Raw genomic sequence first — 72,089 nt, forward strand, 5'->3', positions numbered from 1 at the left:
TGCTCGCTTACTGTTAGTGTTTCAAAACCTATTTACCATACCTATCCCCCATTGTCGGAATTATTTATGGTCAGAATTGTTTATGTACACTTTAATCTAATCCTACTAAAGAATGAAATTGCCAAAAATTAACTAACGTGACAGAACTAAAAACAAATAAACTACACAAAACTGCATACAAGAGGTAAATCATAGCAAATACAAAATACTGCTGCGTTTGCGTTCCAACAATGTTTTCTTAATTTCATCGAATGGCATTATAGAATTTCTGTTTTAGAAATTCGGATTAGGTGGATCTGGCGGTGGTGGTATACATACTGCATAAAACGAGTCCATCATTAGTACACTCCCATCTGTAAATACACAATGAGAAATGGAAGTAGAAATTATTTCTTTGAACCCTGTTTGCAATTTGCAACCACCTGTATCACCTCTAAATGTATATATGTTGTTTACAAATTATCATTTTGTACAAATTATAATGTGTACATAAAAATTGTACAAGTTATAATTTGTATTTTGACTTTGTACAAATTATAATTTTACAAAAGGTGCTTGTACAAATTACAATTTTTACAAAATAAGGCTTAATTTCACTTATAACTTGTACGTTAATTTATCATATGGATATTGTGATAAAAAAAGTGTTGATACCCACTATATAATTTCTGCTTACTTCAACTGTAGAGGGAAATTTGACCTTGTTGACCTCCAACTGTCCCCGACGATGAATTTCAATGGATAATGCACTATCAAGATCATCTTACCAAATTTAGCGTGCTTAGAGCTCTAAAATCTAAGAGAGCTGCTGAAGTTGCGTAGCAATTATTTGACATTTTTCTTCTCTTTGGTGCACCTCATATCCTCCAAAGCGATAATAGGAAAGTCTCAGTTCACTGATTATATAATTACTGAACTGAAATCGTATGGTCAGAATTAGTAATAGCTCATGGGCGACCAAGACATCCCCAAAGTCAAGGATCTGTAGAAAGAGCAAATGCAGACATTAAAGAAATGCTCATATCATGGATGAATGACAATGACACACAACAGTGGTATGAAGTTTTGCTTTTCGTGCAATTTCAGAAAAATATATCATATCACAGAGTAATTGACCAATCGCCTTATCATGCTCTGATTGGTTCTGACGCAAAGATAAGTTATATTCATCTTCATTGCCCAAGGAACTTTTTCCAAATCTTGAAACTGATGAAGATTTGAGAAAGTGTTTAAAGAGGTTTCAGAGTAGAACAGTGACATTGATATTGATGGCACGGATGAATACACAGATGCTGAATCGGTGGAATCAGAAAGAGAACTTTCTTGGACAACAAATCCAAGCAGATGTCCTTACAAGAAATACAAAACAGAAACTGAATGAGTTATCTGTTTGAGACAATGTTATTATCCCAATACCACAAAACGACCGAGCACCGACCGATCCGAGGAATATACAAGGTATTGTTGTAGAAGTAGGAAATTTTGGTTATCGTGTAGGGACACTAGCTGGTAATTTATCAGGAGTCTTAAGCAGAAACCAACTAGAATCAATTAGTGACTCTTCTTTGTCCGTTACACACATTCCAGATTTTCAACTTTCCCAGAGGGAAGCTGTGGTATTTTTTTTAAAAACTGGTGGATAGGGTTATGTCTCTTGCAAATGTTTAGGCAGTTGTAACAATTCGAAGTGTAAATGTAAAAAGCAGAATGTATTGTGTTATTCAAGTTGTCATGGTTCGCTCACCTGCTCCAACAAATAAGAGCATATATTATTGTATAGTATTGTAAATAGAGTTATCAGTGTGTTTCATATTGATTCGTAATTAAAATTGAAATAATTTTTTATCATTTGATTTGAAACTTATTATATGTTAAGTATTGTACAAGTTATAAGTGAAATCAAGCCTTATTTTGTACAAATTATAAAGTGTACAGGCACAAAGTCAAAATACAAATTATAATTTGTACATTTTTTTTGTACACAAATTATAATTTGTACAAAATGATAACTTGTACACAATATAAACAATAAAAAGTGCTACAAATATACTTCTAAATATACGTCACTTTATTTTTCAGTTTTCTACATTGTGTTTGTGTTTGTCTTTGGGTAGTTATTCGTTTTTTTGTCGTGACGTTGTCATTTTCCCCCCGACTTGTTGGTGTGACTATCTTAATAGTACCTTCACGACATACTTTATCTGTCGCATAACCATAGGTTTTACATGGCTAACACACAATTTATATACCCTTCGCCTGAAGTTTATCCAAACAATGTTAGACGGTCCCTTTAATTGCAGACTGGATTGTTATGAATCACTGTTTATGACCAAACATAGTAAAGATCCGTTTTAATCGTTTAGTTCATAAAGTTCATAAATAAAAAAAAACTACCTTACCCTGATAATCCCTTTTCTTTAAGTAATCATGAACTAATTATTATTTTTCTGTAACGGAACTTACTTTATATAAATCAGTTACTGACACCAATAATTGTCCTTTTCTAGATCGAATATATCAGTTTCAAACAAGTTACAAGTTACACAAACAACACAAGGGGTGACACATCAGGAGCAGTACCTGCTTACCCTTCCGGAGCACCTGAGAACACCCCTAGTTTTTGGTGAGGTTCGTGTTGTTTATTCTTTAGTTTTCTATGTTGTGTCATATGTACTATTGTTTGTCTGTTTGTCCTTTTCGTTTTTGAGCCATGGCGTTGTCAGTTTATTTTCGATTTATGAGTTTGATTGTCCCTCTGGTATCTTTCGTCCCTCTTTTACTCTATACAACAATTGCGACAAAATAGGAATTTTCGTTCCCGATTGTTATTCATCAGTTTTTTACGGTTTTGTTCCTCTAAATTAATGTTTACATTTCACAACTTGCTATGCCCATGTCTGTTATCCCGTTTTTGATATCAATTAACTAAAATTATGTATGAGTGGTACACAAATTCATTAAAATGACTGCAACATTCTTTCACAGATACAAAGATATGACTAGCAAGTTTGGCAGTACATGTATGTAGGTTGCACTTCTGTTAATATAGACAATGAAGCTTCCCATAGAAATTCCTTTTACGGCTAAAGTTGATGCACTTTAACTACGAATTTCCTTTAAAAAATAAATCATAGAAAGGAAAGCTGATATGCACTTCTATTATATTCAAAGTTCAAAACAAAGGGCTCGGTGGCATATTTCCAAAATTAATATGCGATTTTAAACGTGTACTGAAATTCTGTACTACCCTCCCTTCACTTTGGGACTGAGATGAAGCCTTTGAACCAGTATGTAAAAACAATAATTTCTATGCATATTATATATATCCCAAAAGAGTCGTAGTTTGTTAAACTGCTGTACAAAGTGCAACCTATACAATATTTATTCAAAAACAAATATCTAAAAAAAAACCTTTTCTTACAATAATGCTTATTTATCAGAAACATAACTCTCCTAAGAGAAATCAGTGAATATAGATAATACTCTAACTTTTTGAACTTGTCTGTTATAGTACATTTCATAGCTCTTCACATGTTTCAATTAAAAAAATAATTGAAACAAGGCTTCAATTATTGTCAGCCTACCCTATGTATATGCTTTCTGACATGAAATGTACAAATTGAAAGCATTGCAGAATACTATAAAATGTAAAGTTTAATAGTTTAATAATTCCAACATCCCAGATTCTATACAAATTGTGCTTACATTTCAGCCAAGAAATCAACAAAATTTAGAAACTCTGGAACTATTATGAATAATAAAAGTAATGTCATTGATAATTAACAAAAGTACTTACGTTTTATTTTCCTCATTTCTTGAAAAAAGTAAAAAGGCGAGTTGAAAAACAAAAGCAAAATACATTATATATATTGTGTAGCGATAAACTACAAAATTAACTTCTCAGAACTTCTTTGTGAAATTGAAAACAATATTTGCATTCATCATGTTCATTTAAACGTTTTACAATTATACTCTTTGAGAGCCGATTTTCGGAAAGATTAGAACTTGTTCTTAATCTTTACTTACGCACTGGCCTCCATAATAACACGACAGGTTAGCTACTATTACTAAATGTATTCACACTGAAATATAGTTTCCTATAGTTCTCATGCACATAATACACATATACACTGAACAAATGGTTATATTTTTGTAGCAGTTCATTTAAGAATGTATGTCATTAAGGTGTGTTGATGTACAGGCTTTTTTAAAACATTTTGATTAGGAATTGAGTATTGATACAATACTAGTATGATTGACAACTGTCAACAAACAATCAGACACAAGGTATACCTTTAATTAAAATTCCCCACCTCCCAAACCGTCAATCACCACATTACCTTTCAACCTCTGTGTTACATAATTATAATACTCTAATATACAACTCAATATGCAAATATTTGACCTCATTATTGAATACACAAATGTATATATAAGATGTTTGATAAACGAGTCTAAATTGAAAACTACGTTCAAACCTATGATTGCGTTGGATAAAAACCGCAATTTTTAGTCGTGTGCATGTAAAACAAATTACGTTGTCGAAGGGTCTAAATACAGCACAAACAACATTTTCCAAAAGACCAAAAAAGTGAAGAAGTATATTTAAACAAAACGCGTTTGATATATATATAAGGATGATATATTTATTGCCTATTTCTTTTGATCTAGATAACATAAAGTGATTCTGTAAATTATGTCTGAAATATAAATAATGGATTAACAAGATCTTATAAAAAAAAATGAAATATGAATATAAATATGAATATATAAAAGGTATTCAAGTAAGGCCTATAATTTACTTAATAAATTTCCAATACTCATCTGTAATTAATCAACAATTTAGTTTAGTTCCCTTATTTTTGTTATCAGGGTTTTGCTTAAAATAGTTTTACAATTTAAAACTTTTAATTATAACAAACCATTGTTTATTAGTTTATTCCCCATCAATCATAATGTATATTTTAGTCATTTGAATTTCTATTAGAAGTTAATATACATTTTTGCAATCAAGAAAGAATCCACATTTCAATAAAATAAGTTTGTTTTAATTTGTTTACGTTGTAAAAGAACATTTCCAATGCCCTGTGTTGAAACATACTTTAAAAAATATTATTTAATTAGAGCTCATTTTATCCTCATACTGGAAAAACACTTTTCCTTCTAAAGACCTGCTGTTAATGCAATTTTCTTCAATAGTGTTTTATTAATGTTTATTTTTCTCCACCATACCTTAATATGAAATTATTCAAACTACTCTTCTAATCTTTCCATGAGTGATTCCCATCACTTTGATTGTAAAACATCCTTCATGTTGAAGCCCTTCCGTTAACAATAGATTAAACTAAAAAATTTCAGTTTGTCAGCAGTAATGTTATTCTATACAAAAAGCATAAAGCTGACCAATATCAGAAAAAAACCCAAAAGAAAAACGAAATTTAATAACTCACGAATAATTACGAATGATAAGAGTAATGCAATTGATTATTCACAAAACTACTTACGGTTTCTTTTCTTTCTTTCTGCAAAAAAGTAAAAGGTGTGTTGTAAAACAAAAGCAAAAGACAATATAAATATTATATTAAGATAAACTACTGACTTCTTCCTCTTTGTAAAATGTAACACCAAATTATCTGTAATATATATATACGTTTTACAATTAAACTCCTAGAGGTCATCCTTTCGGAAAGACTTTGATCAAACCCGTTCGTTTAGTTTAATGCAAACTTTTTTGATAGGGTTCCATCAATATAACCGCCAGAACTAGAAATGACAGAAACATTCTCCACGGCTTTTTTAACCTCATAATTAGCCTTATACCTCGAATGTGACATAAACGGCCCTTTCAGTACCAGAATCCATGATAAACGAGACTCAACCTTAGTAGCAATATATCATTTTTATTTGCATATTGGAAATGTTTTTGCAATGCATTCGGTATTCCAGAGCTTGCAGCTGTTTAATAGACTTTGTAAAACGTTATCAGTGTCCGAGCATAAAGTCGATGAAAAAGTAAAACCACAAAAATACTAAACTCTGAGGAAAATTCAAGACAGAAAGTCCTAAGTCATATGGCAAAATCGAAAACTCTAACACATCAAACGAAGGGATATTCTTGTGCGTTTGTTTTTCTACATTGGCTTGATGTATAGGAGGAGAGTTGAGATCTCAAAAAACATGTTTCAACCCGTCGCAATTTTGCGCCTGTCACAAGTTAGAAGACTCTAGCCTTTATAGTCTGGTATGATTTTGAATTTTAGTTTTTTGTGTATAATTCGGAGTTTAATTTGACGTCCATTATCTCTGAACTAGTATGCATATTTGTTTAGGGACCAGCCGAAGGACGCCTCCGGGTGGGGGAGTTTCTCGCTACGTTGAAGACCTATTGGTGGCTCTCGACTGTTGTCTGCTCTATGGTCGGGTTGTTGTCGCTTTGACACATTCCCCATTTTCATTCTCAATTTTATTTCAATACATTTCTGAGGCTTTATATGGTTTAATACATTTCTGAGACTTTATAGGATTTCAATACATTTCTGAGGCTTTATATAGTTTCAATACGTTTCGGAGGCTTTATTTCTAAATTTGAAAAATGCCTGTACCAAGTCAGGAATATAACAGTTGTTGACCATTCGTTTTTTATGTGTTTTGTCTTTTGATTTTGCCATGTGATTAGGGACTTTCAGATTTGATTTTCCTCTAAGTTCAGTATTTTTGTGATTTTACTTTTTTGATTTGACAACTGTCATATTCCAGATGGTAAACAAAACCTTATTTTAAAGTTAGCTAAACCCCTCCATTGTATGACAGTCGCATCAAATTCCATTATATTGACCACGATTAGTGAACAAAACAAACAAATATAATAGGTAAAAATGTCACTAAAAAGGGGAACAGCAGTCGACATTTTGTTATAATCTTAATTAATATAACAACAAACAAACAAATATGTAACAAATAGAACTGAGAATGGAAATTGGGAATGTGTCAAAGAAGCAACAACCTCGGACCAAAAAGCAGAAAACAGACGAAGGCCACTAATGGGTATAGATTCTATGGACTGACGTTTTTTCTCAATCTTAATGACGTGTTACTATACTGCTTTTTTTTAATTTGTCTTTGTAAATAATAGCTTTTACTATTTAGTCTATTTTGATAATATTCATTTTACGTGGCCCGGTACTTATACATTCTGTGTGTTATTGTGTTGTGGTAAATTTTTGTATTCTTGTTTTTCGTTTTTGCTATTGTGCTTTGCCTATATATGCCTTTTTGTTGACATATTTGTTTGTTTTTCTAGGTTACACTTTGTTAATACAGCTGTTTAACAATCTATGCATCTTTTGAGGTTTATATGATATTCAAAGATATTTTGTTTTGGTTATTTCCTGGTTTCAAACTATGATCTCTGTATATTTTTCTCATAGAGACATTACTAAGGAATGTTACCTGTTAACATACACATGCATACGGCGAATTTTGAATTATGAGGAAGACCTAAAGTAAAGAAAAGGCTAGTACAGAATTTCAGGAAAAGTGTAAACTCCCTAAATTTTGACCTTTCTATAAATATAAATGTTTCTAATTTATTAACAGAAATGCAAACTATAGTGATTAAATCGCATTTTAAGGACAGTGCATTGGTTTAATTCCAGTCTTAGAATAATCTAAATAATCATTGACGTCAAATCATTGTTGTTGTCCTACCGATTCCCCAACAAAAATGTTGCCTGAATTAAGGGTAATAGTTTCTACTTCCAGTTAAGAAAGTGTCTCTTTACTAGAATTAAACAGTGTCAGGTGCAATGCGAAAGCGTAGTCATTGTTCGATAGTATGTGCCAAATATCTCTACTTTAAATCGTGTTGGATTATTTGTTTTATTCACAAAAAACGATTTTCCGGAAAAAATGGAAGGATTTAGAATAATATCAATAACCACGCATATCGGAGAATTGAACAGTCGGTTAAAAGTTTAAAATAAATCAGAGAAACAATAAAAAAAATAAAACAATGTAACCGTAGACACTTTATTTATTGTTCTGTTCATAATAAATCGGTTTTTTGACCAAACCAATCAGTTCAGGAATAAATCTAAAACGTATTAGAAACTTTTCTTTATTGTTCCGTTTTAAACGTAATCGTAGCCAGAGCCGTTTTATTCTGATATTATGCAGATTTTTCTAAATCACCCAGAGGCATTTATATTGACTGATGATAATTTAATATATCCCGTACACACACAATTTTGAGGTTTTTGAACACTAACTTTCAAGTTTACATTGCATACATGTAATCAATTAAATTAAGTACCTAACGAATAATTATGAATCATTAGTATTGCAATAGATAGTAAACCGATGTACTTACGGTTTCTTTTCTTTCTTTCTGCAAAAAATAATCAAGGGACATTATAAATGACAATATAAATATAAATGAACTACAAATTTCTTTGTAAATGGAAAACAATATCTGCTGTGATATAAGCGTTTTACAGTTATAATCCTAGAGGTCAACTTTTTTTAAAAGGCTTCCTTTAAAACCCCTTCGTATATGTCCATTCCATTAAATATGCGGTAAAAAAAGAATGGGGTTTCCACTATTTTAAGAGATCAAATTTACAAAATTATAAATATTCTCAAGAAATATGGCAAATACAATACCGCTGGTAAAAATTCGTACATCAATTTTGAAAAAAATCATCATGCATTGGTCTTATATTGTAATGCATTAGATGTATCTGTATGTTGTACTCTCTTTTTTGAAAGACATTAAAAAGTTCAATAGATATAGGAAGATGTGGTGTGAGTGCCAATGAGACAACTCTCCATACAAATAACAATTTAAAAAGTAAACCATTATAGGTTAAAGTACGGCCAATGCTTAGTTTTGTCTGACAGATACATTTCATGGTGTCAGAGTAGAAGTCAACCTTGAAAATTTGACCAAGAAGAACCATAATTTTCTAGCCATTAGTACATGAAATAGATGGGATCTCCAGTGGACAAGGGAAATTGATTTTATTGCACGGCGCATTTATTATTCAATGATCTTTAAAAATGAATTGAGCACGCCGATGCAAAAGCGCAAATTTAATCAGATCGATAGACGAGAAGGGAAGGGCTGAAATGTTTTTAGTACGAAACGTTTTTATAGAAATCAACGTGGCTTAACTGAAAGCGGACCCCTAAATGAACTGTGAGGTAGAAACTAATATTTGCATTTACATACGTTTAATAAAGAAGCATTATACCTCAAAACCTTATTTGTATAACATTAATTTGAACAATAAATGTCGCAATGCAGAAGAAAAAAAAATATATATGTATATTTATCTTCGTTCTGAATATGCATAAAATGTATCAGAACTCATCATAGCAAATGATATATGTAATAATTGGGCCTTTTGAAAGTTTAATAAAATTACTTGAATATAACCACTTATGCATAGCCCCATTGGTTTCTATCTTAAATTCTGCAACTTCAAGCATCAATGGCTACTTTTTCTCAAATCCAAATGTAGTTGATTTTCTATGTCCTTAAAATTAATAAAATGTTTCTTAAGGTTGTACTTAGGTGACGTTTGGTAATTTTTGTCAAATGTTGAGTTTTTTCCAACGATAAAGGCTAAAATATCTTGCCCCATGACACGCTCTATAATTTTCACCTATAACTTCAATAGCTCATAAAAGGTGGTTCACATTAATTAAAGTAGTTTCAAGATTTCTTTTCTTACTATTTGAGACCCAAATAACGACTTTGCTATGTATAAGATAAACGTCCCATTTAGCCGTTTCCCACCATTTTAAAGAAGTCAAATATCTCTTAAGGATGTCCCATAACCTTTCAATATTTATAGCTTAATTTGTCCCTTACTGATGATCATCTGACACTCTGATTTGTAGTATCAATTTAAATTTCTAGATTTCCTTAATTTTACTCAAATACATTCTAAATCATAAGAACTCATATATGTAGGTATTCAGCACTTTAAAATGTTATAATAATTACCGTTTCTTTTCGTTTTCATGGCTGCAAAAGAAAGATGAAGATTTCAATCAGATGAGGATATAAATATTGGATAGTGAAACGTTCTTGAATATTCGTCATTCATGCCAAAAAAATTTCAGAAACAAATACACAGGCAAAATTTGCTCACATGAATTTCACATGAATCTCACATGAAATTCACATGAAAAATTTCACGTGAGATTCACCTTAATCGAGCTCATACATGAAACTCACGTGAAAATTTTCATGTGAATTTCACGTAAATTGAGATTCACATGAATCTGATGTGAAATTTTTCACATGAATTTCACGTGAAATTTACAACAATTTTTTTTTTATATTTTTCATGATTTTGATTAAATTTGAAAATTTAGATGTTATTTGAAATACTCTATTTTAAAAAATTCATGTGAATTTCACATGAAAAAAATTTACGTGATTTTCATGTGAAATTCACATGATTTTCACATGAGATTCACATGAAACTCACAAAAACTGTTTTCACGTGAATTTCACGTATAAGCTCGTTTGAGGTGAAATTCATGTGAATTTCACGTGAGATTCACATGAATTTAAATTCACGTGAAATTGATGTGCGTAAAATTTGCCTGTGTACAAGGCAACTTTAGTGTAATGCTGGTAAAAACTTTAATATTCATTTTGAACACTAAAATCGGAACAACCCTGAGGAATCGTATAAACCCCAAATGAAGCGAGAATTAATTCGTTTACAGGGATCAATAGAGCAATAAAAAAAATGGACATTGTGAAGATAAATGTACAATGCTGTAAAAGGCTTATTGCATCATATAATGTTTCGTCGCTAATTGTTTTTGTAGGCTTATGCAGTAATGTATATATGCACTGAACAATAATAGCGCGTTAAATAATGTATTGTAAGTTGGTTGAGGTTTTTAGATTTTAGGTCAAAGTTATATCTGCATATTGTAGAAACACTTTTGTTTTTTATTTTGCCAGAACTCGAATTAAATTTTGATACTCGAATTTATAAAAAAAAGTTCCTATAAGTTAAACCTAATTTTATTTCGAACGACTTTATTAATGTACAAATACAATTCAATGACATGTCGATTTCAAACATAACTGATGGAATTTTGAAGATAAATAACTATCTTCTTCTTTTTCTATCATATAAAATATACGTCCAACATATTGACTACACCATACATCATTCTTTATTATTGCAGATAAATACCCATTTTACATTTTGGAGTTTTCAATGCTCGTGTAACTATTTTCTGGGAATTTTTGTGATTTAATATGTTAACATACTGTTAATCTGTTGTATTCAAACAACGTTCACATGTTCTTAATAAAGGAAATGCTGAGTTTCACACCCTTTGAATTGATCAAACATTCATTGTTTTAATTAGAGTTCCATTATTGTAGACGAAACCTGTACAACTAAAACTTAGCGAATTGTCGTTCTTCTAATGAACAATTCCAATCAAGAAGCTATTTCGTAATGGTGACTGAAAGACTAATATATTACCGATTTGAGTTGTACTTTCTAATAACGTGGTTGGAGCAGTTCTTTAGTAAGGAGAATAACGCTGCTAATGAAGCCCTTATTATTAAAACTTTGTTTTGCATATAAAACAACATTAGGTTTTGTCAGATGGAACAGCAGCACATTTATTGGTACGTACAATCATGCGTTTTGCAAGGTTTGAAAAAACCATCAAAGAAACCAGGCTTATTTTTCGTTGGTAAACTCATAATCTCGTTGAAGGTATTTGATTTTTGATGTGCGCATGAATTCTCGACAAAACAGGTTTGGTCCATTCAGTATTTATTTTGGCTCATTTTGCTTTATCGATTTGCTGCTTTTCACTGTGCAAATGTTTTCCCATAAATATATATTAATCTGTGTCCTTTTTAAGACAAATATACTCACTATCGATATCCAATGCGGTCATATCAGTTTGACTGAGTTTGTTCTCCCTTTGCACGTTTTGATTTGGATCTTCAAAGCTCAATTGTACTAAAAATATAATTATACTCTATTTATATTTGGGAGTAAACATCAATTATGTAACGTGTCTTAATTACGTCTCAAAATTTAAGAAAGTTTCTATTACAATTTTCTATTTTCTATTTTGTGGATTATTGTTTTTAAGTTTGTCTGCTGGTCTTTTTCTCTTTTCGCCATGACGTTTTCTGTTTTCTGCCACTTATAAGTTTAAATATCCCTTTAGTATCTTACGCCTTCTAGTATCAACATGTTCCAGGTTTTCAAAAATAGATCATCATATTTTTTTTAGCAAGTTTATGTACTAATCTGCAATAACTGCGTTCACTATCATTTTTATTATCCCGTTGGTATGCATAATAGTCTATATAATATGGATACTTATGGTTTATGCGTAACTCGCTTACCTACACTAGGATCCAACAAATGTATTCTTATTGATACTTTTGCATGTACTTTTGTATTGATGTGACACACTTCTACAAGTTTGTTAAGAAACGATTTGACTGCAGTTTCAAAAGCTTTTTGGTCTATCAATATGGTCGCTGAAATTGTTGTCATCATGATTAAAGATCCTCTTTTCACAAATTTTATTTTTACCATCTCGTCTTGGAATAATGGGTCTGTCAACTTTGCCTCAACTTCTTCTATATCCCATCCTGGTGGAGTAGCAAATTGCCACAATACAGGACGTTCTAGAGGACCTAAGAAAAATGCTTTGCCTATCAAATATTGATAAATGCAGATAATGACTCAATAAAAACAAGCAACAATATGAACAAATTATTTAGATTCAAATTGTTGTTTTAAGTCCTCACCATTGGTTTTGTCTATTGGTCTTCAGTTGCTTTCTCCTGTTCCTACTAATAACTATAAGCATATGCTATTTTTACAATACGGTGCAAGAAAATCGGCACTGTAAATGTTGTATCACATGATTTGCATTTTTCAAACTAGTTGATTTTAGTCTCTGATGAAATATTTTTTTATTGGTAATTGTTTTTGGCTTTTAACTTGCTTTCAGTAATTGCGAGTACTCTCAAATTGTACTTTGTCTGAATTTGACCTGTTGATACAATTTGAAATGAGTTTTTTTATTTAATGTTTTATTTAGCTTAATTCTCGTCTCTTTATTTTCAATATATATCAGTTGTGATAAGTGCTTGGTACCACTATGTTTTCACCCAAGTTCTGATACTATAAACAACAAATTTATTTATTTAGAAAAACATATTTCCGTATTCCATTACTGTATAACTAACAACAAAATTATTTTCATTAACCGGGGTACATCATTTTATTTGGCGGCATGTTGTCCACGGTTATGGTTTCCTTTCTGATATCGTTGAAAATCTCAATCTTTATTCTATTGATTTTGTATTTACATTGTGTAATAGATCAAATCTATTCGTCCATTGAATGAGTTAAGCCATTTCAAGTGATACTTTATAATGTGTCTTTCTATGTTGTGATGATATGCTATTGTTTCAGGTAAGTGATATAGATATGTTACAGTGAATTTGTAAAATAAGGGATTTTGTAAAATCACTTAAAGTTCAGAGATTGTGTATAATCACTGAACAGATTAGTGATTTTTTTAAATCCCTGATTTTGACTAGAGATTTTACAAAATCACTGAAATAATTAAGATTTGTTTTTACGAATTCCGTGATAAAATTTGTAAAAAAGAAAGTAAATTAAAAAAAGTAAATTCTTTTTCTTTATCTTTCATAAATAAGTCGACAGCAGTTGCACTCAATAATTTTGAGATTAAATAAGCCTTTGTAAATGATATCAAATATTTATCATAATACAAAGGAAGTTTCATAAGTTTTAAATACAATCAATCGCACAGCAAATACATTTGTCATCAAATGTCATATCACGTCATATGGTTTACCGGATGTTCGCTTAAACCTCTCGAGTTAACCCATCTTAAAACGGGTTCTGGCCGACATAAGCCAGCATTAAACTAGAGTAACTCTTAATGACGTCAAACAAATCAGAATATTCATTTTTTATGCTTGATCGTGGTCTTATCCTTCTGTCACTTAGGCCGAGTTCACTTGAAACGTCCTAGTCAATTTTAGAGTTTCAAGAGTATCACGTGATCGCACTCGAGTTGCTATTTCAAAATATCTCAGTAACACTAAGGTAATGTCCTGAATAAGCACAAAACAACGAACATTTTTTTTATTTGTTTGACGTCATTCAAGGGTTACTTAAGTATAACTCTGGCTAAGTGAGGGTTGGATCTGAGATTAGAGGGGTTAACTCGAGAGGTTCAAGTAAACTCGGCTTATAAATTGCTCTGAATAGCAACTGGAGTGGGATCACGTGATACACTTGGACTCTGAGTCGACTCTACACTTTCAAGATACTAGTAACTGGGATTTTAATGGCTAAGTTCCGTACCTAATAATTCCATTTCCGCTTTTGTTTGTAAAACAAACCCCCAAAAAATCTAGTTGGGTCTAGTGTGAAAAAGAGTGCAATATGATAAAGAATCAATATTCAGATTTTTATCATGATAGTGAGTTTGAAACATGCCGGCTACTTTACACGATACAAAGTATTCTTTAACTTCTAATGTGAACTCGTATTACCAAAATACTTCATAGTTAGAGTAGTTGCTGTTTGATCATAGTATCCGTATAAAGAAAACATATTAATCATTACAGCTCTTTAATCGCAATTTTGATTGAAAGGTCCAGTATCTCGCTAGTATTTAATAATGTAGCCATGTATCTGACAACTGTCTATATTCCGGTTTTTTTATGGTTTCGTGTCGCTCATTCTTTAGATTTCAGCGTGGTGTTTAATCACTGTTGTTAGTCTTTTTGTTCGTGCCATTTTCACATTGTTCTGACTTCTTTTTTCCTGATTGCTATTGCTGGTACCTTTATAGTCTTGATGTGTTGATGATATTGTTGGAAGGTGAAAAAAATCCCCATAGTGGGCCAAATACAACTCAAAGAATTTATATCTGAAAAACGAGGAAATGACATTTTATGTCAACACAGAAGTGCTGTCTTTTGCTTTGGTAATACTGTAAGCAATTGAACGTTAGCAAACAGTAGCATTGAATTTGATTTAGAGAATGTCAAAAAAAGATATTAGGATAATAGTTTCGTTCGTCGGACGCATATTTTATTATTCATGATTAAAATTCAATACAAATCATTACAAACTCAAATTTCAAATATGACAGAAGGAATCTATTTTGGGGTGAAATTCAACCTTAGAATTCCGAATAATTCGATATTTAACAATAGCATAATTTACCGAATATATAATGTATAAACAACAATACCTTTAAACATATCCTGTGGTACAAGCACATTCACCTGTCTGTCATATTTAACTGACATTGAGAGGTTGTCTATCATATGACGGAAACTCACTAGATAAAGAAAAAAATAAGATGAATATTCAGATAACAATTAATGACAGGAGTTTATTAGATGAAAAAAACAAGGACTTTTGTGCCTATGGAACGATTTAACGGAATAATCTACAGCCCAAACGCTCTAATCATTGAGCTGCAAGAATCTCACCAAACATACGGGGGTATCTCAGATACTGCTAAAAGATAAGCATATCCTTCTCCACATGTTGTACCCTTGTAATGCTCATTTAAGTGCACGTTCTGTAATTAGTCTCATCTAATGATGTCTTAATTGAAGAAAAGAACAACAATTCGAACATATCAAAGGACATCTGTGGTGATCTGATATTCCATAGCAGTCAACTCGTGTTAATGTTTGTAAAATAAACAAAGTGATGACATCAACTTTACCACTTGGTTTATAAGTTGAATAGCTATCATGTAAGCGTGACTCAATATCACGCAATCCTGATACCTCTGATATATCATTTCACCTTCAAAAAAGCAAGACGAATAAATGATTGTGACTGTCTCATATACATTCCGTCGATTTCCGTCGTTCTTTCTCAAAACTGTGTTGAAGCAGTTTTTGTGTAAGAAGCACACTTCTGCTATAACTACAAACCATTAAAGTCTGAAATGGCCTATATCTTTACTCGACTGTACTGATTTTTACTCGACCAGTCTGAATTGGTCTGACTATTCCTTGACATTACTCGACCCCAGTCTGAACCATACTTGACTGTACTGAATCGTACTTGACCCTTATCTTTGCCGTTGAAAATAGTCTGAATTATTACTCGACCAGTATGAAACAGTCTTAACCCATTTCGACATGTACTCAACCTTTTTTCCTAGTCTAAACCATACTTAACCAAAGGTCTGAACAATACTCGACCAGTCTGAACCATACTAGACAAAAAAACCTCTATTTTTTTAACTGTTAAAATAAATTTCTTTTTAACTGACATAACAGCCAACAAAATTTATAAAAAAATTAACCTTATAAAAGAAATATATCTCTGATTATATTTAGGATAAAAAAAATATATTATATATAATTTATATCAAAAAAGGATAAAATTAAATAAATAAATAATTTTTTTTTTATTAGTGGTGACATATAAAGTATAACCTCTGCTTGGGGGGCAAACTCATAAATAAGATCACACCTTGTCAGAGGTATTAAATTCTAAATAACATTGATTCAAAATTGCAACATCCTGTTTAAATTAAATAACAAGGCCTTTCGAATATACATGTATGTACTAGATAAGTAATACACAAATTTTAGAAAATAGGGCTTTCTTTTTACCTGTAAAACACACATGTACTGAGGTAATTAGAACATATTAAAGTGCTTTATGTATGCCATATTAATTTGACGAAAAAATACTCAAATTAATTGAAATAAATTTTTACTGTTACTTTAGAATAAATTTCCATTTTTAAAAAGGTTATCAATGATTGCTATGGAAATTATATTATCATGATTATATTAAATTCTTGGTTTAAAAAAACAAAACAATTAAGCTCTCATTTAAAAAAAAATTTAAGTTGTTTTATATACTTTTTTATATATATATATTAATAAAAAAAAAACATTCACTGCATTATTAACTAAACTCGACTGACACCATAAATCTATACTAGGCTTAAGTTAATGGTGAAAATAGTCCAGTTATCATAAAATACTTCCGAAATATTCATAAAATTTTGAATAATATTGAAAATATTAGTCACAATTAATTTTTTTTAGATTATTTGATCAGCTTGTTTTATTTATATTTTAAAAGTTGATATATTATATGTTATTCAGGTCTGAGACAGGGTATATACTGTGACATTCCCGGCTTAGAGTTTATATCCCCTGAGCCGAAGGCGAAGGGGATATAAGCCCTAAGCCGGGAATGTCACAGTATATACCCTTTCTGAGACCTGAATTACACATATATTACGGATTACCCCTGACTTAATGTTATTTTCCAGTGCAGGTATTTGTTCACAACACATATTGAAAAACCCAACCTGATATGTTCGGCATACGTGAAGGATTTTCTAATTTGCTGTGAACAGAATTTTATCGTGTATGTAATAATTTATAATAACACTTTTAACATTAAATTTAAGTATTAAAAGTGTAAATTGCGTGATTTTGTATCAAAAATGTATTATTGACTGAAGCACGTCATTATTTTCCCTCTGTGAGCCTCTGACAGTCTGATAGCTTTTGACTACGTCACATAGTAACCGGTGTTATGATGACGTTTTTGAGGTTCCAATTGAAGATAAAAACGTCGTATATACCCCGGCAGTTTCCTGAATATATACTGACATCTCTGTGTTGTTATCCAATCACAAACCTCGACACATTTGTAATCCGTAATATATTATTATGTAAGTGTTAATTAATATTGAGTTGAAGTTATATTATGATTGATTATTGTGAATTTTAATTTCATTACTGTATTGAATACATTTTTAATTTTTATACTGTATTGAATACATTTTTAATTTTTATACTGTATTGAATACATTTTTAATTTTTATACTGTATTGAATACATTTTTAATTTTTATACTGTATTGAATACATTTTTAATTTCAAGTTGTTGTTCAAATTTCATTTTTATTTAAATAAATCCTAAATTGATAAAATTAAGTTGATAGATACAAAGAATAGGTCTAGGTTGGTTAAGACTTGGTCGAGTATGGTTCAGACTAGGTCGAGTACGGTTCAGACTAGGTCGAGTACGGTTCAGACTCTATACAAAGGTTAAGGACTGGTCAAGTGCACATTCAGACTGTTAAATATGGTTCAGACTACAGTCGAGTATTTTCAAGTAAATCTCAGACGAATTCAGACTGGTCGAGTAAAAATCATTACAGTCGAGTAGAGATATAGGCCATTTCATACTTTTAATGGTTTGTAGTGTAATGAATTTCTTATAATGCGAACATGCTCGAACGTTTATTTGTAGCCCTTTGGAAGACAATCTTTCACCAACGGTCCCAATAAATATAGTGCAATTACGATAAAAAAAATCCCCCATCAAATGGATAAACCCTTCGTCCGAAACGTGATGTTTGCACTTAAATGTATCAAATGTGATTTTCAGAAAAAAAACACTCAATTGCTTTATTTTTATTGTGATATGAGATAAATTTCGCTTCTAAGATACTTATATTTTTTTATAAGTTAAGTGCTTAATGTTCAAGGACAGGAATTTGAACTTGGTCATAACAAGTAGCTTACAATGTAGTTTTTTAGCGACCTGATGAGTCTCTGATCTTTCTATATTAAGTGATTATCTAAACAAATCACAGACCGATACGTACAACCTTCTGTAGCATCATAGACTACCCAATGTTTTGGTGAGGTCCTTGTTGCTCAATTTTCTATATTATGTTAAGTAGACTGTTGCTTAACGTTTGGAAGATTTCGATTTTTGCCATGGCATTGTTAGTTTGTTTTCAAGTTATGAGTTTGAATATGCCTTTGATATATGCCGGCTCTCTTCGATAATCCTTAGGTAAATTTTTAAACAGCTCGTTTGTTCTATTAATTGTCATGTTTATTATTATTTCTATGCAAATACCCTTTTGTGTGTGTCATAATCTAAACAACAGTTGCTCTCATGAATAAGTCCCCTTGTCGTGTCCTAATTTATTTAAGGTATTTTTGACATATAGCTCTTCAACGGTTTCGGTACTTATAAACTTAAAATACATCACGAGGTAGATAAGATATAATACCATGAGCATTTGTAATAAGAAGCAAAAGCTACATTTGGGGAAAAGGAATACACAGACGAGTCCAGAGTCAAAACAAAATCCTCAAAATTGGCAAAGAGATGACGACAATAAGAAAGAACTTTAAGTTTTCATTCGCAACAGCTTGCTCAATAGATTTTGAAAAAAAGGTAGTTGTAGCAACAATTGCTCAGGATGTTTTGTATTACCCACCACATGATGATGTTTCAAGCTTAGCACCATGTTCACACGAAGAGGCTGACACTTGAATCAAGTTGCATGTGTCTGATGCAGTGAAACACAGACTTAACTGAGTCATCATGACTCGAACAGTCGATACTGATGTTGCTGTCATTGCTGTTTCGCTATTCAGTGACATAGGGGCAGACGAAGTTTGGCTTGCATTTGGTAGTGAGTAAGGTTCAGATATATATCTATCCATGACCTTTCAAATACACTAGGCATTGATATATTACACGTTTTCTGGAAAAGGAACTGCGTTGGTGACATGAATGGTGCTTGAAGATGTGACTCTATCATTTAGAATGATGATTGATCAGCCAACATCACCAGATATGGATTTGACAATGTCATTGATAGAACAATACGTGTTTTTTTGTAAGATCGAACAAACTTATCAGATGGGGTTAACGAAGCAAGAAAACATGTGTTTTTGGAAGAAAAAATACTTATTGAGGCTATTCCAACGACTCGGTCTAGTCTTTTTCAGCAAGTAAAACGTGTAATATACCATGGCAGGTGCGAATGAGTAACAAGCTTGGTATAGGTTCAAATGCTAACTAGGCCAGACGCTTATAAAAGGCGAAAGGAAAAATATGATCCATGGGAACCCTTTTGGACAACTCTTTGTGAGGCATCTTCATTCGGAGCTTGTACATTATAGATGTAAGAAACAATACCACGATCTTTGTAAATTTGGAAAATAAGCTCTCCGATTGTGAATAAACATGTATTTGCGGCCATAAATTAGTCATTCTAAAGATGTTTAAGAACTTTAGTGATTTTATTTTGTTTTAATCAATCTATCTAAAAATCTACATCAAAGATATGGATTGAGGACTCATTGTTGTAATTAACGCCATATTGGTGTTTTTTTTTTACCGGAAGTGTTAACATTGTATTTAAACACATACAGTTGAATAGAATTAGTGGTTTTTGGGATGACTTAAAGCCAAATGACACGCTAAAATAACCCATTTTCTTTACATTTTGACAAAAGTTGAATATCAAAATGAAAAATTATCAATATTTCTATGTCCGCCATATTAGATATCACCGGAAATAAAGGTCTTAAAGACATATATGTCTTATACATTGTATCCATGAGAAGCACCAAAGAAAGGTTCCTGCACAATATAATGATAGTAGCAATACTTTAAAACACATTTCAATTACCCTTCCTAAAAATAAGTTTATTTTAGTACAATGTCCACCATGTTGGATTTTACCGGAAGTAAGGTTTTTGAAGACATATAATCTATATCATATATCCAATAGTAGTACATAACAAAGGTTTGTACCAAATATTATGATGGTAACATGTTCATAACACCTTTTCACATACTGTGAAAGTACTTTTATTCGTGGGGTACCAATTTTCGTGGTTTTCGTTGATGACTTGATCCATGAATTTAAGTGTCCAACGAAATAAACAACCATTGTCCAAATCAAGACATGGAAAGATCCTCATCGGTAGGTTTTACTACTGACGTGATCTGGAGAATATTTTGAATGAAAACAAATCTGAGAATACTTTAATAGCAGTCACAGAACTACAACTACATACAGGATTATACCCATTTAATCTTTAATAATTTAAAAGAGGAACGAAAGATACCAAAGGGACAGTCAAACTCATAAACTGTACAACTTTTGATCTTTTAATTATCATAAAAATATGTTTGATCGATGAAAGTCAGATTTCCGGTATTGATATGCTAGTATGATAACGTGTTCATTTTATATCATCATAGTTCTCGTACATGTATGAAAATAATAATTTCATGCTGGGCTTGATTTTGATAAGAATTATTTGACATTTCAAGATACATTTATTGCATTTATTTATGTTACTGTTTTCTTTGGGTGACATGTTTATGGCCTATTTAACACCTTTGATGGTCTTTAATCGGTTGATCACTTTATGATGAGTTAATAAGTGTTATCACTACGATTTACAGGAGACAAAGTTTACTTTGCAATTTCCATCAATCCCGACTATTTGTAACCTTCGTTTCTAAGGGCTTTAATTTTTCAATTTTTCTTTTTTTTAGAAATTTAAAATCCACGAATTTAAAAACCCACGAACATGTAAATATAGCTCAAACCACGAAAATTGATACCCACGATTTAAAGTACTTTCACAATACTAGCCTCCTATATTGGGCTAATTTAAGTATGATGTCCGCCATTTAAGATTTTACCAGAAGTGAGACATTTTTTTCAAATGCCTTTCTATCTGAAATAAAAGAGAAATAGTTGAGGAAGGTCTATACCAAATTTCATGCTTGTAGCAGGATGTGCAAATTTTTTCACAAAGCCGCCGTACTTTTATACATCTTTGGATTTAAAATGTTTGGCTTGGACCGTTTCTGATGAAGGTAAATCCAGAAAAGCGTTTCGGACGCAAGAAATTATTAAACGTCTTGTTCTCAATGTTTTACCTTCCAATTCCTTTCTTTCCTTTTGAGCAGTCTCTTTTATTTCTTTTGACAGAGCTTGTTGTACCTGATTAACATGTTGACTCGTATGTTGTTTGATATCTTCAGTTTTCCGTACATATAGTTGTGTTAATTTGTCTTCAATATTAGTGTTGCTGTTTATTGGTATTTTTCTGTTTACTTCCTCCAGCAACTAGTAATAATAAAATATTAAATATATTGAGTAATGGTGTGTGTCGAAAGTCAGTAGCCTGTTTTTTAAAAGTTGACATTGGTGACTATTTGTCATATTATGTTTTCATTTGATGTTTTGATATTTATAATATTGTGGATGTTTTTTGTGTTTAAATAGTTTTGATTATGGCGCTTGTAGTTTTAATCAGTGTTTGTTACTTGCACAAAAAAAAGTTTTCTCAAATTGAAACTAAATTTCCTGCTACATGCATATGTAATCTTTGATTGGGGTGATTACATGATTTTTTGCATACGCAATTGCATTTATAAAAACATATTTGACTTACTGCATTGATTTCATCTATTTTACTTGTTAGTAGTGTGATCTCTTCTTTTTCAATATCACATTGTTTTATAGACTGTATTTGTGATTGTATTATGTGCCTCATATACGGATTTGTCAAAGAACAAGCCGCAGATTCAATTTCTGTCCATATATCATTTAACTGCGTCATTGAAAAGCATTTCGTTGACCAAGTATGGCATATCATATTTCGTTTGTTTTGAATCGTTTCTACTGCTAACTTTTCTGTTACAGTTAATGTACCCGAGCACAGTAAAATGAAACACAGTATAGTGATGTCCAGGTTATCTAAACGTATGTTTCGTGCCACATATTTATGTAGGCATATTTGTTGCGTTGTTTGTCCTGTTTTCAGAAAGTGATTACGATGAACATGACCAGTGTCATCATAAAAAGTATTAAACATCCAATTTTCCATTTTTTTCACTCGATGAATAGTACATCCCGCAGCCGGACAATCACAGCATGCGATTTTTTTCTTTTCCCATTGGTGGTAGAAAAAATGTTTTTCATCTTCAAGGTACTTATAAAAACTACCTCCGTGTTGTGGTAAAACTTTTGTGTCAACAAACGCACAAACCACTTGTGTTGCTATATCAGTTGAGCATTTGAAAAGCTTCATCAGTTCTTTACTCTCTGGACTACTCATTGTTTCAGTTTATCCCGCAAACTTAAAAAAAAAAAAACCCAACATGTTAAGTAACATCTTAATTTTTTTTGAAGAACACGTTTTGTAAATGTGTTTTTTTTTTAAATCAAACAAAATTTTCTATTTTGCAGTATCGTTAAGGTATAGAACCACTAATTCAGGCCCGGTCGGAAAGGACATACACGAATGTAGTACATTTTAAGCAAAATAGTTGCTTTGCTGTATCTTTGTCAATATCGGTAGTTTCAGTTTCAAGTGAAAGCTTGGGAATTTGGAATTTGGAATCACTGTAGAACCCTTGTTGAAAGATTTATTCATGTAATAAAGAAGTATATGACATTTTGATAGGAGTGCCAATTAGCCTGTTGTTTAGATCAGAAATTCCTGTTTTTGAACTGTCAAACTTCCGGGAACCAGTACGCCCTAATTTGCAATTAAGGGTATGTAGAATTTTTCAGCATAAGTCAGGATAAGGTACAGTTTTGACATGAAATAACTGCCACTTTATTTCAGCTTAAGATAGAGTAGCCATTGATGGCTGAAATTGCAGAATTTAACATAAAAAGCAATGTGCTATGACTTAATTATTTTTATACCTGAATAATGCAGATCTGACATTATTGCAAAAATTAATTGGACTCGTACCCAGAGAGGGTATTCACTTTTTTCGATCAATAATACTGACTTCGCCATGACACCAAATGTATACAAACATAGAAAGCTAAAGACTAAGCAACACACACCAATATTCCTGCTGTTCTTCACATATATGTTATGATGGTATGATACTAAACCCCTAAAGGGAAGGATTGTGCCTGATGTTCATATGATGAAGACATAATCTTTCAGTCAGTTAAATTGAAGTCTGGAGCTGGCATGTCAGTCAACTGCTAGTAGTCTGTTGTTATTTATGTATAATTGTCACTTTGTTTTCTTTGGTTACATCTTCTGACATCAGACTCGGACTTCTCTTAAATTGAATTTTAAATGTCCGTATTGTTATGCATTTACTTTTCTACGTTGGCTAGAGGTATAGGGGGAGGGTTGAGATCTCATAAACATGTTTAACCCCGCCGCAATTTTGCGCCTGTCCCAAGTCAGGAGGCTCTGGTCTTTGTTAGTCTTGTATTATTTCAATTTTAGTTTCTTGTGTACAATTCGGAAATTAGTATGGCGTTCATTATCACTGATAGTTATCAAAGATACCAGGATTATAATTTAGTACGCCAGACGCGCGTTTCGTCTACATAAGACTCATCAGTGACGCTCATATCAAAATATTTATAAAGCCAAACAAGTAAAAAGTTGAAGAGCATTGAGGATGCAAAGTTCCAAAAAGTTGTGCCAAATACGGCGAAGGTAATCTATGCCTGGGATAAGAAAATCCTTAGTTTTTATACTGAACTAGTATATATTTGCTTAGTGGCCAGCTGAAGGACGCCTCCGGGTGCGGGAATTTCTCGTTACATTGAAGACCTGTTGGTGACCTTCTGCTGTTGTTTTTTCTATGGTCGGGTTGTTGTCTCTTTGATACATTCCCCATTTCCATTCTCAATTTTAGAAAGGTCCGTAAAGCAAGGACATGAACGAGCGTAACGTAATACCTCATGATAGCGCAGAGGGCATAATAGAAGATATAATGTTGTTTTGACCATTCAGGAGTATCGAGTAACTTACGATTCAGTTGACCATGGTAGTGTCCCAATTATCGTAGCCACAATTTTGTTCCCGATTTATCGATTCTAATATCTCCGAATGGGATGTATGGCCCAATGTATTCTAACCATGAGCAACATTACGTCTACCTACCTGTTTGAAGGACCCGAAGTCTTGGTGAGGTTCGGGCTGTTAATTTTTTACTTTTTATTTTTCTATGATTTGTCTAGTGGACTTGTTGAAAAATTGTTCAGCTGGTCAAAATATTGAACAAATTGTTCAGCCAAAATGTGAAAGTGCAAGGTGATAGAATAAAACATACTTACAATCCTATGAGACTTTAACTCCACTTTTAATGATGTTGTGAAAAAATGAGTTTATCAGTTTGTATAGGTATATTATAGTCATTTCCATGGCGAAGGAACTGTCAATATTTTGAATTACTATAAAAATGTCCAAACTAAGCTTTCATATAGTTTTTCTTTCTAAAAGTATTCTATATTCATAAGAATCAGATATCATTTTACATAAAACATCATATATTCAGTAAAATATGTGTGAAATAACAATATGCTCTTGATAAGTTTCCATGGGGAGATAACCTAAAATATTATTCTTTTGAATAAAGACTTTTTGAAAGAAAAAATGATTATCTCCCCATGGACACTTCCTACAAACATATTGCAATTTTACACATATTTTACTAAATATGAAATGTTTTAATTCACATATTGTCTGATTCTATGAATATAGAATACTTTTAGAAAGAAAAACTATATGAAAGCTTAGTTTGGACAACTGATTTTGTCACAACATCATTAAAGTGGAGTTAAAGTCTTATAGGATTGTAAGTATGTTTTATTTTATCACCTTGCACTTTCAGTACTTGACTGTGGTTTTCTACAGCAGTTAGTTCCAATTTCTGACCAGTTGAACAATTTGATTTTATAAAACAAATTGCAATTTGGTCTGAATTTTGAATAAGTTGCAATTGGTGGATAGCAACACTTACAGTCAAGTTACTGTAACTGTTCTGAACTGTACTTGACTTTGGTCCCACCTTTACTTAATAAGTCTGATCGAATACTTTACAATCTTGATTGTCTGAATCTTGACAAATGCTTAACCAATGCCCGACCAGTCTCAATTCGGTCTTGACCAGTCTCGACCAGTTTGTGCCAGTCTTGACTCAATCTTGACCCTTAAATTAAGACTCGATTGGCCCGTATATCTCAATTATAAATCGATTTTACAAAATTCCTGGTTATTTGTTAGTCTGGATTATTGCTTTTAAATTTCAGGATAAAATTGATAAGTAAAAAAATCTAGAATTTCTAGTTCGAAACCATATTTAGACTTTATGAAAATTATCTAATAATCAATCAGACTTATTAGGTAATGTGACGGATGGGTTAACTTAAAGTCTGGACAGGCAGTAAAACAACGTCTGGTTCGTTTGATCGTATAATCTCAACTCAATATAGTAACATGATACATAACAATAGAACAACGTTAACAGAAGATATGATGACGTTAACAATGTGAATGGAAACGGCGTTAAAAGTAGTGTTAACGTTTGACGCGTAAGTTAAACTGTCTCTAAATCACCGACATACTCGGGGCCACCAGATGCAATGTCCATTAGCTGTGATATATAGTGGCATGCGGAAAGAACAAAAAATAGATTGATCTCACAAATAATTAAAAAAATATTAAATTATTAGATTACGTAAAAAACTCTTTGAATTTGACAGTCTTTTCACAAATAAGAAAAATTAACAAGTCTGTTCACACACGTTAGTTTCTTCGTTCACTTCGTCTCAGATAACATTCCATGCTGTTGACTTCTAATGGGTAGAGTTTCGTCACGGGTCGATTTGTAACTCCTGAATTGGTACGCACCATAGCAACGCGAACTAAACCGTCCTTGCCTTTAATAGTGTCCTGCACAACTCCAAGTTTCCAATGCACGCGCTTCGATTCGTCGTGTATCTGGACGACATCGCCTTCTTTAATCTTCCGAACGTCGACTCCAGCTCTTTGGTGATATTCTCGCAATGAAGTAAGATATTCTCCTTTCCATCTTGTCCAGAAGTTCTCAATCAATTGTCTCTGTCGTATCGCTTGATTGTTCAAGTTTGTGTGTGTTAATTCACATACATTTAGATTGTCAATAGCACTATTTGACGATACATACGGTAAAGTTGTTATCCTACGTCCATGTATAAGATGGGATGGTGTAAGCGGCTCCGGATCTCTGATATCTGTTGAAATATACGTCACTGGTCGATCGTTGAGTGTGGCTTCGATCTCTGTTAATACAGTCCTTAGAGTCTCATCGTTGACATGTGCACGTCCTAATACTTTCTTAAGTGATGTTTTTGTTAAGCCAATCATTCTTTCCCACATGCCCCCGAACCATGGAGCTCTATTTGGGATGAATTTCCATTCAATGCCATAATTCTGAATATTTTCTTTAACTTTTCTAGAATTGCAAAGTCGTGAAATTTCGTTTGAAGCAGCTTTAAATGTTAGCGCATTGTCTGACATCATTATTTTCGGCACTGATCGTCGACTTACAAATCTCCGGAAACACAATAAAAAAGATTCTTCGCTGAGATCGTAAACTAATTCCAAGTGTACTGCGCGAGTGACAGCACATGTAAATAGGCAAATGTAAGCCTTCGATTCTTCGTTGTGTCTGTTCCTTATCGTTAACGCTCCTGTGAAGTCTACACCGGTTATGCTAAAGGGTGTAGCATCTTGAACTCTCTCCTTTGGTAATGGTGGAATTTCTGGTGCGGGATAAGATTTTCCAATTACTTTTCGGCACGTTACACATTTCATCAATATAGATTTCACACACTGTCTTAATTTCGGAATCCAAAATGTTTGTTGTATGTATGCTAGAGTGATATTTATACCTGAATGTAGTGTTTTCTCGTGTGCTTCTAACACTATCAAATGTGTAAGACGGTCCTTAGCCGGTAACATATATGGAAACTTGACTGTTTCTCCTACTGTCGCATTGTCTATTCGGCGGCCACCACAACGTAATAATTGCTTTTCGTCTAGAAAGAGCTTTAATTGTCGCACAAGTGTTTTACGTTTTGTAGAATTATCTATACAATTTATTTCGTCACTAAATATTTTACCTTGTTTATATCTTATCCATAGGAATTTTGCATTTTCAATTTCATCAATACGTAATAAATCTTTCTTTCGTTCAGTTTCCGTTGCTCTGCAGTTTGTTGCGAATCTCATTACATATGCGGTAATTCGGGTTAACTTACTATAAGAATTGTACCTTTCGATATCTATGATTTCTCCTATACCAATACATACATTTTGATTATTCTCCATTGTTTCAATTTTGTCATCGTTCTCCGACATTGTTGTACATACACTAGACGTTACATTGTTTCCGTTCCATGTCGGCCAATCTTCTTTGCTGTTTAACCATTTAGGTCCACTAAACCATATTTCATTCTTTTGCAATTCTTCAGATGTTATACCACGTGTAAGCAGATCTGCGGGATTGTCTTTCGTAGGGCAATATCTCCATATATTATCTCCACACACACTTTTAATTTCTTCAATTCTATTTTTGATAAATTGTCTCTGTGGTTTTACGGATGCAAGCCAACTAAGTACGATTTGACTATCACTCCAAAATTGTATTTCACTGAAAGTTTCCGGAAAGTTTTTGCAAATATGATCAGCAAGTCTTGCTCCAATTACAGCCCCCATGAGCTCTAGTTTTGGTAAAGTTATAGTCTTGATAGGCGCAACTCGATTCTTTGCCATTACGATTGTTGGTTTTCTGTCATACATGATGTACGCGCATGCGCCGTACGCATGAGTTGAAGCATCGGTAAATACATGAAGAGTTGGTAAATTTCTATTATTCTCGTTTTGTGTCTGAGTACTTCGATGAATCTCTGTTTCTAAGCTCGATGCCAGATCTCGTGAAATTAATATCCATTTTGATTGGATATCTTCCGGTAATATTTCGTCCCACTCCAAATTAAGCTTCCAAAGTGATTGCATAAAGATTTTCGCTTTTACAGTAACTGGGCTTAATAGTCCTAACGGATCGAAAATCTTGGATGATTGCCGTAAAATATATCGTTTAGTTAGTTTTCCTTTTTTGTCCATCTCGAACATGTTACTTTGATAAAACAACTTGTCCGATTTAGCGTTCCATTGCATACCAAGAATTTTAGTAAGCTCATCTTTGTCTAAAGTTTGTTCTTTGCTAGCGATTTCTTGTAATTTTGGACTGTTTGAATTCCAAGAGCGTAGGTTGAATCCGCCTTTCGTAAGTAATTCTCTCGATCTCCTGTAATAATCTATTACGCTATTTTCGTTATCAAAGCTAGTTAAAATGTTGTCCACATACAAACCATTTTCAAGTGTATCTGAAAGTTTCCCCGGATTTCCCTTAAAGTGCTTGAGAAGTGTGGCGCTTAAAATGAATGGCGAACATGTAGCTCCGAAAAGTACGGACTTGAAGCGATATGTTATTAGCGGACTTGATGTGTTTGTAGGATCGCTTAGCCATAAGAACCTCGTTGCATCTCGGTCTTTCTCGTCGAGCTGTATTTGTAGAAATGCCTTTTCTAAATCTGAAGTTGTAGCATATTTCTTAGCGCGAAATCTCATAAGTATTCCCGTAATGTCATTCATAACAGGTGGGTGTGATTCTAAGCATTCATTTAGACTTGGATTATCTCTTCCATCTTTACAGCTACAATCATAAACAATGCGTATTGGTGTAGTAGATGACTCCTTGACAACAGGGTGATGTGGGATATAATGTACGGGTCGATCGGTAGGAAGTTTTGTTTCCTCAACCTTTTCAATAAAATGTCTTCTCTCCTGCTCCATTATGATATCTCCATACATTTTAAGTAAATCAGGTTTATTTGCTAAACGTCTAATAACGCTACCTGTCCTCTGTTTAACCAATTCCATGTTATGCGGCAGAGGAAGGAAATCTGGTTTCCATGGTAACTTAGCTGTGTACTTTCCATTTTCTAGTATAATAGACTTTTCTCCGTATTCTTTTACAACTTCAGACTGACTTCTAATATTATCGCTTCCTGAAACCCCCAACGATTCTAAGTTCCAAAACTTTTCCAAGTCGCAAACAACGGCTCTGTGATCAGTCAAAATATTCATCATTGCCGATTGTTTTGAAGTACTTCCGTTCTTAGTTAGTACGGGTCCTGACAAGAGATAACCAATTTTCGACTTAACTGCGGTCGGTCCATTTCCTCTTATTATTTCATCTTCAACTATTGACCAGTAATAGTCTGCGCCAATCAATAAAGATATGTTAAACTTGTCTTCTGCGCATATCGGATGTGCGAGTCGTACACCATGTAAGTATGGCAGTGCTTTGATTTCCCTTTGGGATTTTGTCTGAATAGGAGCGGCAATTTTTGGTACAATTATTACTTCTATTTCTATTCTTTGATTATCAACTGTTTCGATAGCTATGTTTGCTTTGTCAAGATGACGAACTTGTCCTTCGTTTCCTCCAAATCCAGATATTTTCAGTGCAATCTTGTGGCGTTTCCTCTACGGCGGTATGTGCTACGGTCTTTTGTGTACTATACTGGTTTTCGGTCAAGCTCTTTGGTTCTGTGGTATGTACATGGACATGTATACTCGTGTGATGTCTCTTTCCGCACTGGCGGCATTTAAATTCAGACTTACATTCAGCTACTCTATGACTTCCGAAACAGTTAAAACATACCTTTTTTCGCTTCACAATTTCTATTCGTTTCTCAACATCTTTCACGTTTTTGCATGTATTTGGATGGTGGGATTCTTCACAAAATAAACATTTATTACGTGACTGTTTTCTGTTCTTTCCGGGAAATGTTTCGGCAATAAACGAAGCGGTCGGTAAAATTTCTAAATCTTCATTACTTGTACCTGTAGATTGTCCTGCGACCTGTACGCATACTTCCCTCTTTATGGCTGTTCTCAATGATTCGATGTCCCAGTCGTCGTTTCCGCGGTCTCGGGTTATGTTTTTTCGTACATCGGACGGCAACTTATTGTATATAATAGGCGTAAGAATGGCTCCAAATGTACTCTCGTTTGTTCCTAACGATTCTAATCCGCGTATGCTACACTCAATTCTGTCGGAAAAATTTCTCAAACTGTCTGCGTTTGACCTCGGTGCGGGTAAATCAATTAAATTTTGAATATATGCGTTCGTGATTTTGTGGTTCTGACCAAACCTCTCTCTCAGTATTGATACGGCTTGATAGTAATTTGCACTTGTGAGTGGTAAACCGGCGATACATTGCGCGGCTATTCCCTGAATTTGATTTTGCAAATACGTAAATTTCTGCACGTCTGTTTGTGTTTGGTTATCGTGTATTGTTGATTGATACGCATCCCAGAAAGGTTGCCAGTTTAACAAATTGCCATTAAAATATGGTAGATTCAATTTTGGTAGCTTGTGGTAGATGCTAGAATTTGTTGCGCTCATTGACGATCTGTATTGCATATCATTATTCTGCATGGGATGTGGAGTATTACATGTAGATGTGGAGTTGATAAAAACAAAATCTGCTGCATTTGGATTTAAGTTCTGATTAGAGCTAGTTTGATTTGATTTGTTTTTCTGTTTTGAACTTGATGAATTGCGTACTTTTGTCAAAATTCGTTCTATATCTAAAACATACCGATCTGAGTCTTCTATCTCTGCTTCCATGTTTTCCTCTGCAATCTCCTCTAATATTTCATTATCAAGTTCCGAAAGAATATCCCTCTTCTTCTTCAAAGTTTCACATAGGCTTTCTATTTCGTCGCGTTGTGTTGTTTCTTTCTCTAATTCCTCTTCAATCTTTGAAATTAATCTCCGTGTGGCTCCTCGATGACCCACTCTAATGGCTTTCTTTTTCGTCATTATCCTCTGGTCACGACACCAATGTGACGGATGGGTTAACTTAAAGTCTGGACAGGCAGTAAAACAACGTCTGGTTCGTTTGATCGTATAATCTCAACTCAATATAGTAATATGATACATAACAATAGAACAACGTTAACAGAAGATATGATGACGTTAACAATGTGAATGGAAACGGCGTTAAAAGTAGTGTTAACGTTTGACGCGTAAGTTAAACTGTCTCTAAATCACCGACAGGTAAAGTCAATACAAAAGTTGAGCACTATAAATGCAATAATAACCGCTAAGATGGCCACCTCAATGTCTCATTCCCAATTAAAAAGCTTATCGTGAAAAAAATAAAAAAAATAATAGTGTAAATATTATTATCAATAGAGTATTTGAAAAAAAAAAAAAAAAAAAAAATTGCCGTCTTTTTCAAACTAATTTTATCCTTTTATCATTGTAAAAATAAAGATAAACCACAGAAAATTGGAAATAATGATAGATTGAAGTATGATATGCAGACCAGGGTAAGCTACATAAACATGTGAATGCAAAAGAGTCCAAATTATATTCACAATGTCATTTATCAATAAAATGTACATTATTCTAAAGTCTTATTATAAATAATTTTTTGTATTTCTCCCTTTTGTTATTTTTCAAAATATATTGTTACACAGATTTTAAGCACAAATTACTTACAATATAAATATGAATTTAAAGAAACATACATGTGTAGTTTTTCCAATGCAGCAAAAGAAATAATCAAACAAACATTATATTGTGTAATGTTATATTGTGAATGAGATGGTTGGTATCAAATTTAGATTCAATCTCATTGCAAATAAACTCATTATAGATACAAGGACTATAAGTTTGTACGTCGGACGTACTCTCGAAAAAAATAAATAAAAAGGTGCAAGTTTGTGATTACAATAATCTTAACATAAATTCAACCTTTTGTTATAAGATATTATTATCGTCTCGGAATATTAATGACAAATTATTTACCATTTTTTATTGTCTTCTGTTGCAATGGTTGAGGAAAAAAATTACAAAAATGGCGAATTCTTAAATGGATGAGCTATAATATTAGTGACTACTGGTGTTAAAGAATACAATGTATGATGTAAATTTTGCATGAAAATAACTAAGTCAGAACAATTTGAGAAAGCTCGTAAACAAATGAGCGGGTTCACAACATCTAAACACTTGTATAATCTTTTTGTGACGTTTAAGGGATGATCTTGGTTGAAACGTGTTCGAGGATGGGATAACAAAACACTTTTCCATACGTTTTGCTAAAAATCCTTATAACAGGAGGTGTAGATTTCAACATATATGCAATCTTCCTGTGAATTTTGAGGGATAAGGGATTAAAACTAGGAAGACACATGTAGCCACATTTAGCCAGACCATCCGATCGCCAGACATCACGTACCATACTATAAATCGGTTTAGAACTTTGTTCTTCCAAACCAAAAACAAAACCATTTAGACAATTCATTTTGAGGATACATACACTTAAGCTAACGAAAATGACAACGCCAAACGTGTAGCGGATTGCAGAACTGGTTATACATTACCATTGGTTTCAATATGAGAGAAAACCTTTGAATTATTTGCCATGTGTGTTGCTTGTACAACAATCAATTCTTTACAGACGTATGTATAAGAAAACCCTCCAAAAATTATTTCACAATTTGTTGTCCCAGGAAGTTTAAAAACAATGGCTGACATATTGATATCACTAAGTATTACCTGTACAAGTGTGTGCTATTTTTAGGACATTGAAGTGTGTTATCTTATCCATAACGTTTTCTTCATATCACTTCAGTGTATAAAAAAATCATCTAACCACGAATCAAGTTTGGGAAGGTATAATCTCAGCTTAAAAAACCCCAAAACAAATCGGAAATATGGTGATGTTGCGGACCATTTGAGAATTTGGACTATAAGCGTACTTTAATGTCTCATATGTTCCAACCATACTCAGTTATCAAAATCAGAGTTACTTCTTAATTGTATCCCCAGCATGTTCATACCCCCGTTGTCATGCAACGGGTCCCCTTTGCGATAGACTGAAAAATTTACATTTTGACGCAGAGAAAAATGATAAAAATGCAGTTATCATGCACACATTTAAATTTCATGAAAATTGTAACGTCTGTTTATCAAAACATGACATTTGATGAAGTAATTAAAAGATGAATGCAAGTTCGATTCCATTCGTTTGATGTAAAATTGAGAATGCAAATGGGGAATGTGTCAAAGAGACAACAACCCGACCATAGAAAAAACAACAGCAAAAGGTCACTAACAGGTCCAGTAAGGTCTAGATCACTTACCTGCTGATTGAGCACCTGCTAATATAGCACCAGCTGGCGATACGGCACCTTTTTTGGAAAATTTGATTTGCCTCCCTTTGCACAGTGTCTTAAGTTTTCAGAGAAAAACCGTATTATTGATATAATTTAACTAATTGCCAAAAAAACATTGTGTTCTTCCACAACCATTTTAAAATATAATAAAATATATCCACAAATGTGTATTTTCACAAACAGATCTAATTTTCATTTATTTTCTTCTCATTTTAACATAATTTAAATTGTTTTGTCGGGATTTATTTGAATAAATACTTAGAAAATGTAAGTATTTTTTAATTGGCTTTGTAGTATATCCTTTAGATTTAAATAATATGTAAACTATAAGCTAATAGAATAAGATTTAATTTTCGTTCTAAATATTTTTCATATAACTCACCAATAACGATGCATGCCCTGTCATACATATGAACGAAGTTCTGGATGGAATTGTTATATATATTAGAGAATAATGGACACAAAAAAGGGAATAAAAAACAATAGGATACCAATAGAGAATAATATATTTAAACTACAGCTTAAAGACAAAAATGTAAATCTCGTTCTTATAAGACAAATAATGATGCCTGTCATACACATGAATGAGGGTCTGGATGGGGTGTTGATATAACAGAAAATAATTTGGGGGAAAAAATAAAAAATAATTGGATGTTAAAATTCAAAGAAGAGAGAATAATGGAATAAAATATAACGAACATACAAATAGAGCAGGAGCATTTTTTTTCTCTTTGAATTCTTTGTATAAAAGTGACACCTAACATCTACGTATTCCAACATCAGTCTGAATTCCGATAGCAAAAAATCTTATTCGGAAGACTCCGTATACATACTATTAGTACTTTATTGTAATTAAATTACAAAATATTGATCACATGATGCTAGTATTACTAGACTTTCAATTGCTTTTCATCAATCCAAAAGAAAATGCTTATATCATCACGTTTAAAGAGAAACACTGAGGATATTTCACATGTGAAATCTTTGAAAATATAAAGCACACAGATAGCTTTTTCCGACGAAACATTTGATGATAAGGACACATTAATAGATAGCTATTTTTGCATTTTTTTGTGATCAGAATTTGGAATAAACAATAAATATTTTATTGGTTTATTTGAAATAAAAAGTGCTTGGCACTTGATACCTAGTGAAGAAAAACAATAATATTTATTGTTTTTATTGATAATGTTATTTTGGAATTTATATTTTCCATTAAATTGGTATGTATTGAAGTACGTGTTACTCTTTAACATAGTTACAGAAGTAACAGAGCCAATGAAAATCAGTTTAGGCAAATACACCACGCCTCCTAACATTTCGTTCTGTTGATATTGCATTGATAATAGTCTTTCAGATACAAGTCTCTGTGATCACAGATATGGCTAGACATTATAAGAAATATGCTGAAAGAAATAAACATAAACGAAGGCTGAAAAACAAAGCTGCAATGCAGCAAAGTAAGCTAGAATTTATGCTATCACAAGCTAGAAAACAGGTTGTTAATCTTTCGCATAGAAAATTAACTGATGACGAGTATGTTGATTTACAATATATTTTGTTACAGTTCAGATAAACAGAGGATACAAGGAGATTGAAATCGAAAAGTACATAACTGAGGCATTATCATGTAATAGATCAGATTTAATAGGAAAAAAGGCCAAACAAAACACAAAGGAAATTCCTTTAGTATTGGCAACGAAATTTATTCCATGCATTCATAAATTAAAACAATGCATTAGTAAACATTGGGACCTACTAAAACAGGATGCAGTTTGCAACGAAATATTTTCAAGCAAACCAATAATAGCTTATAAAAAGCATAAAAATATTGCAGATCTATTGACAACAACAAAATTAAAATAAATTGTTATAGGTAAATCCCTGATGATGGCGGGCCTACAATGCTTTAAACCCTTTCATAAATGTTATACATTTATCAATAGCATATAATACAAAAACCGCCGAAACATTATATTAATGTCGGATTGATGAAAAGCAATTGAAAGTCTAGTAATACTAGCATCATGTGATCAATATTTTGTAATTAATAAAGTACTAATAGTATGTATACGGAGTCTTCCGAATAAGATTTTTTGCTATCGGAATTCAGACTGATGTTGGAATACGTGGATGTTAGGTGTCACTTTTATACAAAGATTCTTTTTTGTAAGCGTATAGGGAGCTACGCGCCTGATTGATACAAATTATAAAATACATTTACACCATGATTATACATTGAAGGTATGAGGATACCCTACATTTATCATGATAATCATGTTCACTGTGAACGAAGTCAATTTTAGAATGACCATCCTCCCCCTTATTATATCTCGTAAATTACTTAAATCATCGTTTTGCATTCATTATAAAATCATAGATAAAATTATATTAATTGTGTGGTTAACTTCTTTTAGAGGTGTCCAAACAATAAAATTTTATGAAAAACATAACCTAACAGTCATATATTTTAAAGAAACATAAGTTAATTTCCTCCTTTAGTTTGAATAATTTCATTTCACTTGTTTTTTTATCGTTGCAAGATTAATTCAATTTATTTGTTTCCCAAATCAATATTGTATGTACTATCATTGAAAAAGACAAAACTTTTAAAAGTGAATTCAAATTTTACAAACCATTTAAATCATACTTTCCTGCAATCTTACATAATTAATGTTACCTGTTTTTTAACTGAATTAATAAAGTAACATGGCATAAATTTATTTTTAATTAAAAACCCGTTAGTGTACAAAGGGAAGCAACTTTAGTTGTTCTACGCAGGGGTGAAATCGGCAGGTTAATGGTGCAAAATCAGCAGGTGCCATATCAGCAGATGAGTGATCTAGACCCGTCTCAACAGGTCTTCAATGTAGCGAGACATTCCCGCACCCGGAGGCGTCCTTCAGCTGGCCCCTAAACAAATATATACTAGTTCAGTGATAATGAACGCCATACTAATTTCCGAATTGTACACAAGAAACTAAAATAAAAACTAATACAAGACTAACAAAGGCCAGAGGCTCCTGACTTGGGACAGGCGCAAAAATGCGGCGGGGTTAAACATGTTTATGAGATATCAACCCCACCCCCTATACCTCTAGCCAATGTAGAAAAGTAAATGCATAACAATACGCACATTTAAAATTCAATTCAAGAGAAGTCCGAGTCTGATGTCAGAAGATGTAACCAAAGAAAATAAACAAAATGACAATAATACATAAATAACAACAGACTATTAGCAATTAACTGACATGCCAGCTCCAGACTTCAATTAAACTGATTGAAAGATTATGATTTCATCATATGAATATCAGGCACAATCCTTCCCGTTAGGGGTTTAGTATCATGCCATCATAACATATATGAGAAGAACATAACCCGTGTCATGCCAACAACTGGATTTTGAATAAATGTGTTTAGTTCCGATGCAAAGACCCTATAAGTGAATCAATATTAACGCCAAAAAAAAAGCAATCTTTAGTGACCTGACAACAGTATCGTAACTATATCCCTTCTTGATAAGTCTATTTAAAGGTTTTGTTAGTTTCTGAGGTGAATACTGACAATTTTGTGCTTTATAAAGAATATTTCCATAAAAAATTGGATGTGAAATACCTGAACGTATGAGAAGTCTGCATGTTGAGCTATATTTACGAATGATGTCCTTATACCGATGATAAAATTTAGTAAATGTTTTGACTAGTTTGTGATATCGAAAACCCTGGTGTAATAATTTTTCAGTAATACATAAATTTCTCTCGTTAAAATCTAAAACATTGTTACATACACGAGCGAATCGTACAAGTTGAGATATATAAACACCGTAAGTGTGTTTGAGCTTTTGATTTTGCGACTTAATTTTAAATTTGAGAGACTCTCCGGTTTGAATTTTAACTCGGAGTTTTTGTTATTTTACCTCTTTCTAACGAAAAAGGGGGAACAGGTTGAAAAAACTGATTACCTTAACAAAATTAATGTTGAAATAGAAGCAGCGAATCGATAAAAACGTTTTTTTATATATAAGAAATAGCGATTTTGTCTAATATAAACGAGTTGCATTGTGGGTAATTTCTGACGAGTGTAAATATTGTATGAAAAAAGGAAGATTTCTTGATATAAAGTAATGACTATTCTTTTTAAAACAGGGTTACTTTTAACACGACAAACGTTTGCTGTATAACTTTCATGAATCGTGTAATATGATAACCAGCAAGTTATATAAATACAAGAAAATCGATATGTTGATTAAATGAAATAGTGATGCACGATTCATCAGTTGTAGAGATAACATATCAAAGTTAGTGAAGTGCAATGAATTTGGATGAATTCAAGAGAGGGACGAAAGATACCAAAGGGACAGTCAAACTCATAAATCTAAAACAAACTGACAAAGCTATCGCTAAAAATGAAAAAGACAAACAGAAAAACAATAGTACACACGACACAACATAGAAAACTAAAGAATTGTTTTCTAAACCAGTATCACCAATAGTACAAAGATACTGCTATACTTTATGATATGAATGCGATATTTTTCTAATATAATGGCGATGTGTTTTGATATGAATAAAATTGAATGCATTAGTTTTCTAATAGTTTTTCTCGTATAAAAAAAATACGATAACAAATAACAATGTAGGTCAAGAAAACCGGAAACATAATTAACAATCATAGTTCATGACAGGTTTAATGTTCAAGTCAAATATCACTAAACATTCGTACCTGTAACAAAAATAAAGTTAAATGTACTATTCATGTTAACAAATGTTATTTTTGACCAAATGGATAGTCCTTTATTTTCGATCATATGGTTATACCGATTTATTCTATGTAAGTGATGATGCAATGGCGGAATTTAAATATTGCTTCTGTGAATGTTCTACCAAAGGTTTTGATTCAATTGCAGGTTATGCTGTAAATATCCATAACAACAAAGAAATATTATTTCTTTAAAGAAAGGAAAACATTCCTATACACGATTCAATCAAAAACGATTCCAAATTACACTTGGAAAATGAATATTCAAATGGAAAAATAATTATTCCAAACAATGAAAATGTACAACTACTGTTGTACCGAACTTTGAAAATATCCTTAGTCATCCAAAATTAAAAAAACCCACCTTATAATAAATAATGAAAAATCCAAGACTACAAATCAAACAACTATAATTTCCCGAATCAAAAATGTTGTCAAACAGAAGATTATTAACATACAAAAACTGGTTGACAAGGAAAAGCATGTTTTGTTGGATATTTTGTCGAATCTAATTTATCTAGGGCAGTATGAAACATCTTTGGAACAAGTTATTTTCAATGTTCAAAGTGATGAAAATCTTCCATAGGTGAAGGGAGAATATCGGATATGTATTGTTTTGATGCGTTCATAAATAATTTTGATAGATGTAACATATATGAACAATAATTTTGATATTTGGCTTTTGTATTACGATGATGTTTATAAAACCATTATTTGATTGGTTTTGCCTCAAAAACCAAATAAGTAATTAGAAAGATGTTACCAAAACATTTAGACATTTAGCAATGACCTTAAAACTGCTCATCAACACACAGTATTTTGATATGGACATACAAAAAGTACAGCTATCATTAAAAGTATCGTATTCATATTAGAATTGATAGCATCTGTTTATTTATGTACATAAGAAAAACACAGTACCTCAAATTTTACACGGACACAAACGTTTGCATTCAAATACTAGTAACTATTGAATACATATTCATACTCAATTGTTGTTTGTATTTGAACAATACGTTTTCGTTGCCTAAAACAACTTTTGCCTGCATATTTACAATTCATATAAGTCAATATAGCTTTTTCATATGAGAAACGTTTTTATCGATTTGCTTCTTCCCTAGACTGTGTATATACAAAGGCAAATTGTATACATTTTGCATGAAATTATAACAAAGATTTACATCGGCTACCATATTAATGTTATCAATGCAAAATAACACCACTGACTAGTAACTATTTGTAACTAAATATATGGGATTCAGGTTGCTTGTGTGCTAACTGAAAGTATCTATTTTTTGTAATTAGTAAAATATCTCATAACCTGTGATATTACATGGATGATCATCAAATCAATTAAGTTTAGTTTAACCCCAAACACTTATATTATTGATAGCCTTGACAATTTGCCTTAAGCATTTTTATTAAATTTTATCTGAAATGGGAATAAATAGACACATAAATTAGATAGACACATATTTGTTTCATTTTAGTAACAAGGTAAAATGCAAAACGTCAAGGTCATGTCAAAAATTCTTTGCAACGACTCTTATTTGATATTAAAGTACCTACCCACCATACATATTTGGGTTCAGAAAAATATAAACTGTTACATAGATCCTTATTAAAAGATATGTCTTATTCTGATATAGTTCGAAAACTATTATGGTGGAATGGGTGTCTTCCGCCATCTTGGATTGTAAAAAACAGAGAACCTAAGGTGCAGATTTTCTATCAAGTGAGCAAAATGTGATGCAGGAATGCAGATATTTAATGGGAAGTTTTGTTTAAAAGAACCAATTTATAAGAATATAACTTATAAACATTAATTATTTTTACACGTGTAGATTATTTTTGGTTGTTTTTAAATGTTTTTAAATTGGCATTTTAAGGGGAGGTAACTCTAAAACAGTGCATCATCTGAAGGAATCTACATGGAATTTTCCTATTTTGTTTTAGCGGGAAAAACGTACGGTGACCCTATCTTTTCTTTTGATATTCTCAAAGCATTGTCTGAAAGCAATCTTTTCTTTATTTATTTTACAATTCTATCATTTTGTTAGTTTTTAATCACAAAATGGTGTTTTTTTCCTGTGTAATCCATACAAAATGTCTCATTTTGTCACAACCTGTAGCTTGAGAAAATGCGCGGTGATCCATCTTTTTTATTACATTTTTGAACATATATCAATAGATACTACGTTTTGGCAAAGTATGAACAAGTTATATCATTTTTATTTTATAGACTCCCATACCACCTTAAAGGGGCACTAGCTACGAGATATATATAAAAAAATAAAATACATGACTTTTCGTTTGTTCAATTATTAATGAAAGTAAAATAATGAAATAACTATTAGATTTTAACATTGATGATGAATTATTCACTCGAAGTTAATAATTCAATCTCATTGAATCCGTATTAATAGGAACTTCAATTTAACCCCTTAACTAGAGATAGATAATACGTGAATTATAGTAAATCATTTCAGTACCGAAGTACCGACTACTGAGCTGATGATACCTTAGGGGACTAATAATCCAAAAGCAGAGGTATCGACCCAGTGCTGTTAAAATGAAATTGATATGTTTAAAAATTTAATGCGTCCTAAGCGCTATTCTGGATTTATCGTCATCAGGAACGTTCAAAGCCAAATATTTGAAAGCCGAGGATTCATATGTACCGAAACTGTTAAAGCGCTATATGACAAAACAGTTACCAAAAAATAAAGGCCTAATCCATTGAAGGGCAACTTTGACTGAGGTAGTTGAAACCTTAGATTGTTTATGATATCAAAATTTATCTACGAACAGTTTTAGAAAGGTTTATTATAAATGAGCTGATGATAACCTCGGGGACTGATTTCCCCCAGCAGAGATAATATTGTGAAAGATAAAATATCCAAATATGATCAAATAGTGTCAAAATGTAACTAAAGTTACACAATACAGGTAAGTACCAATATAGATTCTGGGTACGGACGTTGTTTAACATCATAATGACGTGTTTTAAAATAGAAGGAATAGTTATAGTATCAACAGGATATTATTCTTATATTTGTCTCTATGAATATTACTTTTACATTATAGTCTTTTCTTTTGGTGGTATTCATTTAGCGGGGCTCTGTACTTATACATCCCGTCATTGTGTTATTGTTCTATGATAATTTTTGTATTCCTATCTTTCATTTGTGCTAATATGCTTTTCGGTATGCCTTTATATGTTTCTTCGTTATATATGACGTTGCTCTGTACCTATACATCCTTACCTTGCGTTATTGTGTCATGGAAATTGTTTGTTTTATATCTGTTTGTTGTCATTGTGATTACGATGATAACACATCGTTGACAGATTTACCCCTAATTTTGACACATTAACCTTTTATATCTTTTTGTTTTGTTCATTATCAATATAATGGAATTTTATACGACTGACATACAAACGAGAGGTTAAGCTAGGCATAATAGCAGGTTCTTTTCCCCATTTTCTACATAAAAAGATGCCGTTACCAACTAAGGAATATGACAGTTGTTATCCATCTGTTTGATGTGTTTGAGCTGTTGATTTTAACATTTGATTACGAACCTTTCGTTTTGATGATTCCTCGGAGTATTTTTGTGATTTCATAACACAATTTTTTCAAATAAGATAAAACGGAGAGCAGTAATATCTGTGAAGCGAAAAAAAAAAAAAAAAAAAAAAAAAAAAAAACAGGAGTCATCTAGAATATGCATGCAAAGTTTGCAGTGTTTTCGGTATTTGAGTTTCAATCACAAACCGATTTGTCATAGTCAGTTTTATATTCAAATTTGTTTGTGATTAAACTCAAAGTCCGAAAACACTGCAAACTTAGCATGCATCATCTAGAAGACTCTCAAACAGCCTAAAGCTCTTTAATGTGTGTTCCTTGCATTTAACATCCATGTATATGCATGACATACATTATTACAGACGACGCGTCTGATTAAACAGGAAGTGGTTCTCAGTACCTGTTAAATTACACCAGAGGTAGTGAAAACACGTGGAAATTATTTAAGTACAAATTGTCAGTGCAATCACTTTATGTACTATCAGGGGCTCAGAAAGGGAGCGTATTAATTTATCGAGATAAAGGCGGAGTTTATATTTGTCAAATGAAAATGACATCCTAATTTATGATAATCATTTTCTATGTAATGATATTATAGTAGTTACAAACTAACCAGTGTTAAAACTGGTTGTGAATACAAGATGAAAGGTAAGAAAAAATTGTTTTCCAAAATGTTTTTCAAGACTAGATCGATATCTTTAGCTGATTGAAAATTTGAAAATCGACTAAACCCGAAACTCGAAACTGTATCCCATACACGTGAAAAAAAATGTGCCAGTCAAAGAAGTCGGATGCTATTTATGGAGAAGCAACTAATTTCACCATGTACTGTTTTGTTTCAGACTTGCCAAATTTTTAAATATATTGATTAAACGTTATATTATGATTTTCAGTTTTTGTTTGTAAAATGTCTTATATAATGATATGTAATATTTGTATGTACAAGCTACAATTTGTTTCGATTGTCATGGTTAAAACATGTTTATGGTTTTGTCCGACCTATCAAGAATACAATGAAATAATTTTTTTGGGTAACTTTTCATTTAAATATTAAATATTCGTTTTCAAAATTTTGATAAACTAATTTGCGATGAGAAAATGCATGATAATGCAGATGTTTTCCGTCACTTGAAACGACACTTTTTTCGGGGCTTTATCATTATTTTATACAAATCTGCCAGGTACGATACGTCGATATATATACGCCAGCGAGTACGTGAATAATGCAAATACTATAATATTCGGCTTTGAGCGTTTCTTAAGAAGGTAAATCCAGCAAAGCGCTTCGGACACCTGATATTAATAACATAGTGTTTTCATTTTTAAATAAGCATAAGTTTGTTTTTAATGAACAATTATAAAAAAGAGAAAGAAACAAGATCCTTTTCATGCGTGAATTAATTATTAAATTATAGCTTTAATATGTATCAAAATTCGGGTTTGGAAACCAACCGCTTTTTGTTAGGACTTAAAACATTAGTTGGATGGCAATTTGCGTATGTTTACATTTCGTGTTTTTTCTTTTCTTTCTTGTACTAGTTCAAATGGTTTTTTTTGTTTTTTATATAAAAATGAAAAAGTTTATAAAACAAAGTTACATATATATAATTAGTTTAGTATATGAAATTTTGATGATTCAGAGTAAATGAGCGATTCGATTTTTTACTTTTCAGGGAAAAATGACAATAATTGATATAAATGATATATAAATGTGTTATTGTAATCTGTGATATGTATATGGATGTGTGATTATAATAAAGATAAAAAAAAAATTGTTCTACCTTTTGTATGCTGAAAAGCTACATAAATTGTCCACTTTTCTCTTCAAAATAAAAAAAACGTGTTGAACGGATGAATATAGACATTTGTATCCGTTAAACCACTACCAAAAGGATTTTGTGATTCGAAATGTCATCTTTCAGGACCAAGACACACTTATCGGATTGCGCAATCCGAATAACTTTTTTTCAATCCGTTCATGTAAATTTGAAAACAATTCTTATCCATTGCACATCCGTCCATGTATGGTTTATTCTCGTTCAGCGTCTTTTTTATCCGTCGTCGACCGTTCTGTTTTGTGGAGATTTTTGAACATGTTCAAAACTTTGAATGAACGTCCAACGGATGAAGTGTCTGAAAATCTAAATCGTACAAGTATTTCATCAACTCGCTTGACTTTCAAACTTTAGCCATGAATGACGTATACAACTATATTCTTTGCGTGAGGTCGATACGAGGCTATATCGACCTGCAATAATTATGTTGACTGAATAATTCTTTCTATAGGTTAACATACCCTAGTATCGACCTCAGAAAAAGGCTACAATTGTTATTTTTATTAATGCCAATAAGTCAGAAATAGATCAAAATTGTATTAAATCACTTTTCTAAAAATAACCGTTCAATATTACTTTCCAATCTGCTGTTTTCAACCAAACTTAAAAAATATATTTGATAAGATCCTTTTTAAAAAACGATTCAAATTAATAAGTTTATACTGTGGATTTATTAATACTCGTTATGCAGGCTTAGCCAAAACAACGAAATCAAATAGCCACGAATATGCAAGTTTCCTTAAACCAGGAAAATTGATATTCACGATAATAATGAATCCACAGTACACAGCGATAATATTTTATCATAACATTTACGGTACCGATGTCACAGCACAACATTATGGAGACTGTACGGTTGTTCCTAATAATGCAGCGAAGTTAAAAAAAAGGTGTATCTTAATGCACCCTTCGTTCTAGGTTAATGTTGATGAATCTGTAATGTTCTGCTTAACGTGATATACACGGTTGTCTAATTTCTTATTTTGACTATTTAATTTGTTATGTCTGTTCGGTTCACGCATCATTGAAAATATAACGAAATTTGATGAGACTGTCATCAAAGTGAGAGGGTTAGCGCTATAAAACCAGGTTTAATCCACCATTTTCTACATTTGAAAATGCCTGTACCAAGTCAGGAATATGACAGTTCTTGTCCATTGGTTTATGATGTGTTTTTTTTTTTGATTTTTCCATGTGATTATGGACTCTCCGATTAGATTTTCCTCTAAGTTCAGTACTTTTGTGATTTTACTTTTTAATGCACCCTTAGTTCTAGGTTCATGTTGATGAATCTGTAATGTTCTTCAACTTTGAACTCTATTTGACCTTTTGAACATTTTTTGATTCGAGCGTCACTGATGAGTCTTTTGTAGACGAAACGCGTCTATAAATATAAAATTTTAATCCTAGTATTCATGATGATTTTATCTTCTTAATGTGATATGGACGTTTGTCTAATTTCTTTCAGAAAGAATATTCAATATTCAATATTCATATATGTTCTATATTTGTGTACAAGACTAAGATCAATGGATATTGATATCAAAAGTAAGAGTTATACTAGTCCATGAAATGTCACACCTTTGTGGGTTTCTCAAGAAATTGCTTTAGTTTGCAATGCTGCATTCATTGTATCAGATAATACTTTGTTTTCTTATTGCTGATTTAGCCGTAACTGTATGATTGTGTGTATATTGCAGGTTAAACCGTTACTGTATGATTGTGTGTATATTGCAGGTTTAGCCGTTACTGTATGTTTGTGTGTATATTGCAGGTTCAGCCGTTACTGTATGTGTGTGTGTATATTGCAGGTTTAGCCGTTACTGTATGATTGTGTGTATATTGCAGGTTTAGCCGTTACTGTATGTGTGTGTGTATATTGCAGATTTAGCCGTTACTGTATGTTTGTGTGTATATTGCAGGTTTAGCCGTTACTGTATGTGTGTGTTTATATTGCAGATTTAGCCGTTACTGTATGTTTGTGTGTATATTGCAGGTTAAACCGTTACTGTATGTGTGTGTGTATATTGCAGATTTAGTCATTACTGTATGTTTGTGTGTATATTGCAGGTTTAGTCGTTACTGTATGTGTGTGTGTATATTGCAGGTGTAGCCGTTACTGTATGTTTGTGTGTATATTGCATGTGTAGCCGTTACTGTATGTTTGTGTGTATATTGCAGGTTTAGCCGTTACTGTATGTTTGTGTGTATATTGCAGGTTTAGCCGTTACTGTATGTTTGTGTGTAGATTGCAGATTTAGCCGTTACTGTATGTTTGTGTGTATATTGCAGGTTTAGCCGTTACTGTATGTGTGTGTGTATATTGCAAGTGTAGCCGTTACTGTATGTTTGTGTGTATATTGCAGGTTTAGCCGTTACTGTATGTGTGTGTGTATATTACAAGTGTAGCCGTTACTGTATGATTGTGTGTATATTGCAGGTTTAGCCGTTACTGTATGTTTGTGTGTATATGCGTATTTTCTGCTTGCAGGTTTAGCCGTTACTGTATGATTAAGTGTATATTGCAAGTGTAGCTGTTACTGTAAGTTTGTGTGTATATTGCAGGTTTAGCCGTTACTGTATGTTTGTGTTTATATTGCAAAATGACAACATGTAAAAGAATTTAACTAAGAAAACCAACGGCCTAATTCATGTATATATAATATGCAATCAACAACAGTCACTGTATTACGTGAAATATTTGCTATTTGAAAACACCAATACTTCGGGGATGAAGGATTGAATCAAATATTTTCATTTTTTGTCAAGCCTTCGAATTTTGTCACTGAATGTCGCGGCGGCGGAAGAAAATTTCTTAAAAGCTTTATATTGCAGAAAATCGGAAGACATGGAGTATTATGATAACTATATTTGGTATGTACAAAGGTCATTGCAAGGTCGTCACGCCCGTTAGGCAGTTTTCACTTGATCTCATGTCATAGATACGTGTAAAAGATTAAGTTTTGGTGGTCAAGTCTATATCTCAATTACTATATACAAAAGATCTAATATATAAGGTGTTTTGGAGGTTGTAAGTTGTACATTTTCAACTGGCTGGTGTCATATGACCTTAGTCTCATTTTCATGGTACAGTGGATATGATTAAGTTTTTGTGTTTTTGTCTGATTTGCTCAAACTTTATGCAAAGGTCTACTGTATTTGGTGGGTGGAAGTATTTTAAGGTAAACATGTCCAATTGACAGGTGTTTGACTTTGACTGTTTTTCATTGTTCAGTTGTCAAAGATAAGTTTTTGAGTTTTGATCTTTTTTTTCTAATACTATATGCAATAGGTCAACTATATGTGTTGAACGTAAATATTCTATGATGTATGTCATGTTCTCAGATTTTATTTGACCTTGATAACTTTTTCACAGTTCATTGCTCAGTGTTTTCTCAAACTATAAGCATTAGGTCAAATATATGTGTTGTATGGAAGAATTGTAAGCTGTACATATCTGCTTGGCATGGTTCATCTGACCTTGACATCATTTTAATGGTTCATTTGTCAATGTTAGGTTTTCTTGGTTAATTTTGTGTCTTAGAAACTATAAACAATAGGTCTAACAACTATATTTAGTGTATTTAATGATTGTAAGGTGTACATGTACTTCTCATTAGGTTTATATAAACTTGATCTCATTTTCTTGAATCATTTTAAGTGTATGTGATAGTTAGTTAAGCATTATATTTAGAATTATCAACATAATATCAATGGCTTGTAAAGAAGGCGAGACATTACAGTTTGTGCACTCTTGTTTTATTTAGGAATAAATTTAAACTTTGATTGATTATATATATACATGTAGTATCAACAGTCTATAACTAGACTGCTGGTACTATATAAAGTAATACTTATATTTTAATTACCATTCACTTTGATAGTCGTGCATTTTTTTCTCTCAACATAGCACAGAAATAAAGAAATATAAATAAATGCTAACAAGTGATTTGGACTGGTCTAAGTTAACCTGTGACAGGATTTAGGACTGCTCTGACCAGTCCTAGGACCACAATCTAGTTAACTTGAAAAGCGGACTTGGTCCTATGACTGTTTGTTATATCTGCCGAAAAAGTTTACTTGGAAACAGGTCCGCTACTGATATAAGTTAACTTCAAACCAGTTCTGGCTTAAATTAACATAAGTTAACTTTGAACCCAGTCTTGCCAAAAAGTCACATATGTTAACTTTGATTTTGACGACTCGATCGAACCAGACCTGTTCACAAGTTAACTTTTGGCTGGTCTGCTTAACACTTAGTTAACTTGTAGCCAGGACCGCTCTACATTGATCTAAAAAAAAAATATGTCTTTGTTTCTTGGTTTGAATATATAAAAATAAAATTAAATTAATACTTCCGTGATATAAACACGATTAAATACATATATTTGTAAATAAAGTTCGCATAAAACTTTGCTGGTTATACCAATTTTTTCGTGACTGCTTTCTATAAATCAAAACAGATATTGATTACAATGCTAACGGGCATTGAATATATATTCAAATACATATCAAATTCTTTAAATCGTATAAACTAAAATTGCACCTAATTATGTAAATCTATATAGCCACATAGTATATCAGCAATATTTTTGTCAGGATAGAATATCTAAACAAAATGACAGCAATATTAAAACATAATATTAAACAAAAATTTTGTCAGCTTAAATTTAGAGTGCCAGCATGTCCTCTTTTTGTTCAATATATTGATACATGTATATATAAAAAAATCATTAGTTTTGATACAACAGGCTGACCCGTACGACAAAATTTTTTGACCTCATTAACCAAAAATTACCATATTTGCACTTTATCATTTACATCTATATAGCTGCATTATAATTCAATAATATTTTATGTCAGGATGTATTGTATAAAACAACTGACAGCAATATTAGAACACAATGACTACACAATTTTGTCCGCATAAACTTAGGGTGCAAGCATGTCCTCCTTTTATTCAATATATTGATACGTAACAAAATTTCAGTACTTTTGATACCTCAGACGGACTCCTATAACAAAAATATATGACCGCATCAACCAAAAGTGAGCATATTTGCACTTTATTTTGTAAATCTATATAGCCGCATAGCAAAGCAGGAATATTCTTTATCTGGATTAATGTATAATACAAATGACAGCAATATTGGAACAGAATAACTACAAAAACTTGTCCACATAAATTCAGAGTGTCAGCATGTCCTCTTTTTATTCAACATATTGTCTCGCCACAAAATTTCAGTAGTTTTGATACCTCAGGCTGACTCCTATAACAAAATTATTTGACCGTATCAACCAAAAGTAACCATATGTGCACTTTATTTTGTAAATCTATATAGCTGCACACTAAACAGTGGTAAATCAGCAATATTTTGATGTCAGGTTTAAATGTATTATACAAATGACAGCAATTTTGGAACCCAATCAACAAAATGTTGTCTCCATTAATTAAGGATGCTAGCATGTCCTCCTTTTATTCAATGTATTGATACGTAACAAAATTTCAATAGTTCGATACCTCAGGCTGACTTGTAAATCAACATTATTTGACCAAACCAACCTACAGTGATCATATTTGCACTTTTTTTGTAAATCTATATAGTCTCATAGCAAATCAGCAATATTTTTATGTCAGGATTATTGTATATATATATTATATATATAATACAAACAGCAGCAATATTAGTTTAAACATATTTAATCATCATTAATACAAATATCAGCAATATTTGAACACAATAACTACAAAAACTTGCCCGCATACATTCAGAGTTCCAGCATGACCTCTTTTTAGTGACTTTACTTGCACTTTAGATAGTAAATATATATAGACCCTTAATAAATCAGCAATATTTTTATGTCAGAATTACATGTATAACACAAATGACAGCTAAACATGCTAAATTAGCACACAAAACTACACAAATTTTTGCGCATAAATTTAGGGTGCCAGCATGTCCTCCTTTTATTCATTATATTGATACGTAACAAAATTTCAGTACTTTTGATACCTCAGGCGAACTCCTATAACAAAAAAATATATGACCACATCAACCAAAACTGACCATATTTGCACTTTATTATGTAAATCTATACAGCGATATAGCAAATCAGCAATATTTTTATGTCAGGATTATTGATTAATACAAATGACAGCAATATTAGACCTCAATAACTACAAAATTTTGTCCACATCAATTTAGGGTGCTGGCACGGCCTCCTTTTTATTCAATGTATTGATACGTCACAAAATTTCAATAGTTTTAATATCTCAGACTGACTTGTACATCATCATTATTTGACCACATCTACCTAAACTGACCATATTAACATTTATTATGTAAATCTATATAGCCACATAGTAAATCAGCAATATTTTTATTTAAGGATTGAACATGCATGTTTGAATGTATATTAGAAAATTTTGTCCGCATAAATGTAGGGTGCTAGCATGTCCTCCTTTTAATTCAATGTATTGATACGTAACAAAATTTCAATAGTTTTGATACATCAGTCTGACTTGATCAAAATTATTTGACCGCATTGACCTAAACTGACCATATTTGCACTTTATTATATAAATTTATATAGCCGCATAGCAAATCAACAATATTTTTTATGTCAGGATGGATTTTTGGATTTTAGCGTCACTGATGAGTCTTTTGAAACACGCTTTGGCGTAAATACAAAATTTATTCCTGGTATCTATGATGAGTTTATTTGTATAATTCAAATGAAAGCAATATTGGAAGAAATGTATAAAAATCTTTTCCGCCTTAATTTATATTGTCACCATTTTATCTCATATTTTATTCATAATATTGAACCGTCACTAAAGTTAGTAGTTCAGGATGGTGTGTATAACAAAACTACATGTATTTGACCACATCATCCAAGTACCAACACTGACATGTCTGAATTCATTTATAATAAAAACGTATACGAGGTTCTCTTCTAGGAATTGTATACTGTTGATATATTATGTCGGTTGATTGATTTTGTTTGTAGCTAAACTTCAAGTGGCAACTATTTCATTAATGTGCACAACGAGTATATTTTTTGGACGTCCCATATATCAACAAATCTGACAAAATTGACGAGATTGTTCACATTTATACAAGTCATACAACACCGGACACTACAATTTTCGTTAGAATATTTTGTCGAAAAAAGAATCGTAAATCCAATGCAAACAAGGTGAATTACGATGAAATATCCATGTAATGCATAAAGTAAAATTTAGGAAGAGACTGTGAAAAATAGGGAACGAGGCAACGTCGACAATGATGTTGAAATCCCATGATATAAGAATATTGTTCCGATGCGTTGGATAACCTTTCTATCCGCCTTCTCATTAAAAAACCCCAAAAACTTCCATTTCTTTTATGATAGCTGTATCTGATTTTATAGCCATTGTTTAATGTATGATATAAGAATATATGAAATGAAATTTTTTTTTTTTAATGTGTATAATATATCTATAGAGTCTAACGAATACAAATTTGCATATAGGAGGGGGCTGAGAAAATAGGACAATGCGATTATTGTTTACATATTTAAAATTAAAGTCTGATATGAAAAGTCTTAACCACGGTAATCTGTTATAAGCAGACCTGTCATCAGGTCTAGTCAACAGCAGACTTTTCCACAGGTCTGGCCAATAGCAGACCTGTCCACATGTCCGGTTAAGAGCAGACCTGTCCACAGGTCTGGTCTGGGGCAGACCTTTCCTCAGGACTGGTCAAAAGCAGACTTGTCCACAGGTCTGGTCTGGAGCAAACCTATCTATAGGTCAGCAAAAGCAGAAAAGCAGACCGTAGGTCTGGTCTGCCAACGATGAAGTTAACTTGCTTGTCTGTTTAACATTTCTGAAGTTTACTTAGAAAGCAGTAAACAAGTCTGCTCCAAGTTAACTTTTGTACAGGTTAGGACCGCACACATCTGTAAGTGAAAAATAAAAGTAAATTATTAAAAAAAAAAATCATAAAATGAGGATCACAATTTTTGAAATGTGATATTGGAACTAATCAATATAAAATGTGAAATATATCATGGGAAATGAAATAAAACCTGAATACTGTGAATATGGTAAAATTAAGTAATATATGCAAAAACAATTTTCCAAAAAATGTAAAGTGAAGATATTTATTTTAAATGAGATATTTGAAATAATCGAAAATTACTAAATTCTTGATCTCATAATACAGACTCAGCACCTGTTTAATGAGGATATATATCAAGGGGAATTCAATATAATACTGTAGATATAGTGAAAAATGAAAGAAAAGATTCAAAAAGTTAAAAAATTAGGAAAATATTTTAAAATCATTTCTAATAGTGAAACTGGAATACAGGATTGGATATCACATATCAGTGTCAATAACTAAATACATAAAACTGTGTATTCCTAACTTTTATTTTTGATATTTCACTATGAATAAACACTGTGTACAATTCACATGTCAATAAGCATTGAACAAATGTCTAAACTAAGTAATGCACACATTTGTTCTGGTGTTTATTAATCATGGAAAGTAATGGAAATTAAAAATTAATTAAGATTTCCATAAGAATGACAACAAAAGTGTTGTGAGTTATCTCCCATTAGAACAAAACAAAAGAGATATAATAGGTCTTTTCAACAATATGAAAGAAATCCAATCACTCATAATATTTGGCTTTGAAAACATCAGGAGGAAATGAAGTGCATTATACGACTTGCATCCTAATACCCTACATGACAAAAACTTCCTAAAAGTTAGAATGACTGTAAAACATAAATCTCTCTTTTTCCTTCTAAATGTTGTGTTTCTTTGGTAATTACATGGCTGAATACTTCATGATATCAATTCTTTTCAATAAAAACTAGAGGCTCTAAAGAGCCTGTGTCGCTCACCTTGGTCTAAGTGAATATTAAAACAATGGACACAGATGGATTCATGAAAAAATTGTGTTTTGGTGATGGTGATGTGTTTGTAGATCTTACTTTAATAAACATTCTTGCTGCTTACAATTATCTCTATCTATAACAGTTCTTTCTGTGGAAAATGTTATTGAAAATTTTCAAATTTTAAGAAAATTGTTAAAAGTTGACTATGAAGGGCAATAACTCCTTAGGGGGTCAATTGACTATTTTGGTCGTACTGACTTATTTTTACTTCTTACTTTGCTGTACATTATTGTTGTTTACAGTTTATCTCTATCTATAATAATATTCAAGATAATAACAAAAAAACAGCAAAATTTCCTCAAAATTACCAATTCAGGGGCAGCAACCTAACAACCGATTATTTGATTCATCTGAAAATTCCAGGGCAGATAGATCGTGACCTGATCAACAATTTTACTTCCTGTCAGATTTGCTCTTAATGCTTTGGTTTTTGAGTTATAAGCCAAAAACTGCAATTTACCCCCATGTTCTATTTTTAGCCATGGCGGCCATCTTGGTTTGTTGGCCGATTTACCTGACACATTTTTTTAACTAGATACCCCAATGATGATTATGGCTAAGTTTGGTTTAATTTGGCCCAGTAGTTTCAGAGGAGAAGATTCTTCTAAAAGATTACTAAGATTTACGAAAAATGGTTAAAAATTAACTATAAAGGGCAATAACTCCTAAAGTGGTCAACTGACCATTTTGGTCATGTTGACTTATTTGTAGATCTTACTTTGCTGAACATTATTGCTGTTTACAGTTTATCTCTATCTATAATTATATTCAAGATAATAACCAAAAACAGCAAAATTTCCTTAAAATTACCATTTCAGGGGCAGCAACCCAACAACGAATTGTCCGATTCATCTGAAAATTTCAGGGCAGATGGAACTTGACCTGATGAACATTATTACCCCACGTCAGATTTGCTCTAAATGCTTTGGTTTTTGAGTTATAAGCCAAAAACTGCATTTTACCCCTATGTTCTATTTTTAGCCATGGCGGCCATCTTGGTTGGTTGGCCGGGTCACCGGACACATTTTTTAGACTAGATACCCCAATGATGATAATGGCCAAGTTTGGTTAAATTTGGCCCAGTAGTTTCAGAGGAGAAGATTTTTCTAAAAGATTACTAAGATTTACGAACTAGAGGCTCTAAAGAGCCTGTGTCGCTCACCTTGGTCTATGTGAATATTAAAGGAAGCAGATGGATTCATGACAAAATTGTGTTTTGATGATGGTGATGTGTTTGTACATCATACTTTACTCAACATTCTTGCTGCTTAAAATTATCTCTATCTATAATGAACTTGGCCCATTAGTTTCAGTGGAAAATGTTAGTAAAAATTTACAAATTTTATGAAAATTGTTAAAAATTTACTATAAAGAACAATAACTCCTCAGGGGGTCAATTGACCATTTCGGTCATGTTGACTTATTTGTAAATCTTACTTTGCTGAACATTATTGTTGTTTACAGTTTATCTCTATCAATAATAATATTCAAGATAATGACCAAAAACAGCAAAATTTCCTTAAAACTAACAATTCAGGGTCAGCAACCCAACAACGGGTTGTCAGATTCATCTAAAAATTTCAGAGCAGATAAATGGGTTGACCTGACAAACAATTTTACCCCATGTCAGATTTGCTCTAAATGCTTTGGGTTTTGAGTTATAAGCCAAAAACTGCATTTTACCCCATGTTCTATTTTTAGCCATGCCGGCCATCTTGGTTTGATGGCCGGGTCACCGGACACATTTTTCAAACTAATAACCCAAAAGATGATTGTGGCCAAGTTTGGATTAATTTGGTCAAGTAGTTTCAGAGGAGAAGATTTTTGTAAAATATTACTAAGATATACGAAAAATGGTTAAAAATTGACTATAAAGGGCAATAAGTCCTAAAGGGGTCAACTGACCATTTCAGTCATGTTGACTTATTTGTAAATCTTACTTTGCTGAACATTATTGCTGTTTACTGTTTATCTCTATCTATAATAATATTCAAGAAAATAACTAAAAACAGCAAAATTTCCTTAAAATTACTAATTCAGGGGCAGCAACCCAACAACGGGTTATCCGATTCATCTGAAAATTTCAGGGCAGATAGATCTTCACCTGTTTAACAATTCTACCCCATGTCAGATTTGCTCTAAATGCTTTGGTTTTTGAGTTATAAGCCAAAAACTGCATTTTACCCCTATGTTCTATTTTTAGCCATGGCGGCCATCTTGGATGGTTGTCCGGGTCACCGGACACATTTTTTAAACTAGATACCCCAATGATGATTGTGGCCAAGTTTGGTTTAATTTGGCCCAGTAGTTTCAGAGGAGAAGATTTTTGTAAAAGTTAACGACGACGACGACGACGGACGACGGACGACGGACGCCGGACGCCGGACGCCAAGTGATGAGAAAAGCTCACTTGGCCTTTTAGGCCAGGTGAGCTAAAAAACTGTTATCACAATGTTGATTTCCTTTACTTGTTTTAGGATACTATAATGAAAAAAATAGGGAAATGTTTTTATTTTTAAATCAGCAGTTTTTAGAAAATATCAGAACATTAAAAAAGTATGCATCTTGTGGCCATACTCGTGCTTTATTCACACCATATTCTACATTTAACTGTATGCATGTTATGTTATTTAACAAAGATAAAAATTAAAGTCTTTATGCTACATGGATAACTACTGAAAGACCTATCTCAGTAACACTACAACAATGACAATTGCACAGTTACATGTAAAGTGATGGAACAGTATCAAAGTAGACTCTAAATCCATCAGTGATAATTTATTCATCAACTCTAACAGGACCACCTTGTCAGTTCAAACGTCCTAATTGTATTGTCAATTTTACAATTTGTTTGAACAATAGGTAAAGGTGAACAGCAACACCAATAATCAAGTCACAGCAAGAAACTTTGCAAATAAAATGGTGCATAAAATCATAGCATCTTTTTTTTGTGTGCAAAATTGAATTAAAAAAATACTAAGTTATGTGTTTTTTGTAAAACTGGCAAAGAAATCATTTAACACCTTTTTTGAGTAACAATAAATTATTGTGGCAGTCTCTTTCAAATATTGGATTTTTTTTTTGAAACTTTGTTCTCAGCCTAGAGAATGTGTTTCTTTGTTGCAAACATAACAGATGATTATGGAATCTGTAACATGTGTAAGTCATAGTTACAAACAATTATATATTTATAAATGTAAATAAAATGAATCAAAAGAATATAATAAAGAAATACCAAATACTGAATATCATATTGCAGAGAAAAATAATAAAGTCCAAGTGAGTGACTTATCCAAGGAACGATAAAAAGAAACAATGCCAAACCAGGGACACACTTATGCTAATAACTAGAGACCTGCATTAGACTTAGAAGACGTGGTCACAACATTCTATATATTGGTTATCTGATGTCGTATATCCTTTACACGACATATAATGTGAAAAACCTGTGCCTTAAGATAACGCCTAGGCATTAGTTATTGCCTGAAATAGTACACTTTTACATCAAGAATATTTTACAGAGTGTACATATACCTCATTGTACTTTGAAGATGAAACAAAAATCCCAATTTGAATTTTTTTATTTAATTCCTGAAATGAGGTTTGGCAATAGGTTGAATAATTGTCATCAGCTTTCTCATCAGGAAATAAGCTTAATGCCTGAAAATTTCAGGCAATAACCTAATGCCTAGGTGTTATCTTATTGCCAAAGATTTAAGCTTAATACCCAATTTTACTTATTGACGCTAACATATATAAACATAAGGTTTCAAATGAACGAAACGAGACATACGAAGAAGGTAAACTTTGAATGAATTTCTGAAATTATCAAAGGTCAATTTTCGAAACGTTCTTTTAATAAATTTATCAGTGAAAAATGATTGGTAATGGTATTAATTACAAACTTGCGAACCATCAATGAATCAAACTGTATCTGTATCGACCCAGAAAATATAGATAACCTTTCAAAATGTATCATTCTCAAACTCCATGACGAGTGTATCTATTCTCCATTAATGACAAAAAAAACTTACAATAACCTTCAACTTTTGACATTGATATCAATATAAAAACAATCCATACTTTGCTACCAGAAACGGAAAACAATTCACGCATCAAATGGTACAAAATAGGCTAAATGTAAGCTAAAAGTAGCTTGGGTGTCTTCCGCAATCTTGGATAATAAAACAGCAGAAAACAATTGGTCTAGATTTTTAAAGAAAAGTACAGATTTTGAGAGAAAAATGTAATTCATTTGTTAGACTTTTTATTTGAATGACAGAAATACTGTTTTGTCGTATTCCGTGGCAAGAAAACGTGTCCTGTTACAATACTTTTCTTTTTATATCTCAAAAGCTACATTTTAGTTGCAATTATAAGAGCTATCTCTGATTTATTTTAAAATTACATGGTTAAGTTTTCATTCTTTACCATAATACTGTGTTTTCCTGATTTTAAACTTTCCTTTTTGAATTATCCTCGGAGTTCAGTATTTTTGTGTTTTCACTTTCTTTTTTTTCCATGAATAATCTATACAAACTTTGACAATTTTGTACACTTTCTATCTTGAAGAAAGCCCCGTGACCAATTTATTTTCATTGTATATTTGTGAAAGACATGACATAAACTAAATTTTTCCAAATTATTGAAATCTTTTGATTTTGATTCATACCCCCTCCTCATCCACCTTAATCGCAATTCAATCACGTTATCCGAATGCTAAAATATTTCAATATATTTTCGCTATATATAATTCAGCTATCATCACATGCATTAGTAATTGTGTAAAAGAACCAGACTTAGCTTCAAGTAAGTAAATAATTGATCTTAGAGTGGTAACAAAATTCATTTCACATGGTTCACGACTTTGTAAAAAGAGTATGGGGATACCTAAGGAACAATTAAATCTTAAAGTCGCTGAGAAACTGGCAACGCCATGCCTAAAAACCAAAACAAAAACAAAAGACAGTCTCCAAACACCATGAAATATTTGAGATTAAACAACACGATAGTATGTGCTCCAGAACGGTTATCAGAATAAGTTTTAATATGTGCCATTTTACAATGTATGTCACGATCGAGGAAAAGAGTACGGAATTGTGTCACAGATAAGTTTTTCTATCTGTCATTTGAGATTACCTTATGACAATTTCGTCTTATATAGTGAAAAACACGTGTCTCTGAGGAGGAAAGTTGTATAAAATATTGATTTTTTTGGATGTATAGTCCATATTCAAAATGCTGTTTGTTTAGAATACACAATCACACGGAGAAAACACGCGTAACATATCTGTGCAGTTTTCAACTAGGTTTAGATTTCTAAACTGATATGATTCGAATTGAAAGACCTCTGTTTTATACAAAACTAGTTGTGATAATCAATTTGAACTTTTCTGATGCTCAATACACGGCTGGATATTTTGTCATGCATAACTGTTAACAGAAATTTCAGGTTTACGAAGGAGGCGTCATAACGGCCTGAGTGACCACAAGCTCACGGAAGTGCAATATGTACTAAACTTTATAAAAACAACAAATATAGATTATAAAGAAATTAAAAAAAAGCCGCGGCTATAAATACAAGTATAACAAGCCATGGGTTTATAACACGAAGTCGTGAGTTTTGCATTGTTACTGTTGGAATGTCTATGTTCGGAACTTTTAACTGTCCTTAACTAAAGTCATACGAATGCTCTATTTGACATAAACAAAACATGGTTCTGATTTTGCATGTAATCAATAAGGACTGTTCAGTCCATGTTCAGTCTGTTCATTAGTTTTTATTTGCCTGTTAACATCAACACCGTATTGAATTGTATAAACAGTTCAGAACATTACTAATTTGACTGCAAGCGAATAGACAACTTTCGAGTTCGATGCATTTCCGTCAACAACTCTGGTTTTAGTGAACATCATAAGTGCGTTTAGGTGCATCGTCACTTCCGTTCCAATGTTGAGCGAGTGGTTGGAAAATTATCAAACTATATTGCACGATTTATTCGGCATACTGAATTCTCATAATTGACAATCAGCACTGCTATCATTAGGGAATTGTGATTAAGTACTTACAAAACAAAAATTATTTCTAGTTTATCCTGCACAATGACGATCACTAAGACGCTTGATGAACGTTAATAGTGCAGGGATACAGGCGATCCCCTCTATCTGGTAAATTACGCCACAAAGACGCGCCTAATTGACGAGTTTTTTTTTCCGGTGACGGATGAACTCGAAAGTGGTCTATTAACTGAACAGAAGTAAAATTCTCAAATTGACTGAATAATGAACAGAACTGAATCATGTTCAGATCAAAATGACCCTTTAGGACTTAACTTATAATTGTCAATCAGACAACTATGTTTGAGAAATAAACGAATTTGATAATTCTTATCAAATATTGTTTACCGCGCATTGTTGCAAATATATCAAACATTTCACATTTCAATGAGATTATTTTATGTGCAATGTGGAAAAATAAAAGGTGCATTGTTCATGTTGTTAATAATTGTTTGGGAATGATGTATACAAATGAACATATGCGAGTCTTTTAAATGTGTAACAGTTCTTTAGCCGTCAGTTATCTGGATTAATAATGTATTTAGTTATAAATAGTTTGTATTGTCTCAGATCTTTTTTTAATTGGTGGCCACACAGTCCTTTTATTTTAACATTACTAGCTTCTCTTTTATCGTTCATACAATATATATTATCATGTCCTTCAAATATGTGAGTTTTTTTTGAAAGAATATTTGCTTAAAAGGAAAGGGAGCAATCATGGTAAAATATTTAAATATTACAAATAAAACCCAATTTCATAATGCAAAAATGCCCCAGTTTTAAAAACTGATTTGTGTTGCTCATTCATTGCTTTTGACGTAATGTGTGTTCTCAGTATCAATAAAACTTCCTTGTCTTGATTTCTCCAAACAAGTAGATTATATTTTTAAAAGTCTTATACCACGGCAATCATCAATCGGTTTCATCTTTGTGGTGCCAAAAATGTCTCTACTGGCTGGTATTTTTGATTTTATTTTGAATTAATTATTCGTTTGGTGGCTTCCAAGTTACTCTTTTAAAAATCAAGTATAAATATAACAAGACAGGGAAATATTTGTATGGATAGTTTCGTCCAGTGATCTGAACTGTATTGACTAATAGATAAAGCAGAAAGAGTGTTATATCATTTATATATTTTTTATTCAATCATTAATTCATTAGTTCGTACTTAACGAGTCAATTCACGTCATGGGAGTCTTAGTTACCTGAAAGAAAATGTTATCCAACGTTATATTAAAACATACAGATATTCATTACTCAAGAAAACACCATATCATAATCACATAAAATAGTCAAAATCATGAAATAAGCAATTCTACTGGTGTAAATGAGTTGAATATTGTTAAAAACAGGAAGATATGCTCAAGTAATTATTTATTGTTTGTTTTCTGATATTCTAATCTCAAATAATAATTTATAATAGTAAGAAAATCTGTTGTCGTAGATATGTCTCTTTTTTTCGTCGTTTGAGTGCTGTTTATTGGCGTTTAAAAACCATCGTATCTCATATGCATGTAACAGGTAGGCTGTGTACATGTATGCTTTGCTGTAAATGTCATGTTATTGATAATGTTAAATGAGTTCCACTTTCCAATCTTTTAGGTGCGATCGGATTTAAAGGTAATTATTCAAGGAACCCTGTTCTGCGTACTATAATTGATATTCATATCCAGGATTCGGGTCTGATAATAGTGATATTGATTACTTATCAATGATTTATTCGATTCTTTGAGCGGTTTAAAATCAATGTGTTCATATGTCACGAACTAGAAGTTCCTTCATAATATAAGTTCCAAAGGTAAAAAGTTTCTGGAATATTATTTCCATATGAGAGTATATGTTCCGAACGGAATAAATGATATAGAATATTTGTTCCAACAGGAACAGATATTATGCCATTGTTTATTACAAAGTTTCTAGTGGAACGTCTGTTAGGTGGAACAAATAGACGTAGAAACATATCTATATAAAATTCAAATGAAGAAATGAACAACACATAATTGGGCAATAAATGTATACGAAATCTTAATAAACTCAATAGATGATTTAAATCAAAGTAAGTACTTGGATAATTGTATGGTTTTTGATGCCTCACGGGAAGACAACATCTCTCAGTAGAACAACAGTCGTCGTGTGGTAACTTGTCTTCAAAATACCCCTTTGGACAGTAGCTTTTCGTGCAAACTCCTCCACTCCCCTTACAGTCCTTAGGTCCTGCATAACCTGTAACATATAATGATTGCACATTTTGTTAGTTACTTTAACAGTTTTTTAAGTTTAGAAAGTATATCTGATTGGTAAAACAAGATGTAATAAACATTTTATTTCATAATGTATAATACACGAAAAGACAACGTAAAGGTAAAAAAAACTGTGTAAAAAGAATGTGAATGGAGGTTTTAAGAAGGCAATTATGAACCCGGGGCAATAGTTTTGCAAAAAACCAACCATAACTCGTCAAATTTCGTTTGATCTTGCCTTTTAATAAATGTTCAATCAAAAACATTCAATCATGTTATCAGAATGATAAAATATTTCAATAACCCTTTATATATAATTCAGCTATCACTACAAGGACTTGTAAGGTGTTAATATAATTAGACCCAGACCAACGCGACAATTATAATCATACACAGATTAAAGAAAATAAATTATTAACCTTAGAGAGGTAAAGTAAGAAAATTCATTTCACACGCTTCATGCCTTTTTAAAAAAAGTAGGGAATAACAAACGAACAATTAAATCTATAAGTCGCAGAGAAACTTACTACGACAAACCGACCCCCCCCCCTAAAAAAACCAACAGTCTCCAAACATCATGAAAAGATTAAGATTGAATAACTCGTATTATGTGCTAAAGAACGGTTATCAGAATACTATATCACATGTGATATCTTACAAGGTATATCACGATTCGGGAATAGGGAACGGGATTGTGTCACAGATAAGATTTTCTTTGTCAAGGGAAATTACAATATGGCGGTTTCGTCTTTTATAGTGAAAAAACACGTGTCTATGTGGAGAAAAATGTTGGAAACGGGAAAACATTGATGTGTTATGTCTAATGTCTCTGTCACATTAACCATTCCATTGTCAATTGAATGTCTTATTACTCATATTCACTAATAAGATGATCTAACAGAAATTTATCATGTATAAATCACTTTAAGAAATTATAGTCAGATTGCTAATGACATTCTGATATATGAACACAATGTACTATCAAAATTAACTTAGCACTCATACTGCACGTTCATAATGGAGCAATGGTATAACGGAAATGAAACACAATCTACACACGCATTAAAAACCTTAAACATTAAGGATTAAGGAACTCAAAGATTGTTTAGCTATTACTATATACAACAGAGAAACCAATATGAGAGCGAAAACATTTTTAAAGTGGACGATAGAAACAAAAAAAGCGGTTACATATAAAAATTAATAAGATGTGAAAATATAACCAATGATAATTTTCCACCAGAGGCCAATTAACGTAGAAGTTATCAACGGTATGTCATCGTGTGGTCTTGAACAATGAGCAAGACCTGAACAAGATAGCAAGCGCTAAAAGACCCCGATAAAGCTAACGAATTGATTTATGTAGAAAACTATAAACGAAACACAACTACGATATACAGCAACAAAAGGTAACCATTGAATTGCAAGCTTCTGACATAATGTGTTGCGATAAAACATGTTTGCAGGCGACCAATAATCCCGTCTCCCTCGAACCGGGAACAGTGATGTAACTGTACAACATAAAAACTAACTATGAAAATCAGTTAGAAAAGGTATGACTAATGAAATCAATACAAAACACACATAAAACTTAAAGAAAGACTTAAAAAACAAAGTACGGGCCGTAAGGTCATAAAAATTTTGAGTACGATAAAAGTACTCAGACTGAGAGTTTCAACCAATCAAACTTCTGTTTTTGGTGTTTCGAGCACAAATTATGTACTTCGAGTTCTGAGTGTATTTCTATAACATAGAGTTAGTGAAAGCTAGTTCAAAGACAACAATTAGTACACATCCAAGACATTTAGTATAAAGACGTCATACAAAGTTAGAGAAAATTTGATATTGTGCAATGTTTTGACAGAATGTAGGACCGTTAATATTCATAGTCGTATAGCAATAATATATATTAATGCTTTGTTTTATTGATAGCAAAATCAATCCTGGTACCGATCATACAAAATTTCAAAGATCTTATTATAACACTTAACAATAGAATCAAAATAGTAGTCATTGTAATTTAAAAAAAACTTACCCTCGTCACATCTATGTGAAGGCTTTAAATAGCAAATTCAAATTTGAACAATGGACAAGAGATTACAGATCTTTGTCATAAGTAAAAGCTGTTGAGTGCATAACGTAAAAAAGTGTCTCTGCAGTCAAGACGTTACTTCGCCTACTTTAGATCAAAAGTGAAGTACAGTTAGATATTTAATAATTATCAGTGCGTATGATGTATTGTTCTCTTTACATAAAAATATATTACATAAAAGTAGTTATAGACTTGACTTACATGTTCCGCATATTACGGCGATAAAAAAAGCAAAACAAATGATGTGTCTGGCATTCATTTCCCTTTTTTACAAACTCATAGATACAAAATGCGTATTTTATGAACGTCTTGTGTCTCCTCTGTCGCAAAGGTATATATACCACATTAACAAGGCATCAATTATTTATTCAAACATACTACGTAAGACTTATGTCACACGTTTACGAAAGCTATTTGATTTTTGAAGATTAATTACATTAACATGATTAAGTTAACGGTAGAAAGGATAAACCTACAATAGTATTAAAATAATCGTTTTCCACCTGAACGGTTTTTGTACTGTTAGACTCTTTTTGTCTAAGTTCCTGACTATTACAATTTTACAAATATAGATTCGCACCCTTAATCGAGTGAAATATTAGGAGGTTAGATATTCATTTAATTATGCAGCACTCTGATTCGTTTGGCTAGTTTGATTGAATCAAGTTTCTTCTTGTCATTAGTTTATTATTCGCTTCAATATATGGATGATCGGCACTAATTGGGCTCCTTTTTCTAAGCTATTATTATTTTGTCGGTATCTCTGTGACTTACACGAATGAGTTTTGATTCCTCCTTTTGGTATCTTTCGTCTCTTTTCTTTCACACTACTATACAAAAACAAATTGAGCAACATAACCATCCTTCTAGATATAGTATTCAAAAGCAGATAAGTTCATAAATTGTTGTTCTACCCTGTCATATTATCTGAAGAAACTGATTGATAAAGGTTGTTATTATATTGATCAATTATTTTACTTTGATTTGAATTTCAAGATAAATTTAAGTAACAATATCAATGTCCACTTGCTTGGCTTTCAAATATTTGGCTTTGAGCGTTCCTGCTGATTGTAAATCCAGAAAATTGGACACATGAATTGTATAAGGTTTTTTTTTCATTTTTTGTAAACGACTTATAGTTTTTAAGTGTTTTTTTCCTACTCGTATACTGCTGTTAAATTAACTACTGTTCAGTAAATTCGATGATTGTCAGATAATAGTCAGTCTATGTTCAAAACGTTCAATAAATATATCTTAACTGTAAAGATCAACTTTATATAGATAATTATATGACAAACTACTGAAGAGTACTTAATTAACCGCAGATAAATCTGAAAATTGACCAACAAACTAAACCTGACTTTATAATGTATTGTTCAGTATTTCTCCACGATATGGGTTTTATTTATTGTTGAATACCGTACAGTGACCTGTAGATATTGTTATGATATTGTTACTATCATGTTTATTTAGTTGGCCTAATTTGTCTTGTGTAGCCTTATAACATGTATAGCTCTTTACAAAATAATATTATATTGTGCAATGTAGAAATCACTGGAAGAATCATAGAAACTGATGGAATGATTGGGACTTTCTATTTGACTTCCATAACGATCCAGAATGATCATAATCTACGATGTGTAATTCAAATTTTTACCGTATTCTAGAAACTTCCGTTCAATAGTCTTCTAGGAGTTTCCGTTCTACAGTGTTCCAGAGATTTCCGTGACAAATATATATATATATACAAACACTAAATTTCACTTTCACACATAGACATCGATGGACAATGTTTGTTTAAAGGTTGCTCGGGAACACGTGTATTTGTTTACTTTAAGCACGTGTGTTCAAATCAAAACGTATTTATGGTTAATTTGATTGGACAAACAGTAAGTTATTACCGGTTTAGGTAATATTAATCATAATAATTTCATGCTAGAATTTCAGCGCTAAATTGTAATATTATTGTCAAGAATTGTCATTCGATGTTTGCCTAACCGACAGTACAGTATCGTTTTAGTAAAATTTTCGAATCTTCTCCACGTCTATAATTGAACGAAGACCTACTACTTGCAGGAGATATACCGCAACCTAAGATTCCTACAGCAGCTGAAAAGTCGTCTGATTTGGTTGATACTGTAGAGCTTTTCAAGACCATCTTAGACAGCTAATTAGGAGAGTTGAAGTCAGAACTCATCCAAGATTTAACGAGGAATTATTAGAAACTGTAAACAAACTGTCTACATTCATCCTTTCCTCTAATACGCACGCCTATAGATTGGTTCTTGATCTTACAGACAAGCTTGAAGGCCGTAATAAGAAAATTCTCATAGCTGATTCTTCCCCTGCCGGATGGGGAACCGTACAGGAATACGAAGCCAATGTCATGGCATTAGATTCTGAAGTTGAGAGAAAGATACGCTAAGCTGAAACCAGAGCTTTGCGTACCTCTAAGGAGTAGTCTAAATCTCGCCAGCAACCTTACCCTAAGAATCCGCCTCGTCAACAACCTGCAGAATCTTAGTGTAACCCTGCTTATGATCAGCATTATCAACGTTCTCAGCAGCAGCCCTTTCTAAGGAGCTTCGGATGGTCAATTTTATTGTTATACTGTTAAAGACTTCGGAATTACTACTGGTCCGTACATTTTTACCAAATGTTTAAAGCCACTAGTAAAATGTTTGCGTGAAAACGGTATAAAAGTTGTTTTGTATTTAGATGATGAATTTGACATGAGTCCAGTTGAAAATACATGTTATGAGCAGTCTTCCTTTGTGAAAAGGTCTTTGGTTGATGCTGGTGTCCTTATAAAGAAGAGAGGTCTGTATTTAAACCTGTTAATGAATAAGAATGGTTGGGAATAGTATGGAACTCGAAAGAATACAAATTGTCTATTACTCAACGTCAAGTTGACGATTTAAGTTCCTCATTGATTGTTATTTTGGCCAATTTTCCTTAAATTACAGCTAGATTGTTAGCTCAGGTCGTTCTGTTACATGGAATTGAAAGTAGAATCCATGACAAAAAATTGCCAAAATTCAAACTTACTATTTGTTTTTTTTTATTATGATCATATATTAGTTTGTCTTACAATTTGTTTACATTTGTATAACGAAGGTAATCTGGAGTCGTTGGAAATATAACGAGGGATTTCAACGAATTTCAACGGGTTATCTTTTATCTGGTATATCGAATTCCTAAATTGACTTCTGTTGGTTTCTTTCGAATATTTAATAATAAGATTTAATCATTAAGCATTAAATCAATTTAATAAATTGAAAGTATCGTCTGCTAAACTAAAGTTAACTTTTCTTTAATTTTGACGGACTTAAGTGTCTTTTGTTAACCTACATTTTGCATAAGCGGTTTTCCCGCTTTTATTTGGTATAAAATTGCATGCTTTTCGTGATTTGTTTATTGCGTGATTTGAACCCTGAAGGAACACAAAAACCCACCCTATCCCACCCTTGAGAATTTTGTTCTGCTGTTTGTTGTATACTTTCAGATATTGTCAAAAGAAGCGTCATGGATTGGACAGAATGTTACCTGAACACATAGTTTTACTGACTGAGAGCTGAATTTATCACAGTTGGCGTATGGTAGCCCAGTTGCCATTTGGAGAAAACATATGATGGTTGCCCTTCATTGTTTTTATCTTAGACATTAATGAGAAATTGTCGATGAATGCAAATTCGTTGGCCGGTTGATACATAGTTGAACTGTCCTAATAAATCCATGACAAAAAATTGCCAAAATTCAATTTACTATTTTTTTGTTTTTTATTATGATCAGATATTAGTTTGTCTTAAAATTTGTTTATGTTTGTACAACGAAGGTAATCTGGAGTCGTTGGAAATATAACGAGAGATTTCAACGAATTTCAACGGGTTATCTTTTATCTGGTATATCGAATTCCTAAATTGACTTTTGTTGGTTTCCTTCCAATATTTAATAAAATACAGTGATTTATTGAAAAAAGTAAAATTCCAAAAATGTTTGAAGGGAGAATATTTATTTTAAATGTGTTATTTGCAATAATCGAACATTACAAAACCGTGGACATAGATAAAAATGAAAGAAAATTAAAAAAAAGTTAATAAAATTAGGCAATTATTTTAAATCCTTTCTAAAAGTAGAACTGGAATACTGGATGGAAGAATAGTATCAAAAATGTTTGTCCATGTTTAAATAACTTAAACTGTTTATTCCATATTTATATAAACTGAGTAGGGGTTTTTAAATGAATTCGATTTTTCAAAAAATCAAAATATTCACCTGTTAAAAAGTAATAGTCACAACGCAAAACGTCACGTGCGTTTAGGTGTATAATTATGAACAATTGGTTGAAGTAAAAAAAAATGTCATTACATACATATTATCTCGGAACTTTCTCATGATATGGAATAAAACAATTACTGTTTTTCGTTCCGGTAAATATTATGTTGTATTGTCTTTTGAAACAATAATATATCAGTCTTTCAAAAATCAATTAAACCATTTATATACCTATATGGAATAATTTTCTGTACGAACGATAGGCATTATGTCGAAGAATGAACCCTGACGATACTATGTTTCAATGAAAAAAGGCATACAATAATGACCTGTCTGAGGTTGTTATTTTCCTTGATAAAAAATCTAACTACAATTCACTTCAAAATTCAATTCGTTTGATTGTTTTTTGTTGCCAATTGCGGAATTTATTTTTTAAAGATTCATCTTTGATAGGTTTAACAAAAAAATCGTCATTGACGCGCATTTTAACTTTAGAAGCAAATGATGTGAAGTTTTGTTAATTTATCGTTACGTAGGTAAGGGACGTTATCATATGTAATGTAAAACTTTTCATTACACTTTTAAAACGAGACAGATTGAATACATTCGCTAGAGTTCAATGTGAAACACAAATGTTAATAATCAAACATATTGTATTTAAAATTGAAACAGATCCGGACGCGTCAGGCGTCCGCAATTTTTACAGTATACCTCACAATGGGGTCGGGGAAGTAAACAATTAAATCTTGATTGTCTGTTTTAAAAAATGCATTACCATTCAAAAGAAAATCATTCTGAATAGTTCCCTTGTTAAAAACCATTGAAAAAATAATCACTTTTTCGCGATAAAAATGCCATTACAAAAAAAAAAAAAAAAACCAACTCCTTCCATAAACTTAGTTGGTACATCACATTACTTACACTGTCTTGTATCTTTCATACATTGTTATCGGGTGGAAACACTTCATTTGTGGCTTTCTCCGTGCATTTAAAGAAATATTTTTATTGTGTTTGGATAATGATTTATAGCGTTTATATCTAGATTAATTAGTGAGTTTTGTTTCACATTCTAAATGAACCGTATGGCGTAGTAAAACCTTAACGCATCAGAAAGGAATGTCCCACTTTAGTGTGGTCGGTAAAATAGGATGCTAATTCTGCAAATCGTTGCAGGAAATAATACATTTTGGCGGTATATAAGTCAGATAATGCATATTTAAAGGTTTTTCTTGAACACACCTCGGTCGGTTTTTCATTTGATCAATTCTGCCACCCATCGGCATATTATACGACAAGAAAAACCTTAAAATATGCATTATTTATAACATATTCACCTCATCAAAAGACAGTAATTGTATATTATTTCTAACTGTTGATTTTAATTTTTCACTCTGCATAACTACTTTGTACAATACTTATGTGAATATGCAATACAAAGCATGTCTAAATGAAGGAATGTACACATTTGTGATGATCTTAATCTTTGAAAGTTATGGAAGTTGCAAAATAATCGAAATTTCCTTAAGAGTGAAACACATATATATTTTGAGTTATCACTCCTTAGAAAGAGCCAACGAGATAAAACAGGTCATTTTAACAATAAAAAAGAATTCCAGGCACTCATAGTATTTACTATAAAACTATTCAGAGGAAATGAATCTCATTATACGGATTGATTCAAATACCCTAAAAAAACATATAATTCTCGTTTTGGCTAATACATGTAATAATGCTCACTCTTAGAAGTTGAAATGACATTAAAGTCTACATCTCTTTTACCCCTTTTAAATTTTGTTTGTCTTTTGGCAGTTGCATAGCTAAATACTTAATGGAATTAATAGTTTTTAGGATATATAAATAATTCTTTTAAATCAGCAGTTTTTAGGAAATATTTAATCATCAAGTTTGCATCTTGTAGCCATACTCGTGCTTTATCAACACCATATATACTATTTTAAACTGTATGGAAGTATTTGTTTCTAGAAAAGATACAAATTAAAGCCCCTTCATATACATGGATAACTTTTGAAAGACACAATACAACAATGAAACGTGATGGGACAGTACCAAAGTAGACCCTAAATGCATGAGTGATCCTCAATTCATAAACTCTAACAAGACCAACCGGTCGATTCAAATGATCTAATTGTGTTGTCAATTTACAATTTGTTTGAACAATAGGTTACCAGCAACACCTATAGTCAAATCGCAGCAAGAACCTTTTAATACAAAAGTTTGCATAGAATCATCGCAACTAAAACCTTTTTTTGTACAAAATCAAATTAAAAGATCCTAAGTTAAGTACTTTTTGTAATCTTCGCGAAAAATCATTTACCACCTTTTTTTTAGTGACTATTATAAAAATTTAAGTGAGGAAAATTTTAAATATGCTACATATACTTTTGAAAATTGTATTGATATGATTCGAGTTGGTTGAAGATAATCATATGACCACCAATTAGGACTCGTTAAGTTCAGCTGTGTTCCTGTATTGTTGTGAATCACAGCTGGTGGTCAAATTTAGTTGAGATCCGTGGAAATCAATTTGACTGAAACAGTTAATAACAATTGCCTTGATGATAAATTTTGCATTGATTTATCAAAAGTTTCAAATCATTATGCAGGTATTGACATCATGCAAAAGGCTTTCAATATGCACCGTATGCATGTTATGTAACAGCAATACATTTCCAGTTTTTAAATTTGACACCGAAAAAGAAATATATTTCTTTTCTCAAAAGAAGTGATTTTTCGTTCTCTTTTGCTTATTATCTTTCATGGATGCTGATATTTATTTAATTTCTTTCTTTCGATCAGTGTATTTTTCAAATACTTTTGCTATGCTTTAGTCTGTAATGACATTTTATGTTCGCTGATATTATTTTACGTATAACTGGTAAGTTATTTAGTCACGGAAGTCTTTACTACAAATCACTTGACCCTTTTTGTGTAGTCATAGATACATACGTTCACTTTGAAAGTTCGATAGTAAATATTATAACTGTACAAATAGGATACATTCTGATTTTAGAAATATATTTGTTTATGGAACCCGTCAATTTAGATGATATCAGTGATGACGTAGTATTATAAATTTTTCATGACAATATCTGTGAATTTGTAATGAGACCTTTGAATGGTTTCTCTATCATTACAGGCGGAAACCCAGTTGAAATAGAAACAAAAGAATCGAGGCTATTTGTTAGAGAAGGCGATAAAGTCTAACTGTATTGTTTACGATAGTAACAAAATTTTTAAAAGTTAATAGAAACATATAAAATGATACTTTTCGGCTAAATTACGAAGTATTTTATCATAAAAACAGCATTTGCATAAGTTTTCAATGTATCTATTACATAATTAGGCAGAACAATTAGATATCAAGTCGACGACATGGGTGTGTATTCAGTTTGATCTAAAAATTACCATGGACAGGGATCATATCAATGTATTTGTTCCGTAATTTTCGTTTCTGTCCTTCCATTGTGTGACTCAAGAAAGAATTCTAAAAATATGGGTAACAATTGCATCGAAAAGAGAAAATCGAGTGACCCTTTTTATGTTAGGGCGTGTTTGAGTTGAATAGTTTGTCCTGAAAACGTGAAAAGCAAAAGTATTTGACACATCATCTCGCTTCAGATTATTTCATTTTTATATATCAAGGCTACAGGTTGACTTTATAGTATTGAAAATTCATAGTACTAAAAAATGAAATATAAGGGGTCAAGTGAATACCTTTCTAATGAATCACAAAAACAGAGTAGGTGTGTTCGAATAGCAAATGTTTACTAAAAGAACTTGACGACAGACTATTAAGTTGGATCTTAAAAATTCATATCTTTGAAAAAAACTAATTTTTTGTGTGTGACATCTAGGGTTAATAGTCTTCAACAACTTAAAATTTTCAGTCTGCCCTTCAACAAAATATTGAAAAAGATTTTTGTAAATGTTGATGAATTTTCGAAAATTCAACCTGACAACCGATCAGACAATAGTTTTAAGTTGACTGAATGCAGACGACTACATTAACTGATGCTCATTAGCTAGTAGATATATTTGTCTTTTAAAATACAACTGGCATATAAGGATCGTAATGGTGCTATGAGGATAAATTTATCGGTTTTCAAGAGCTAAATTGGCAGCGCGTCATCCCTGCAATAGCTTCCATTTTCACGATTGTAAAAATGAACTGGCGTAATGGGGAGATAATTTTGACGAAGTTTAATCCTGCCTGGTTACATGCGGTACTAACATTGAGTTTTGTTTATGATTTTTAACAATACAAAGACATTGTAATAGGATTTCAATAAATTCTAAGAGGGATTCAAACTG

At 32.0% G+C, this 72,089-nt stretch overlaps 2 protein-coding genes and 1 long non-coding RNA gene across 3 annotated transcripts; all 3 read right to left on the minus strand.

The window, feature by feature from the left end:
* Positions 1-273: 273 nt before the first annotated feature.
* On the minus strand, positions 274-33,320 carry LOC139494491 (uncharacterized). The gene is made up of 9 exons (XM_071282651.1): positions 33,166-33,320; positions 22,345-23,031; positions 21,827-22,016; positions 15,316-15,405; positions 12,410-12,706; positions 11,928-12,014; positions 10,010-10,030; positions 8,312-8,386; positions 274-353 (listed from the first exon to the last, which is right to left on the minus strand). The coding sequence occupies exons 2-9, from the start codon at positions 23,008-23,010 to the stop codon at positions 274-276; spliced, it is 1,506 nt and encodes a 501-aa protein (XP_071138752.1). The 5' UTR covers positions 23,011-23,031; positions 33,166-33,320.
* On the minus strand, positions 26,464-31,597 carry LOC139494492 (uncharacterized). The gene is made up of 2 exons (XM_071282652.1): positions 30,431-31,597; positions 26,464-30,093 (listed from the first exon to the last, which is right to left on the minus strand). The coding sequence occupies exons 1-2, from the start codon at positions 31,595-31,597 to the stop codon at positions 26,464-26,466; spliced, it is 4,797 nt and encodes a 1,598-aa protein (XP_071138753.1).
* Positions 33,321-60,263: 26,943 nt separating the features above from the next.
* Positions 60,264-63,818, minus strand: LOC139494954 (uncharacterized). The gene is made up of 3 exons (XR_011657220.1): positions 63,684-63,818; positions 61,215-61,373; positions 60,264-60,355 (listed from the first exon to the last, which is right to left on the minus strand). It is a non-coding gene; the product is annotated as an uncharacterized lncRNA (long non-coding RNA).
* Between the last annotated feature and the right edge of the window lie 8,271 nt (positions 63,819-72,089).

Source organism: Mytilus edulis, chromosome 11, assembly GCF_963676685.1.
Source record: "Mytilus edulis chromosome 11, xbMytEdul2.2, whole genome shotgun sequence".
Classification (NCBI taxonomy): domain Eukaryota; kingdom Metazoa; phylum Mollusca; class Bivalvia; order Mytilida; family Mytilidae; genus Mytilus; species Mytilus edulis.

Coding starts and splice junctions, on each gene's coding strand:
- LOC139494491 (XM_071282651.1), bottom strand. CDS start 23,010: ATGAGTAGTCCAGAGAGTAAAGAACTGATGAAGCTTTTCAAATGCTCA. Junction 8,387..10,009: donor CATGAAAACGAAAAGAAACG/GTAATTATTATA, acceptor TATTTTTTGCAG/AAAGAAAGAAAAGAAACCGT. Junction 354..8,311: donor GATTCATAATTATTCGTTAG/GTACTTAATTTA, acceptor GTGTATTTACAG/ATGGGAGTGTACTAATGATG.
- LOC139494492 (XM_071282652.1), bottom strand. CDS start 31,597: ATGACGAAAAAGAAAGCCATTAGAGTGGGTCATCGAGGAGCCACACGG. Junction 30,094..30,430: donor AAATTGTGAAGCGAAAAAAG/GTATGTTTTAAC, acceptor GCTCCTATTCAG/ACAAAATCCCAAAGGGAAAT.